A 72,089-nucleotide genomic window follows, 5' to 3' on the forward strand; every position below is an offset into this window, starting at 1 on the left:
CTGACAACAGGGGCGATTACAGCTAAAAATAGAATGATGCACACCACGGTCAGACTGCTGAATCCCGAGCCCAATTACCTTCCCCACCATAATTACTAGAGCTGATGTCTTATTGCCGCCGCCGCTGCCGGTGATAAAATGATGGAGATTTAGCAGACGAGACCGCCGGGAATCTAATTGTAAAATACGGTAATTTTAACATTGTCAAGCATAAGCTGCATCAGGTCGATTTGAGATGTCAAGGACAGGGTTAAAGGATCCTGAATCTGTCTGGTTAAGTCCTCACAGCCTCGAGGAGATGAATCTATCAGATTGTGATGTTCTGGAGCAACATAACAGTGAATGGAGGCAATGAGCGATCCAAGAAAATACGTAAAATATCAGGATGTCCCCAGAATGACTCTAAAATGGCTGAATTCAGGGCTAGCACTAGGTGGGCTCTGCAATATTATCTCTTGATGTCTATATGTGTTGTGCCATACGGTATACAGCACATGTGATGAAATAATAGTGCCAGACTGTTACCTAAATAACACAACCAGACTATTACCTATACAACAGCACCTGTCTTACCTAAATAACACCACTAGACTTAGCTATATAACACCACAATACTGTTACCTAAATAACATCATCAGACCATTACCTAAATAATACTGCCAGACTGTTACCTAAATAACACCACCAGACTTACCTAAATAACACTGCCATACTGTTACCTAAATAACATCATCAGACCATTACCTAAATAACACTGCCAGACTGTTACCTAAATAATACTACTAGATTGTTACTAAATTACACTGTCAGACTGTTACCTAAAGAACACCGCCAAACTGTTACCTAAATAACACCACCAGTCTGTTACCTAAATAACACCACCAGACTGTTACCTAAATAACACTGCCAAACTGTTACCTAAATAACACCACCAGGCTTACTTAAATAACATCATCAGACCATTACCTAAATAATACCGCCAGATTGTTTCCTAAATAACACCATCAAACTGTTACCTAAATAACATCATCAGACCATTACCTAAATAATACCGCCAGATTGTTTTCTAAATAACACCATCAAACTGTTGCCTAAATAACTCCACCAGACTTTTACCTAAATAACATTACCAGACTGATGCCTAAATAACACCGCCTGATCAATAGTCAAGGAAATGTAGACATACTGAAAACTGCAGGTCATCAAAGTTAAAGATGCCCCCTCCCATAATGATGGTTGATTGAAATAATTTTTTTAAATTTTTATATATATATATATATATATATATATATATATATATTTTTTTTTTTTTTTTTATATTATGTAGATTGCGAGCCCCATATAGGGATCACAATGTACTTTTTTTTTTCTTATCAGTATGTCTTTGTAGAATGGGAGGAAATCCACGCAAAAACAGGGAGAACATACAAACTCCTTGTAGATGTTGATCCTGGCGAGATTCAAACCCAGGATTCCAGTGCTGCAAGGCTACAGTGCTAACCACTGAGCCACCATGTTGCCCCTAATTGAAACAATTTAATCTTGTAAAGTGAAGGTACAACAAAAGGGTAATCATTGGAGGTCTGATATCTGGGACCTGCACCGATCATGAGGATGAAGGGAAAATAACACTGATTTAGCACTCATGGGCAGTGGCTCTGACAGGTGCCACCCTCAAATTAATGAAGATGGGCTGTAGTTCCCTGCATAGCCAGGCTACACCAGTGCTGCTGCATCTCAAAACCAGTGTCAGTAACTTTTTTCCAACACCACCAAAAACTGGGCCCCGAATCCGAACCCAACTCCAACTCCACAGTCCTGGTGAGCATAGCGCTAGCAGTATTGTGTAAGTGACATAGGGGGTTGTCTGAGAAATTAATTTACCTAATTTGGAGGTTTCTTGATCATGGCCCCTGGGGTTCTGGCCTGGTTCCAATCACTGGGTCACATGAGCGGAACCAGCGTTGTTATGGGGGCTGGCTATGTAGGAAAAGGAAAGGGGCAGAGCGTCCCAAGGGTCAGAATGCTGATTTCCGACTACATGACCCAAGGGTCGGAATGAATCCGGAACCCCAAGTCCATCGTCATGAGTCAACCCCTTTAAGGATCTACAGGCCCAAGATCACTGGCCGGCTTTCTAGTCTGATAGTCCCTAATACTTGTCCTTCTACTTAGTTAAGACGATATTGGCGATACGTAGGGTTAAGTTATACTTTATTAAACATAAATAAAGATCTATATATATGGACCTTTGACTACATTCCCAACTAGAAATTTAACTCCTTTTCTGAAGTTACAAAATCGTTAGAGAAACTATTTTTGACATCGTATCCAGGTCCAAAAAGTTCTTCCATTAGGTTCTTCTTCCTGTCGCTCAGTGAAACTTGTGGATGTTTCCCCTTCTTTTTGTAATGATTGCCGGTATCAATTTTTGGCAAAGAAAGTTCTTCATGGCCAAGACTGAAGTCGCGTTGAAGCAATAGACTTTTATAGCTAGGGATGGGTCCAGACGCTGGGAAGCCTTGGTGGAGGTTCTCGGTGGCGATGGTGAATGTATAATGTCTACTGAGCCTCGGGAGGAAAGACCTTGTATCACCCGAGTCAGCTCTCCTTCCCAAGTCAACTTTATTTTCATCACACAAGTCATTGGCCTGGTTCTTCTCATCGAGTCTTGATTCCTCTAAACCCAGTTGTTCCTCTAATATTGGCCCCTCTGTTGAGCTTTCCTTTTCTTGTTCTTTGTACTTTCCATCTGTTTCCAAAAAGTCATCATTTTCCTCGTCCTGAAAGACTTCGGATGTGGGGGCCTCTACATATAAAAAAAAAATAAAAACATCTAATAAAATAGGATACAAAAATATTGCAAAAGTTCCCATACAAAACCTCGAAAAGATTTTGGAAAATTATCTTTCACACAATTTTTTTAAATTTTTTTTGAATGGTCACCTACATTATTGAGAGTATATATGGTTCCCTTTTTTGTTTTGAAGATACTTGCCATACAAATATTGGATGGTGTCAGGTGGGGTTCCTTGACCCAACCAAATGACATGATTCTGAGGGTCACTGCCATCATCCCAGCTCAGGAGGAGATTGGTGGCATGCCGGCACTTGCATGAGATCGGTAACAGGGTGGGAAGATGATCTGTGCAGCATGAACGGATCGTCTGTCCCTTCCTGATCTCTTACAAGCGCCAAAGCTTCAGGAGGAAAAATTGAGTTTAGGCATAATGTCTTCTCCGGATTAAGAGGCTGATCTGGACTTCTTTGGGTTTTCCAGGATTTTACATTGATGGCCATTGCTGGTGTTTGGTGGGGTGAAGAACACAACTGCTGGTACCACCGCGATCAACAGATGTACCCACAGCAAGACCCAGCACAGCACCATCATGTGCTCCAGTTGTATTGGTATTACTGCAAACAATTGAAATGCAAACCACAACCTCCAGACTCTGCTGACTGGGGTGGAGGAGGTCCTCCACCAGCTCCATTTCTTCACATCCTTAAATAGACTCCTCTGCAATGATTATGTAAAAGGTTGAATTGTTTCTCTAGTCCTCACCGTTCCCGAGCAATCACCGGAGCTAGTTTTGGGGCTTGATATACTATCCTCTCTAATGGCAGGTGGGTGGTGTCAGGCAGGAGCAGACAGAGGGTGTGATTCAGACCTCTGACACTGCCTCTTATCAGAGCTCTGAGTCACGCCTCCAGCCCGACACCACCCACTTGATATTAAGGAGTCTAGTTAGTATATCAGGCACCAAAACTAACAGCATGGATTGCTCAGGAATGGTGACCAATTTCAATTGTGTCAGAATCAGTGGAGCAGAGCCTATTAAAGGATAGAAAGAACTGGAGGTGGTGAAAGGTCCTCTTTAAGCTCCACTGGTACAGGGACAGATACATCTTGAGTGGAGAAAACACTGGTAATTGATTGATAGTCTTCCTCTGGCACTCACCTTGGCCGGCCATCTCAGGGTTACTTTCTTCCTCTACAGCATTGACATTCTCTGATTCAGTGTTCTGTAAAAATATTCATGTTTGATACGATATATCATATTAATATAGAATGTGGATAATATGGAAAATTACAGAGAGTTACATAGATAGCACGGCTAAAAAAACAAAAACAAATGTCCATCACGTTCAACCAGAGGATGGGAAAGGGTATGAAAATATTGATATAATGTGCAGTACAAATTGCCAGCAAGGTCATTATGCTAAAGTGACTGTATAGACAACTGACCTTTGGCTAAGTTGGACATGGACATGTGAATGGGAAAGCAAGACCCAAAGAACATGTCATAGTAATCTATGTAGGTCCATAGTCTGAGAAGAAGACCCAAGTTGAGGAGCTATCACATTTACAGTCACTTTCCAGTGCCGCAGGAGCTTCTTCTCTTCTGACTGTCCATTATATATTATGATGCATGCCTGTCCCAACACAGAACTGAGAAACATCTCTGGGGACCTACAGATACTTTGTAACCCAGAAACACATCTCTAAGATAGGTCGTATTATTATGACTGGTGGATGTCTGGGCCATGGTAGTCACGTCCACAGCTGGTGAGCAGGACTGGGAAGGAGCAACAGTGTATAAGCAGAAGATCGGTGAAGTCCCGGCTGGTGGAGCTCCATGATCAGTGATTTCCCCGCCATATACTAAATCTTACAACAGTTGGAGAACTCCTATAAGTTCTGTATGGATTGGATATCGTCCAGGTATATGACAAAACAAATGCTAAGGAAGTCATGGAAAATGTGACTTACTCAAAATTGCAAGAGTATTATACAGTCCAAAGAGCATGCTAAATACTTGTAATGGTGGCCTTACGTGTTTCCGCTCATCACCTTCACATAGATCAATGGGATTGCAGGCTCCACTTTATTGGAGATCCAAGACCCATGGATACGACGAAACACAAATAAGGGGCAATGGATATTTATTTTTGGCAATAATTTTGTAACGACTATCTTAGTCCAACTGACCAATTTTCCCTCACGCATATGAGCATCAGTTTGAGGAAGAGACGCGAGGTAAACGCAGCCAGGAGGTTAATGACATGGCAAGAGGTTCATGGTCAAGATGTAGAGTGAAGTTTTTTGGGGTCATAACAACCTCAAAAGTCCGTGGAACCAGAACACAGACACTGGGTAACACTTCACCATCCAGGAGCGGAGGAGGATGTGTGGTGGCTTGGTCTGCAGTGATATTGTGTGACCATGTCCTCATCTCTGAAATTTCCATCAAAATCATAACCCCAAAAATTTCTGCACATCAAAAAATTCCATTTTTGAAGACATATAAAGTTCTCCATAAAAAGTGTTTTTTAGGAATTTTTTGGTATTTTATCAGCAAATGAATTATAGGGGTTGTCCGAGCAAGAAAAACTAAAATATAGCGTACATCTTGTCTATGGGATCAGTCTGGGATTGCAGTATTCAATGGAATGGGACTGACCTGCAGTACCAGGTACATCCTATAGACATGAGTGGTGCTGTCTCTCCAAAGAGAAAGCAGAAGTCTTGTCAATGGAGAAGGAAGGGAACAACATATAGTGTATAGTAACATATATGTTCCTACAGTTATGCTTATTGTATTTTGTTTACCTTGTCACCGGGATCGCCGTATTCTTCGCCTTCGTGCACACTCGGCTGCTCTTGTATACACGTCTCACTCTCTGTCTGGGTGCTCTTAGCGAAAGTCAATCCTGAAAAACCACAAGATACAAGTCAGTGATTTCTGACAGAAGCCGCACCCCGGCAGCGCACGTGCTGCTCTTTCGGAGGTAGTCAATGCATTAAACTGTATCATCTACAGTTGTAGACATCTTCAGTGATATGTTCAGTGTTGTTATAACTAAGTAGCCTCGGAACGACTGATCTCAGGACACATTCTGATCCGCACCCCCAGAATATGCTGACCATACAAAAACAAGGTCATCAGGGCCAGTAGTGACAAGTGATACACCCTGTGTGACTACCCGGTCACACACATCAATGCCTCTCCTTGCCAATTGGCCATGTTGCTTTTCTATTCCAGGTTGTTGCCCCATACAACAAAAGCATGATGAGGTGTTATAAATGGGTGGTCCTAGAGGTCAGTGACATCACACTATGTGCATCATGGCATGTAACTCTATGGCATAGTTACTAATACTCCTGGGAAAAGGGCTTGAAGAGGGTATGAAAAAGGGACAGGGTTTGGGCAGAGGTGTAACTTGAAGCTCCTGGGCCTCATTGCATAATATATAACGGGACCCCCACTTACCATGTGCCATCTATAATATGGCTGTCCACTGATGCTGTAGGGAGGACTTTGGGCCATGAGGTTGCAGGGCCCCTGAGGTTGCAGGGCTCAGTAGTGATCGCTACTTGTGGACCACCTATAGCTACGCCCCTGGGTTTGGTTAAAATTGACCAAGTGGTTTGTGGGAGTTCCTGGGTGGGGCTGTTGGTGGCTATACTCTATGACATATCATTTCATATGTCTATATGCCTGGACTGTATACACTGGTAAACCTTATAGGTGTACACACATGGGCTTATGCCCTAGTGTGAACAGAGTCTAAATATTCAGATATTTTTGGTGACATCATGAGTGTCCTGCTCTCGTACATACAGTAAATCACACCTACCTCCCCCGCCATACAGGCCACCATATCTCCATATGCCTCTTGGCATTCTTCGGGCATAGATGTTTTTTATATGTAGTTCTCTCTCCTTTTCCTTAAAATAAAAGGAAACAAAAATTACAACCAACCATTTACTTTATTTTTACATATTTGTCTTTAAGTCGCATTTCTGTAGAACATTCAGGGGACATTCTTGTAATAATTTGGTCTACTGGAAAATTCAGAGAAACTATGGAGAATCTGAACCCCCCTGTAGGACTGTAATGGTACATTCCAGGGTTAAAGTGCAAGCTTCTGTTATTACATTTAGGGAAGAACTTATTAGAGCCCCTTTAAAATCCGATTTCCGATCATTTTCCAGCTGATCCTTTGCTCGATCGCCAATCGAGATCTGATCTTTCCCGATCCCGATCACTCAACCCTAGTCAATGCTTCTCTATGGGAAAAGTCACTTTTAGGGTTGTGCCGATCTTGAGATTTCAAAATCTGATTTCCGGTAATTTTCCAGCTGATCCCAATCGTGAAATTTGCTCGATCGCCGATCGGGGTACAATCTTTTCCGAACCCGATCGCTCAAACCTATAAGAGAGCTAACCATCATGATGGACCTGCCATTACAGGGAATGTTATGCTGGTATGAGGATCTTTGTGTCACCTGCTGGTCAGAAGTGATATTGCAGCCTTAGAATATTCTGCGCTTCTATGCTTGAAGGAAAATGGGCAGTGGGAAAATGTTTCAAGACCTAATTTTAGGCTCTATGATGCTTCACCGTTGGCCATGATTTGTAGGAAAATTAAAGCTGTACTCCAACAACTTCAAAGTTTCTCTAAGGGAAAGAAAGTTCTAAGTGTCCCTGCAAAAATCATAAAAACGGAACAAGGTAATTGTGTATAAGTCCCGATAAAGCCATGACTTTACTGAGGCTGGGTAGTAATATCTCTGCCATGTGCTGCAGCTTTACCTTGTGGTCAGGGTTAGAACAGCTACCATGTTGTGTATACAGCTGAGATATCCTCAGGGTGTGAGGCTGCAAAACTTCTCAAACTAATGAGATTGTTTGCACCAGACAGTCCTCTCTGGAATCATCTGATATAGACCACCTCCCGTGGCCTTAGGCTGCGTTCCCACGGAGTAACACGCCACTCATTCTGACATGTAAAGACGTGTCAGAGAGAGCGCAGTAAAACAGAATCCCATTGACTTCAATGGGTTCGGTCTTACGTGCGTTACCCAGTGAACTCAATGGGAGGCTTTTTTTACCTATTGCTTTCAATGTGATACGTGCGTTCAATGGGTAGCACGCATAAACCGGCACCCATTGAAGTCAATGGGATCTGTTTTGAAGCGCCTCACTCTGACACATGTTTACATGTCAGAATGAGCTGCGCGTTACTCCGTGGGAACGGAGCCTTACTGTTTGGTGTGTATTGGGGTATATTCACACGTGGCATATTTGTTGCAAAAATCTTTGCAACGGGTCCATTGATGTGAACAAGGCTCACAAGAATCTTTGTGTCTGGCACCAAATCAGCCATCTTTGGATGACTGGAACGGATTTACAATTGCAGAGATTTCTGTAACAAATTCTCGGCATAAAGGGCACCTTTCACCCCCTCCACCAACTCCAGATCTTTCCATCCCTCGATAGGCACCAATCCACTGACCCCAGAGAAGCTGGATTTTTTTTCTCTAACCCTCACCATTCCTGAGTAATCATTTCTGTTAGTTTCAGTAACCAGTATGCTAATTAGGCTCTCTACTGTCAAGTGGGCAGTCCCAGACTATCTTGTCCAGCCAAGGACTGTCCACCTGACAGTAGAAGCCGAATTAGCTTATTGGGGCTGAAACTAATACAAATTATTGCTCAAGAACAGGGAGGGCTAGAGAAAAAATTCCAACTGCAATAGGAATGGAGCTTATAGAAGGAAGCAAAGAGTTAGAGTTGGTGGAGATGGAGAAAGATTCCCTCTACAGCCATAATAGCTGGATGCCCTGTGTAGGGCCTGGGGTGCAAAAAGATTGGACTGTTGACAAACATGGTGACATAGTGTACCTGTATTTTAGGATCTGTGTTATGGCTAGCATACCTGGACCCCTAGCAGCTCCACTGTAAGAAGTTTGGAACCAAGACCCCCAAACTAAAATGTCACCTTTAGCGTTTGCTGTAGTACTAGAATCTCATCCTGCAGCTTCCTTGTGATGTCCCGGGCCTCAGACGCCTTCTTACTTTCTAAGCGCAGCTGTCGGTCATAGAAGTGTGCCGTGAGGTGGAGTTGTTTCTCCAGTCCCTGCAGGAAGAGTACAATTTTTTTTAACATGGCTAAGTTGTAGATAAGAAGCTGATAATATACAAAATGAGGCAATAAATCAATTAACTAGCTCAGCCCCTCCCTGATCCATAGACTTGTATGTGTGAGGCTGAATGTAAAGTATGTGAGCTGTCAGATTGGAGATGAGGAGAGGAACAACTGAATAAGGGGAGAAGTAAACAGCTATTCTTAATAAGACATATTACAGAGTTTCTTATATTCACCAGCACTATTCATTTATGACAAGCTGTTTATAACTGGAGGTACGCTTTAAGATCCCGAAGGGATTTTTATATTTTTGATGTAATTTCAAAACTTATGTTTTACATGCAAAAACATTTGCTCAGTATCAGGGATCTCTTACGTTGAGTCATGTTAATACCTCTTTATATTAGAGGGAACTAAAATTTGCGGCAAATTTTCCATCTGGATTTGCAGCGGCAGCTGAGGGGACAGAAGTTTAACAAATCTCATTCACATGCTGCGGAAAAAATTCTGTGAAATTTGATCTGTCAGGCTGCTGTCAGGCATAGTTTTTCCATGGTGTTTTTATTCGTAAAAAGTTTATATGGATGAATTTATGCCCAAATCTGCAGCTAATTCCGCCCAGATTCTGCCTTCCATTGTTTGCAACTGGAGATAGAGACCGCAGCAGGACACGGAAAAAATAAGTGTCCTGCTCAATCTTTCCGCGGATTCCACAGCTTAAAACTCCCTACCGATAAGGCCCATGCCCTGCATCAGTATCCTGTCGTAGTAAGGGTAAGTTCACACTGAGTTTTTTGGTCAGGGTTTTGAGGCCGTAATCACCTCAAAACCCTGACCAAAAAGACGGCTCCCATTGAAATCAATGGGAGCCGCTCAGGAGCTTTTTCCGGGAGCCGTTTCTTCCTGCTCCCGGAAAAAAGAAGCAAGATGTTCATTCTTTGGGCCAAGCCGCCTCATGATTTAGCCTGAAGAAACTCCACCCTCCGGACATTCATTGGGCCTAATCCGGAGCGGAGTGCACGGCTGGATGCCGGTACAGTGCACCGGCTTTCAGTCGTGGTGACCTGTTTTTGGATCAGAACCTGAGGCGGCCTCCGGCTTACCTCAGACTGCGTTCACACGGAGTGTTTTGGCTCAGGAATTTGGTCAGGAAACTGACTCAAATTCCTCCTCCAAAAAACGCCTCACCATACAGTCCTATGTATTCCGCTTGTAATTATTTTCTGCTAGCGGAAAAAAGAATCAACATGTTCATTCTTCAGGCTGATTCTGCCTGAAAAAAAATCAATGAAAGTCAATGGGAGGCGGAAAATCCACCTCACGGTTTTGGGATGCATTTTTTTAATGTGTTTTTTGACGCAGAATTGACAAAAACTGCCTCAAAAACGGCAAGGTGTTTTTAAGAAGATAATGCATGAATTCCCTGTATAACTTGTGTCTGGTATTGGAGACACAAGTTATAAGGCTGGAGCTACAGTGAATTTGGCCATGACACTCGTCACGTGAATAAAGATGGCAGTGTAGTGCTGACCATGACTGTAACACAGCAAATGAATGCGAACACGGTTTTATTATGACTCACATCTTGACCCGACATAATGGTCACAAAAAATCCATAAGTTTACGGTAATTTGTGAGTTGTTACGTGACCGCTTTTACTTTTATTGCTTGCAAGAGAGGCAACATGAGATTGAGGCCCGGTACACATCTGCGCATGGGTTTCCATTCGGAGGGTCCAATTGGAGACCCCCCCCCCCCAATGGAAACCTAATCTGCATAAAAAAGTGGTTACCTTAGGAAACCCATGGACCCCATAGACTATAATGGGGTCCGTTTCCATTCGGAGAGGCGAACAGAATGCCCGTATGGAGACCGGGCGCAGATGTGAATTGAGCTTAAGATCTTTGGTCACGTGATGGCCAAACCTGCTGTATAGTTCTTACCACAAGGCCCGATCCAAGCCTTGCCCGCCACCTTGTGCAAATGTGGATGGAGAGTGGCGGGGATCAGGACTGATTTATTATAACTCCTACATGGAGTGAATTTCCATTCTGGCACAGGGATGTCTGACAGATATATGAAGAGGCCACAGTCTCTTTGTAAATCTCCCGTTCCATGCACCAGCCGAGCCGTATATTAAGAATAGTGTAAAAAACACCAGTCTTAATAAATTTGCTCCAATGTTGTGAGTGCTGGCAGCAGGTACATCATCATTATTAAGAGGCTCTGGCTTCTTAAAAATTCTGGCGTACAGGGGAGGTCCCTTGTGCCAGAATAGAGATCTATGGTTGTCAGGGACTGGCCTAGATTCCAGGTATACATCACACCAGCGTTCTGAATGATGTTGTATAACGTGTACTACCATAATGTGCCAGCAGTGCCAGTGTCGGGCATGCTGGGAGTTGTAGTCTCGCAACAGCTGGTTGAATAGCACAGGTTGCTTGATGCCTACGCAGCGCCACCTAGCTGTCACCAGAGTCACTGATTATAAATAAAAACATGACGATTTTTTCCTCACAGAACGAATGTCCTTTGTCAGATTTCCCATTTACCAGGATAAAAATCCTCTCACCCCTAAAATAAAAACCGTAATAAATAAATCTAAATCCTTCACTCAGCTGTATATTATTTAGGGAAAGCTGGGTCACAATCAGTACAATTTCTGCAAGGATTTTCACCCAGCTTTTCCAGACTTCTGAATGTGAAATCTGCCTGGTTTACTACGGAATCTATCAGGTTAAACTGAACAATATGAGATTTATGATCTGGCCGTACATTATGTGATCATCACATGGGTCAGATACGTAGGTCAGGTTGTCACGGCCATGATTTTGGTGCTCAATTTTGTCAGTCTCCAGTTTGGTTGTATTTTGTAGTTACAAGGGGTGCAGAGATAGCAGTCCCTACTGGGACCCTCTACCACACAAATTATACTACGATTTTAAATGGCACATGATAGATAGGGGCCCCTTTATACATTGTGCATTTGGACCCATGCATTTCATGTCGCTCCTCTGCTATTGGGGAATATGGTGCGACTATACAATAGTTGACAGAAATTTCCACCAAACCCTTATAATATATCATATAATAGTAAATTAATAGACTCAATAGTATCTATCTGCTAGTAGTAAAATGGGTTAATGGGAATGGCGGTGTGACTTACAGGGAATGTCACCAAAACCCTACATATAAACCCAACCCTGCAGATAGACACAGTGTTGGCCAAAAGTATTGCCCCCCCCCCCCTGCAATTCTGTCTGATAATACTCAGTTTCTTCCAGAAAATGATTGCAAGCACAAACTCTTTGGTAATATCTTCATTTATTTTACTTGCAATGAAAAAAACACAAAAGAGAATGAAAAAAAAGTCAAATCATTGATCATTTTACACAAAACTCCAAAAATTGTCCGGACAGAAGTATTGGCCCCCTCAGCCTAATACTTCGTAGCACAACCATTAGACACAATAACTGCGCACGACCGCTTCCGGTAACCAGCAATGAGTTTCTTACAAGGCTCTGCTGGAAGTTTAGACCATTCTTCTTTGGCAAACTGCTCCAGGTCCCCCCTGAGATGTGAAGGGGGCCTTCTCCAAACTGCCATCAAGAGATCTCTCCTCCCCCACAGGTGATCTATGGGATTCAGGTCTGGACTCATTGCTGCCACTTTACAAGTCTCCAGGGCTTTCTCTCACCACCATTTTCTAGTGCTGACCTGAAGTGTGTTTTGGGTCATTGTCCTGCTGGAAGACCCCTGACCTCTGAGGGAGACCCAGCTTTCTCACACTGGGCCCTACATTATGCTGCACAATGTGTTGGTCGTCTTCAGACTTCATAATGCCGTGTACACGGTCAAGCAATCCAGTGCCAGAGGCAGCAAAGCAACCCCAACTTTAATCCATTTCAACTGGCTGCAAAAGTGATTTAGTTATTGCCACCACCTGTTAGGTGCCTCAGGTAAGTAACAGGTACTGTTAATTACACAAATTAGAGAAGCATCACATGATTTTTCAAACAGTGCCAATACTTTTGTCCACCCCCTTTTTTATGTTTGGTGTGGAATTATATCCAATTTGGCTTTTTGATAATTCTTTTTGTGGTTTTCCATTGAAGACAAATTAAATTAAGATAAAAAATACCAAAGAGTTTGTGCTTGTAATTATTTTCTGGAAGAAAATGAGTATTATCTGACAGAATTGCAGGGGTGCCAATACTTTTGGCCAACATTGTAGGTTCACCTGAATCATACAGTGTTTTTCTCTTGTGAATTGCTGCCTCTGTTCCCAAGATATTGCTGCTTTTGTCAATATGAAAATGAGCTCTTTGAAGCAAAGATGGTGCTGCCAATGCTCCAACCAGGTAAGCAGCAACACCCTCATTACTCCAAAGTGCTAATCTGCATATTGAGAAAAATAGCAATATCTCAGCAATGGAGGAAGCGATTCACAATGGAAAAACACTTTTGATTTAGGTAACCTATCTATCTGCAGGGCTGGGGTGATATTATTGTGTCTGGTGACACTAACCTATCTATCTGCAGGGCTGGGGTGATATACTGGTTCTGGTGACACTAACCTATCTATCTGCAGGGCTGGGGTGATATGCTGGTTCTGGTGACACTAACCTATCTATCTGCAGGGCTGGGGTGATATGCTGGTTCTGGAGACACTAACCTATCTATCTGCAGGGCTGGGGGGATATGCTGGTTCTGGTGACACTAACCTATCTATCTGCAGGGCTGGGGTGATATGCTGGTTCTGGTGACAGTAACCTATCTATCTGCAGGGCTGGAGTGATATGCTGGTTCTGGAGACACTAACCTATCTATCTGCAGGGCTGGGGTGATATGCTGGTTCTGGTGACACTAACCTATCTATCTGCAGGGCTACGGTGATATTCTGGTTCTGGCATCTATGACTTTTGATTTCCTATTATACAGACAATTTTACATTTTAGATCTAAGGTTACTTTTAGGCTAGTCTTACCTTTACTTTAGTGCTATCAATTTCCATCTTGATCAGAAGATTACATAACTTATTATTGAGCTCTTCTCTCTCGGCGAGATTCTGATCCTCCGTAAGTCTCTGTAACCTCTGTAAACTATCCTTTGCTTTGAGCAATTCGTTTTCGGCCATTTTTAGCTTGAGGGACAGCCCTCGCTCACTTTCCTGAGTAGCTCTTAGGCTCTGTCTCAATGTCCTTATTTCATTACTGTGCCTGGATATAAGATGGTGTATACTGCTGTCTGGGCTTTCATATTTCTGTAGCGCCTTCATGTGTCTGTGCTGGAGACGGGTCAGTAGCCGGTTCTCGCGGTTCACTACGTCCAGGGTGCGTTGGACGTCGCACAGTTCATCCTTTAGTTCCTTAATTTTGTGGACTTGTGCTGATAAGATACGCTGTGTGACATCACTTTCGGACTTAGGGAAGAGTAGATGTTGTGGCTTAAGCGATGAGCGCTTCCATGGAGGCGACTTCCTCCAGGAAAATCCTTTGTTTGCTAGTCACAAAACAAAGGCTTTGTTAATGGATTAAAGTGGCAATCAACATAAAACTGATATATTGTGTTATGCCTAGTGCAGGGCTTAAGGAGCGTGGCACGCAAGCATGGGTTCTCCTGTGTCAAGCTCTGCCCCTGAGGATCCTATTACAAGAAAACTCAACTCTAGCATTTTGGGACCTGATATTCTATTTCATTGTGCCATTGTTTACTATGTGGATTTTGGCCAGCAGAAATGTGATAATATTGTAAAGGTATGCACAGATTGTAAGCTCTTGCGAGCAGGGTCCTCAGTCCCATTGTGTGAAGTGACTATTTCTTTGTAATGTATCTATTTGTCTGTATTTGAACCCTATAAATTGTACAGCGCTGCGGAATATGTTGGCGCTATATAAATAAAATGTATTATTACTATTAAAGGTCATATGATCCACAAGTAGATGCAAAATTTCTTTCTCTAAAATTGCATAAAATTGGCTTTAAAGGTGCTCCCTCAGTGAAAAAGGAACATTTGATCCCCCAGAACCAATCCTAATCTGTCTGAGACCGCCTAAATATTTAGGACTGATAACATTTGGGTAGAGTTATTGTAAGCAGGAAATTCGCATATTTGCTGAGATTTGACGGCTGAGTTAAAAAAAAGTTCTGCTCCTTTTCTTCCACTCTTGTCCATGGATTGGGTCTGGTAGCACAGCTCAGGTTCAATGAAGCTAATCTGCAATACCAGACACATCCTTATGAGCAAAAGTGGTGCTGTTTCTAGAAAAAGAAGCATTTATTCCTATACCTCCAACTGTCCCACAGGCATAGGCTATGTCCATCAGTCCCATAGACATAGGCTATCTCTACCATCCCATAGACAAAGACTATCTTCATCAGTCCTAAGACTTTCTTACCAACTTTAGGAAAGGTTTGACACATTTTTCTTTTCTCTGGTGTTTTCTGCACTTCATTTACTCTTTCGGACGTCTCAGTAGAGGAGTGGTCACTGAGACTTGTCTTACTTCTGTCGCTTGGGCTTGTACTGTCACTGGTGGGGCTTTGGGTCAGGTCATTGAGATGACTGAAGGGCCTCTCCTCAGGATCTGTAGAAGACTGTGTGTATTATCCTGTACTGTGACATCACTGTGTGTATTATCCTGTACTGTGACATCACTGTGTGTATTATCTCTGTACTGTGACATCACTGTGTGTATTATCCGTGTACTGTGACATCACTGTGTGTATTATCCCTGTACTGTGACATCACTGTGTGTATTATCCCTGTACTGTGACATCACTGTGTGTATTATCCCTGCACAGTGACATCACCTTGTATATTATCCCTGTGCTGTGACATCACTGTATTATCCCTGTACTGTGACATCACTATGTGTATTATCCCTGTACTGTGACATCACTGTGTGTATTATCCGTGTACTGTGACATCACTGTGTGTATTATCCCTGTACTGTGACATCACTGTGTGTATTATCCCTGTACTGTGACATCACTGTGTGTATTATCCCTGTACTGTGACATCACTGTGTGTATTATCCCTGTACTGTGACATCACTGTGTGTATTATCCCTGCACAGTGACATCACCTTGTATATTATCCCTGTGCTGTGACATCACTGTGTGTATTATCCCTGTACTGTGACATCACTGTGTGTATTATCCCTGTACTGTGACATCACTGTGTGTATTATCTCAGTACTGTGACATCACTGTGTGTATTATCCCTGTACTGTGACATCACTGTGTGTATTATCCCTGCACAGTGACATCACCTTGTATATTATCCCTGTGCTGTGACATCACTGTATTATCCCTGTACTGTGACATCACTGTGTGTATTATCTCTGTACTGTGACATCACTGTGTGTATTATTCCTGTACTGTGACATCACTGTGTGTATTATCTCTGTACTGTGACATCACTGTGTGTATTATCCCTGTACTGTGACATCACTGTGTGTATTATCTCTGTACTGTGACATCAATGTGTGTATTATCTCTGTACTGTGACATCACTGTGTGTGTTATTCCTGTACTATGACACCACTGTGTGTATTATCCCTGTACTGTGACATCACTGTGTGTATTATTCCTGTACTGTGACATCACTGTGTGTATTATCCCTGTACTGTGACATCACTGTGTGTATTATCTCTGTACTGTGACATCACTGTGTGTGTTATTCCTGTACTATGACACCACTGTGTGTATTATCCCTGTACTGTGACATCACTGTGTGTATTATTCCTGTACTGTGACATCACTGTGTGTATTATCTCTGTACTGTGACATCACTGTGTGTATTATCTCTGTACTGTGACATCACTGTGTGTATTATTCCTGTACTGTGACATCACTGTGTGTATTATCTCTGTACTGTGACATCACTGTGTGTATTATCTCTGTACTGTGACATCACTGTGTGTATTATCTCTGTACTGTGACATCACTGTGTGTATTATCCCTGTACTGTGACATCTCTCTGTGTAATATCTCTGTACTGTGACAACACTTTGTCTATGCCATGGAGAAAGCCTAGACACACACTATCTCCATCAGTCCTAAGACTTTCTTACCAACATTAGGAAAGGTTTGACACGTCTTTCTTTTCTCTGGTGTTTTCTGCACTTCATTTACTCTTTCGGACGTCTCAGTAGAGGAGTGGTCACTGAGACTTGTCTTACTTCTGTCGCTTGGGCTTGTACTATCACTGGTGGGGCTTTGGGTCAGGTCATTGAGATGACTGAAGGGCCTCTCCTCAGGATCTGTAGAAGGCTCACTTCTCCATTCTCTGTCTTCACCTGAAACCTCAAAACTCATCCTTGCAGGACTAACAGTGGAGGATATCAGACCTAAGATGACCTTGTCTGTAATGACTGTTCCATTTGGTGATGTTGGATCAGAACCATCATGCTGGTCCTCATACCCTGTGTAAAAAATTGGATAGATTAGCCTATTATAAGAAGTAATCCAACAATGGATGTAATTCATCATTCCCGCTATATGGAGATGATATTGAGTGTATTTTTGGTGTAAGGTCCTGTATATACAACACAAGTCATAATGGACTGGCATAGAGTTCCAAAAAACTGGTGTGAGTTATAATAAATATGTTGGGTCAAGGCGTTCCCTGGATCACAATTGGGGTTGTGAAGCTCATTTGGCACAAGAAAGGGCCTTGCACATGTGCACCACATCATCCTCCCGCATTGTCTCCTATTGACATTTGGGGAAATTTATTGATACCGGTGTTTCATACATTTGTCTTAATAGAGGCCCCAACTGGCACAAGACACAACTGAATTATCCAGCGTTTCTGGCCTCCTAATATATCAGGTGTAGGCCGTGTCCTAGAATTAAAATCTATAGTAGCCAGGGACTGGAGTAAATTTCATGTATAACTGATTCCAGTTTTCCAAGGTGTCCCCATTCTGCCTAATTTTGCAGAAAGTGGCGACAAAGACGCAGAATGAGGGATGTGGTGCAGAATCTTTGGCACAAGAAAGGGCAATGTGCCAAGGATGTGCCACGATAAGGCTCCATGCATGCAAACATTGTCAGTGTGCTAGCCGTGTATATTACAGCTAGAATACTGACCCATTATACTGTAAGGGCCCCATACACATAACAGTGTAATATCACGAGCCATGCATGGGGCTCACTTAAGAATATTAAGGGGTCTGTAGGGGCACGGGTAGCCCCCTGTGTCTGCTTGTGAATATCGGCACAGTTCCCTAAAAAGCATAAAAGGGTTGAATCAATCATGAGTACAGAAGTCTATGGGCCTATTCTGAACCCCCCAGGTGCCCTATTCTACATGTTGTACATTACAAATCTGGAGCGCCCTCTTTTAATTTTTCACCTTCAGGTTTTATAAACTGGAGTGAAATATGGTGTATACAGGAGATAATGTAGTTTTTTTCTTTGGTACCATTTTGGAGTATAAAAGATTATTTGATCAATTTCTATTCCATTTTTGGGTGGTAAAAAGTGACCATAAAACATTCTGGCTTTATTTAAAAAAAAAAAATTATGGCATCATTGCACCAAATACCTTTTCTTATTCCTAGGTAATAAGGTTTGCCATAGTGGGAAACAAATACACTGCCTGGCCAAAAAAAAAAGTCGCTAGTGTTAATATTTAGTTGGGCCACCATGAGCACGAATAACAGCACGCATCCGTATCGGCATGGAGTCTATAATGTTCTGCAGTGTAGACTCAGGGATTTTGATCCAATTCTCGAGTATCAGGGAGCCCAGTTTACGCAGATTCGTTGGGGGTGGTGAGTGGCAGCGCAGGTTCCTTTCCAGCACATTCCAGTGTTTCGTGTGCTTCTCATCGCACCCGGACACGACCATCACTCTGGAACAATGTGAAACGTGATTCATCTGACCACATGACCCTTCTCCACTGCTCTAGAGTCCAATCCTTGTGGTCTCTTGCAAATGACAGGCGCCGGCATCTGTTGGTCTCTGTCACCAATGGCTTTCATGTGGCGACACAACTGTACAGACCCATTCCTTTGAGTTCTCGTCGCATTTTTCGCTCCGAAATGTGTCACTCCGTCGAGTTGAACATCTGTGTGAGCTCAAAGGTGGTTTTCCGGCGGTTATTCTTCACCAGTCGCTTTAGGGACCTACGACCTTGAGTCTCGAGTATAGTCTTACGCCCACACTTTCCACGGTTGGAGGGGGGTTCTCCACCATCTCGCCATGTTCGTATGATACGCTGAACAGTTCTCTGTCCGATACCAGTTACTTTGGCTATCTCCTTGGTCGATTTGTTGGCCTGATGCAATCCAATGACTTGCCCCTTCTTGAAGGCACTAACATCTCTTCCTCTGGTAGCTCTTCCGTTGGTAGACATCACTTCACACCTTTAATTATGATCTGCACTTGACAGGCTACAGCTCAATTATATATATTCAAGAATATATGCAAATTCCTGTCATGAACAGTTCATAATTATATCAGGGGTGGAACGGGACCTTGTTGCACAAGGTGACTTTTTTTTTTGGCCAGGCAGTGTATTTTTCTGTGTTGTTTTTTGATTAATAATTATTTTACATTTTCTATAGTTTTTCTGGGGGATCAGACCACATTGATGATATAATACACTGCGATGCTAGGTTGACATCTGCCTCGGGCTCTATATCGTTTCGGGTCCGCTGTGAGACCCATTGACCGTATTGGGGTCCGCTGTTTTCATACTGAAAGTGGCGGAGAGAAAAATCCTCCATGCAGGACTTTTCTCTCCTCCGTTTTTTGGTGTTTTCTACAAAAGATTCTTGACCTGGCCTAATAGAAGTACAAAGATGGCAGAACTGGGGTCTTCACTAGGACCTGTGATGATAACTATCAGCACAAGGGGTGTAACCTGAGGGGTGCAGAGGCTGCAGTCACACCTAGGCCTGCTGATAACGCAGGTCTAAAAGCAAAACTGCCTTGGTTGCTCACAACAACCAATCATAGCGCAGCTTTCATTTTGTATTCTGCTGCAGAAAAATGAAAGCTGTGCTGTGATTGGTTGCTTTTGGCAATCGAGTCAGTTTTGCTTTTACATTGATTTAATATGTCTGCCCTCTTGAGCGCTGTCTATATAGAGATTGGGGAGGAAGAGGGGGCGATAAAGTCCGGCTGTCACTGACAGCGTCTCCCCGCTCCTGCAGCTACCTCCCGCACATATAGAGTGAATGGGTGGCCAACAAGTGCTTAAATTGCTGACTTTTGATGCTATAGGGAGACTACTTATATTAATCCACAGATAGCTGTGCTAAATGTCAAACTCAGCTCTGCTACATCCCGTATAGCGGCTATGTCCTATATTACTATATCCTATACCATGACCATTGCTCTGCTCTGGGGCTCAACTGCCAGTCTGCCATAGATAAGTCACCTACATCAGTTTAGGATCCCAAAAATGATATCTTGTCCCCAGGTAGTGCACCCCTCGCTGGCTCGCCTCTACGCTGACAGCAGTACATCCCCCATCGCCTGTTACCTGCGCTCTGCTCACTTCCCTCCAACAGTTTCCAACAGATGTTTCGCTGGAAAAAAACCCAACAACAACCTGTATCCGGTTGCTATAGATACAGGAAACCGAAGCATCTGCTGTGCATGCTGGGAGGTGTAGTTCTTGGAGCCAGGACTCCATCTTGTGGCCAGATAGGTGATGCCAGTCTATCATACAATGCCGTGTATCAGCTAGTGCCGGTGCCTGCACCCTGTGCCAGTATTTGTCAGTGCTCCGCTATTTCAGAGTCTATACATTGTTATATAAAATTGTGAAATGAGAAACATCCTAATAAAATATTAATCTCCTGAACTGATAGATGCAGGGCAAGTGTGTCCCGGATGATCAGATATGTTGTACAGTTCATAGGTATATGGGGACAGGGGGCGCAACACATTTTGCAGGGACCAGAGAGTTTAAGGCTAAGGGTGCAGGGGACAAACGCAGAAAAAAAGTGCTTTGGTGGCAACGCATCGCTGTTCTTCCTGCAGCGCTTTAAACAGAAAGTTATTGTGTTACAATATGTTGATATGCTGCAAGCTACATAACTTCGCCAGTTTCGGAAATCGTGGCATTTCCAACCTATGGGGCCCCGACCTAAAGGAGTTTCCCAGGATTAAAATATTGATGGCGTATTCTTAAAGGGATTGTCCAGGAATGTGACAATTCAGGGAGGAGGCCGGGGAAGGTGAAATGTGCACCGGTATCCACTGCCCCTATCCATTTTGGCGCACACCGCAAAGTCATCCTGCACTGCATGTGACCGCTGCGGCCAATCAGAATCCTCAGCAGCCGCAGGTTTGACAATGACAACACCCACAGATCAGCTATCTGAAGTGACCTGGATGAGCGCCATTTACACTTCATATGTCATCATTAGCATGGCCTGTTCACAGCTCAGTCCCATTCAAGTGAATACGGCTGAGCAGCAGTACCATATATAACCACTATACAATGGATGGTGCTGTGTTTAGTAAGCAGTGAAAAAAAACCCCAGCACTTATCGAATGTTGCAGCCTCAAAAAAACTGTTTATTCGTGAGGGTCAAGCTGGGACTGATATAACATGGATAATAGAGATGAGCGAGTACTGTTCAGATCAGCCGATCCGAACAGCACGCACGCATTGAAATGAATGGACGTAGCCGGCACGCGGGGGGTTAAGCGGCCGGCTGGCGTCAAAGCGGAAGTACCAGGTGCTTCCATTCATTTCAATGCGTGCGTGCTGTTCGGATCGGCTGATCTGAACAGTACTCGCTCATCTCTAATGGATAACATAAGACCCCTTTCTAGTTACAGCTCTGAGATCTTCCTCCCAACATCTGAATCTACGTTTATGGAACATCTTTAAACCCCACCCACAAGACACCACGAAATAACCATTTTTGGCTATATTTGCATATACCACACCCATATGCTGAGGTGCAGGGGTGTTGACCCCAAAACTCGCTCTTCCAAAAATATATATAACACATTCCTAAATGATACTTGATAGGTAGGGGCCCCATTATGGGTTATGCAGCGTGGTCCGGGAACTTGAAGTCATGCCTCTGCTGGGGTGGTCTCTGTCTCTAAGCCCTTTGGTAGTCCTGAATGCCCAAATGGCCAATCTATGGCCACCATGTGTTCCATGGCACAGAAATGCTGCTTCTTTACATGTGCAGATATTGCGACAGTCTTGCAGCACTTACAGTCCTCTCCATTACAAAGTTGATGATAAGCTTGCCCATTACTGCCCTCCTGGACTAGTGCAATATTCAGCATTCTTATTGCACTCACCTGCTTGTATGAGGTGCAGGCAAACCACAAAAGGAGTCAGACAAATTCTTAAGAAAAGTGCCCCTGACCTGGACACTGCTTTGACGCAGGGTTACACCGAATCTACCGGACCTGTGTGTGCCTATAAAGCTATTTTTAATCATGTATTGGCTAGCAGGGCATGCTGGGACTTGTAGGTCTACAAGAGCTGGACGTCTATAGGTTGCCTAGCACTGAAGTAAACATATTCAGATTTGGCAAACTCTGTATGTAGTCAGACGACCAAAATGAACCGCGAAAGTAATACCTAAAATAATCCATGGTGAGGCCTGTGGTGCTCCTGTGTACTGACAGTCAGGGCTACAAAACATCTTAATCTCCATACCCACCAATAAATACATCTTGTATCTAGCCTAGTTGTGGATTAATACTTAGGGCAGGTATATGTACAGTATCTTCATAATTGGCTTCTGTGATATCTCCGTGTTTGCAACTCTTCCCCTGTACTGTGACATCACTGTGTGTATTATCCCTGTACTGTGACATCACTGTGTGTATTATCCCTGTACTGTGACATCACTGTGTGTATTATCTCTGTACTGTGACATCACTGTGTGTATTATCTCTGTACTGTGACATCACTGTGTGTATTATCCCTGTACTGTGACATCACTGTGTGTATTATCTCTGTACTGTGACATCACTGTGTGTATTATCCCTGTACTGTGACATCACTGTGTGTATTATCTCTGTACTGTGACATCACTGTGTGTATTATCCCTGTACTGTGACATCACTGTGTGTATTATCTCTGTACTGTGACATCACTGTGTGTATTATCTCTGTACTGTGACGTCACTGATGGTATTATCCTGTACTGTGATGTCACTGTGTATTATCTCTGTACTGTGACATCACTGTGTGTATTATCCCTGTACTGTGACATCACTGTGTGTATTATCCCTGTACTGTGACATCACTGTGTGTATTATCCTGTACTGTGACATCACTGTGTGTATTATCCTGTACTGTGACATCACTGTGTGTATTATCCCTGTACTGTGACATCACCTTGTATATTATCCCTGTACTGTGACATCACTGTGTGTATTATCCCTGTACTGTGACATCACCTTGTATATTATCCCTGTACTGTGACATCACTGTGTGTATTATCCCTGTACTGTGACATCACTGTGTGTATTATTCCTGTACTGTGACATCACTGTGTGTAGTATCTCTGTACTGTGACATCACCGTGTGTATTATCCCTGTACTGTGACATCACCGTGTGTATTATCCCCGTACTGTGACATCACCGTGTGTATTATCCCCGTACTGTGACATCACCGTGTGTATTATCCCTGTACTGTGACATCACCGTGTGTATTATCCCTGTACTGTGACATCACTTTGTCTATGCCATTCATGCAGTTCTATTATATCAGTGTACAGTAGCCTCAGTATTCATTGAATTAAAGGTAACTCTCGCCAGTGAATGAATTTTCCACTTCATGCAAATTTTAATATTTTTCTTATAATTCACTTACAAAGCGCAGGGAATCATAAATGTATTGTAGACTTCAAGAACTTTCTGATTGGTGTATTGTCTTACCTTACCTTTTAGGGACAGGGGCCAACCTAACCTGATAAGACGCAGTTGCTAGCCTGCCCACACAACAGATGCCCTGTGAGAACCAATCGCTCCCAAAATATCCCCGGGCCAATGATCAGGTTGCAATGTGTACAGGCTGGAGAGCTGCTGCGGGTTCGGTTTACACACACTGCACTGGGATTCTGTCTGGGAAAGACACTCGGGATCCTTGTTACGTATTAACAGGGTTCTCAGAAACCTACAGTCAAAATGGTCATCAAGGTATTCGTCGCCACTGTTGCCGGATCAACTGCGGTAAGTCTGGACACCATTGTTAAGATTCCTTGCTTGAATTTTTAAAAATATTTTCTGCGTAGTTTTGGTCTAAAAGTTCTATTTATGAATAATACACAGCAAAAACAATCTAAAAGGATTTGAGAAAACTGTATAAAACAATAATTATAATATAATAAAGCGATGGTAGGGAAAAAAATAAAATACAAAAAAGAATAAAAGTTAAATCAAAAAATAAAAAAAATTATGCAAAAGGCTGATAAATTGCTAAAGACATTTTAATTTTTTACGGAACTCAAAACATAAATAAAAAAAAAATACTTAAGCCAAAAGAATCTGTAAATTTTATTGTTTTTCACATTTTCATTTTAGGAATGAAATCTACAAATGTACAACAAAAATAATTTTAAGAATTTGGTTTATTTACATTTTTGAAATTTGTAAAAAATCCAAAAACAAATTAGTTTCATGGTTTTTTTTTGTTTTTTTTTTAATGATTTGGTGTCACATCTTTTTATTCTGGTAAAAATGTACATTCATGAAATTTTTTTTTGTTATGTTTTGTCACAATTCCGCCTGTATCTCACAATAAATTACAAAAATAAAAAAATCAGCCCAGTTCTTAAAAAAAATTAAAAAATTATTATTATTTTTTTTTTACACCACGGCACTTCGATCTAATTCCAGCTACAGTATTAAAAAAAACATAAAAACACTCAAATACCAAAACCTATGTAATAACTAAAGTGCAAGAACTTGGCCTTCTGGTCACTTCAGTTTGCAGATCATGTATCTCCTGTATGTAATACAATCCATAGTGGGATCAAGTTCCCCAGGGTGCTGGATAATAGGATAATGTCCCTCTATATAACATGGATCGGGTGTATTTTTGGGGCATAATCGGAAAATTCACTGTAAAATGTGCGGAAAAGCCCAGAGTTGTAAATGACTCTTTGAGGAAAGCGAGAGCACAAGGGAGGGCGACACAGGGAGGCCGCATGGGGGAAGGGCCGCTGTTTCCTTATATATCCCTGCTTGACAGCTGATCTCTGATGAATTTGAGCCTAGTAGGTATCAACTACTCAAAGACAGTTCTTGTCGCGCTGCCGGAGATATTGAAGGAATGCTTGGAAACTTCCAGACAACTTGTTCGAAAGAAAAGATAAAAAAAATCTCACTGGGTGGAATTTTTGACAACTTAAAAACATTTCCCATGAGCCCTAGCAAGTTACCCACCACTGCTATGAAGTCCAGGATAGGGACACTTTCTGTCTGAAACAGGTCGGGCCATTCATTATTTAGTTTGCACCAAATAATTGGGGTTAAAAAGTCACAAACCTCGGGAAGGGGGTGGGGGGAATGGCAGTTTCGCACCCCCCCCCCCCCCCCCACACGCCACTTTCGTGAAAGCACATGGCCCAGCAAAGGAGCTGATGCATTTATAAAGAGGACTGCGCCTACTTATATATGAGGAGACTGTGTTATGAAGACTGCCATTCAATATGCCAGGCTTCATATATATGGCCTGTGGTGTCTGGTATTGCAGCTCAGCTTCATTGAAATAAATGGGGCTGACGCTAGGTTCACACCTGCATTTGGCACTCCGTTCTGTGGTTTCCGTCTTCTGCATGCAAGAAGACGGAAACCACAGACCGGGTCTGGCCGTGAGCGGCGGTGAGTATTTCATGCTCTCCGCCGCAAAACCGTTTTTTAAAATCCAGACACAGAGTACTGCATGGCCGACTCTGTGTCCAGATTTAAAAAAATAGTTTCACGGCGGAGAGCATAAAACGCTCACCGGCGCTCATGGCTGGACAGCTTTCTCACCCATTCAAATGAATGGGTGAGAGAGTCCTGCAGGTTTCTGTCTCCTGCCTCTGTTTTGTGCAGGAAACGGAAACCTGCAGAACGGAGACCGGGCGCAGATGTGAACGAGCCCTTAGCTGCAGTACCAGACACAACCTTTGGACAGGTGTGGCACTGTTTTTGAAATAAAGTGGCTATGTAGGGGGAATGAACATGATGAACTCCTTGGCCCGTTTCTTCCGTCACTTTGCCTGTGTTAGGCCTCAAATGTTAGGCCGTTTTACCGCTATTTTCAGTACAATGAAAATATGGGTGTATTCACACATTCTTATTTTTAATGGTCTGTGAATAACAATCATCAACAATAGGACATTCTTAGCCATTTGATGGATCTAGTCTGTGGACTTTCTGTGAAAATCGCTTTTTGGCTGCATCCACTACATGGGGCCTTAGGGCCCCTTCACACGGCGTAAGCGCTCCGCTCATTTAGACACGTATCCGAGCGCGGCGCTTCAAAACAGAGCCCATTGATTTCAATGGGAAGCGCGCGTATATCGGCATATACCCGGGCTTCCCATTGAAATCAACGGGCTCTGTTTTGAAGCGCCGCGCTCGAACACGTATATATGTGTCTAAATGAGCGGCGTGCTTACACCGTGTGAAGGGGCCCTTAGTCTAAGGGCTCGTTCACACGGAGTTACGTCCCGCGAGATTTGGCACGTGTACGCCGCGTGACCCTTTGCGTGCCGTACACGCTCCCATTGATTTCAATGGGAGTGGGGATCGTATGCGCCGCGCTAGTTTGTGGCCGTGAATAAATGCACGGCCGCAAACTAACGCGGCGCATACGATCCCCGCTGCCATTGAAATCAATGGGAGCGTGTACGGCACGCAAAGGGTCACGCGGCGTACACGTGCCAAATCTCGCGGGACGTAACTCTGTGTGAACGAGCCCTAAAAGCAAAACTATATACAACAAAATAAGACCAAGGCTGTATTCACACTGAGTAACGCTGGCGTTTTTTGTGCTTATTTTTGCACATAGCGCCTCGTTAACGCCGCGTAGCGCCGCGTATACGCCGCGTTAACGCCGGGCAACGCCACCGCAAAATAGCGCGGCGATAACGCGGCGTACATGCGCCGATAACGCGGCGCTACGCGGCGTTAATGCGGCGCTATGTGCAAAAATAAGCACAAAAAACGCCAGCGTTACTCAGTGTGAATACAGCCCAATGAAGTTCATCCGTTTTTTTTTTTGTTTTTTTTTTTAAATGGATAGTTAAAAACAGATGACAAATGGATATTATATATGGTCACAAGGCTGAAAACGTGTGACACGGATGGAAAATGACTGTGAAAAACTGATGTTTTCATCCAATTTGTTTTATTTTTTTATTAAAAGCAGATGAAGTCTATGGCTTTTTTTCTAACTTGTTTTATTTTCTGACTGTAGATTTTTTATTCTATTTTCTGTCCATGGTTATGGGGGCGGCCATCTTGTCTGAGCGTCTCCACTGCTCTGTTAACAGCATTTAGTGATCTGCTTTACAGCACAGTTATGGCCATAGGAGTCGACTCATTGAAGGAGGGTTTTCTAGACATGCTCAGTGCAGGGAGGGGGTGGAGATAAGCTGTGACATCATCTATTGTCAGTAGTGATGTAATGCTGGGTCACTATGTGTGTTATCTGTAAGGGATCCTGCACATGATGTTTACGCTCGCTCATTCTGAACGTAAAACTCGTTCAGAGTGAGCGGCGTAAAAACAGATCCCATTGACGGCAATGGCTGCCGGCATACGCGCGTATCACATTGAAAGCAATAGGTAAAAAATCCACCCATTGATTTGAATGGGGAGCGCACGTATGCCGTCACCCATTCCAGTCAATGGGATCTGTTTTTTACACCGCTCACTCTGAACGAGTTTTACGTTCAGAATGAGCGAGCGTAAACTCCGTATGCAGGCTCCCTAAAGGTGTTATCTTGTATTGTAAACCTGTCTGCCCTGTTTGGGATGTAAGTGAGATCACTGCTGCAATAAACACCACTACAAAAAAGGCCAGTGTAAGGCTATGTTCACATTTGCCCCGGAGTCCATTGTAATGTATGCCTGAAAATGGTGGAAGAAAAACTCCTGTACAGATAGTTTTTAGTTTTAAAATGACACCCAATAGACTCCATGATAGTCAACGGGGTCTGTCAGTCTTTGTATGTAATGGCAATTGTTGTGGTCTGCTTTTGGGGTCCTCCATTGGGCCAGAACAATAGACTGCTCGATGCTAGTGTGAACTTAGGCTTGAGTGGACAGAGTGAAAATTGCAGGATAGTTTACTTTTTATTTTTCAAAAAAACATAGACCATGTTTGTTGACACATTCCCTTTAAGTCTTTTCTTGCTCTGGATGAGCAAAACAATAAGTCTCAGGTTTGGGCTAGTGTCACACAAGTGAATTATGGCCACCTAACAGCTTTATAGATCTGTCTGTAGATTCACGGTAATTCACCTGTAATACCAATGGCCTATCACTATTACATGGGCGTGGGTCTGACAGCCAGGACCTCCGCTGATCAGCTGTACCAGGACAGTGCAGCTCCCAGGAATAAGATGCCTCGAGATGTGATGCCCACCCACACTGAAAATATCTTATTGTCTTATTCTTCCTCACAAATTACAAGTTTTTGTTGTCCCATATACAGATCAAAAAGAAGCAGCAAGAAGTGGTGGGCTTTCTGGAGGCCAACAGAATTGACTTCGAGGAAAAAGATATCGCCTGTAATGATGACAACCGGCAGTGGATGAGGGACAACGTGCCGGGAGAAAAAAAGCCCAAGAACGGAATCCCACTTCCTCCCCAGATCTTCAATGAGGAGCAGTATTGTGGGGTAGGTAAAGTTGGCCCTCTGGAGGGTCTACCGTAATAATGTGCTCACCAAAACATCAGAAGACAAGCCGATTTAGAGGTGACTTTGGCGCTATCATTGCTTATAGAATGTTATAACCTATAAGATCTTACCGATATGTCCTAGGTGGCCATGGCCATGTGTATATGATAACTCCAAGGATTACGAGGTCATTATAAGTGGACCTCACATCTCCTGTATAGATGGAAGGTGGACCTCAGATCCATGTTATCTACGGAGGTGGCTGACAACTTATACAACACAACAAAGAGGCAACTTATGGCAACTCTCAAATAGATTATCAGGGGTATAACTTGATGTGGTGCAGGCCCAGAAGTCTTAGGTGTCCTATAAGTGTAACTATAGGTTAAAGGGGTCTTACCACCTCTAGGATCATATCTAAACTTGTAGCTTTCCTGAACTGTTTTACCTAATACATCACTGTATCTATCTTGTGCCATTTGATAGATACAGCTAAATATGTCTCCTCAGTGTTCACAGCTGGTTGCCTAGGTTTCAGACCACTTCTGCTATTGAGCTGCAGTGGCTGGGCTTTTGATCAGTCCATGCTTCCGGACACCTCTATTCTCTTCTCTTCACTGTGAACAACAGCTAATGGAGAAGTCTGACAGCTCTGCAAAGTAATAGGGGGCTGCAGGTCCCCTCTACACGGCACCAGCCAAGAGGAACGCTGGAAGGTTGAGTAGAGAACCCTGCCACAGCAACTACTATCCCAACCTCCTGACTTTCCTCTATTGGGCTGCTGCCTGCATCACATAGTCTAAGCCTGACCTACAATTTATCATTGAAGCCAGGAAGTGGAGGGGAGAGGAGACAGGAGAAAAGGTGAAACTCTGAGATAGAAAGACCCCTTTAGGCTAAGGCCCTATGGGTGACAGTGAAAAAGTGCTTTGAAAAAAAACCAAAAATGCTGCAGAAATGCTTACCAGTTTTTCCATCAGCATTTTTCACAGAAAGGTTTCCTCTATGGAATTTCTACTTCAGTTTTTCTTATATGGAAACCACCAGCGTTTCTGTACGTATTACTGACATGCTGCGATTTCCAAAACCATGATGATTTTAGAATTCGCAGCATTTGGAAATCGCTGCCTCTGCAATGTGTGAATGGGATTTGCTATATGTAGGACCTCGGCCTTACAGTTAAAAAAAGAAGTCATATTCACTTTTCCTTAGCTCTGGAGTTCCAGTTGTATCTCCCCTGTTCTGGGTGTCAGTAGTCAGTTCTGGTTCTCCCCAGAGGTCAGGTGTATTACGGTACGTCTTTGCGCTTTGTATCATTGACATACCTGACTACCACACGTGACAACCGAGGAGAATGATTAGCTTCAACAGCCTTGATATCATGGCTGGAAAACCAAAAATGACCTGCATCATCTGATCAGCGCTGACCCCCTGAGCAATTTGGCATTATGTATATCCAAATCTGTTCAGCCATTCCACAGATATAAGCCCTTTTACTCTTGATGTAAATTATGGTTTAATAGCCAAGTGGACGGTAACACTGTGTTTTTTTTGTGGGGGTGGGGTCTCTGTGAACTGTTTGTCATGCAGTGTTACCGCCCACTCCTCATTCCCCATTACAAAACTGACATACGACACACCGGTCTTAATACAGTGTTGGCCAAAAGTATTGGCACCCCTGCAATTCTGTCAGATAATACTCATTCTCTTCCAGAAAATGATTGTAGTCACAAATTCTTTGGTATTATTATCTTCATTTAATTTGTCTTCAATGGAAAACCACAAAAAGAAATGTCAAAAAGCCAAATTGGATATAATTCCACAGCAAACATAAAAAAGGGGGTGGACAAAGGTATTGACACTATTTGAAAAATCATGTGATGCTTCTCTAATTTGTGTAATTAACAGCACCTGTTACTTACCTGAGGCACCTAACAGGTGGTGGCAATAACTAAATCACACTTGCAGCCAGTTGAAATGGATTAAAGTTGACTCAACCTCTGTACTATCCATTGGCGTCTGAATGAAAAGGGACTGTATGGTAGGATACCCAGGAAGACCCCACTTCTTACCCAGAGACATAAAAAAGCCAGGCTGGAGTTTGCCAAAACTTACCTGAGAAAGCCAAAAACGTTTTGGAAGAATGTTCTCTGGTCAGATGAGACAAAAGTAGAGCTTTTTGGGAAAAGGCATCAACATAGAGTTTACAGGGAAAAAAAAGAGGCCTTCAAAGAAAAGGAGACGGTCCCTGCAGACAAACATGGCGGAGGTTCCCTGATGTTTTGGGGTAGCTTTGCTGCCTCTGGCACTGGACTGTTTGACTGTGTGCATGGCATTATGAAGTCTGAAGACTACTAACACATTTTGCACTATAATGTATGGTCCAGTGTGAGAAAGCTGGGTCTCCCTCAGAGGTCAGGGGTCTTCCAGCAGGACAATGACCCAAAACACACTTCAGGTCAGCACTAGAAAATGGTGGTGAGAGAAAGCCCTGGAGACTTGTAAAGTGGCCAGCAATGAGTCCAGCCCTGAATCCCATAGAACACCTGTGGGGGAGGGGGAGAGATCTCTTGATGGCAGTTTGGAGAAGGCCCCCTTCACATCTCAGGGACCTGGAGCAGTTTGCCAAAGAAGAATGGTCTAAGATTCCAGCAGAGCCTTGTAAGAAACTCATTGCTGGTTACCGGAAGCGGTTGTGCGCAGTTATTGTGTCTAAAGGTTGTGCTACTAAGTATTAGGCTGAGGGGGCCAATACTTCTGTCCGGCCCATTTTTGGAGTTTTGTGTAAAATGATCAATGATTTGACTTTTTTTTCATTCTCATTTGTGTTTTTTCATTGCAAGCAAAATAAATGAAGATATTACCAAAGAGTTTGTGCTTGTAATCATTTTCTGGAAGAAACTGAGTATTATCTGACAGAATTGCAGGGGTGCCAATACTTTTGGCCAACACTGTAAATGTGCTCCATTGATTTCAATGTGACTATTCGCAGATCTGTGTCTTTTTGATGGTGCATTTCCCCGAACTCCATGTAGAAAACGGTTTATCCTGGACAACCCCTTTAAGTTTAACATCAGTCTTAATCAATTAGAGATGAGATGAGCCAGAATTATTAAGAGGCTCTGACTTCTCCTCTCTGGAGGGCCAGAGTTGAAATTTGCGTCAACCAGGGACTGGCGTCAATTTCAGCTATAATACATGGCGGTATATATTTACGGTAAATACGATGGGCCGAAATGTTTTAAGATATTGTAAGTTGAAAGGGTAGAACTCTGGGGAGGGATTTATCAAGACTGGTGTCCATAGGCCCCGACTAGCCTCTAAATGAATCAGGTGCCAGAATTGATGTCAGGAACTGCCATAGATCTTATATTTAAAGGGTAACTAAACTTCCGGATAACTTGTGACTTTCTGGCCATATTAGTGTCTTGTGACTTTATTAACACATGTTGTCTCCTTTCTGTGACATCCGGCTGGTTTTCACTCTTCCCCTTGTTCCTGTATTGAGCTGTTCCTTCCTCTCACTGGATGTTACTGTGTATGGAGGAAGGGCTTTGTAATATGTAGAGCAGGGGTGGGCAATTAATTTTCCCATGGGGCCACATGAGAAATTGAAACTGTTCTAGAGGGCTATGCGCGGTGCAGCAAATTTAGCTCCACCCACTTCTCAGTTCACTCCACCCATTCTCAATCATTTTTCCATGTACCTTCACAAAGTATAATCCTACAGTCACCCTAACATTATACACCCCCACATTATAATGTTTCCCTCCAAATGTCCCGCGGTATTAAGTCCCTCTGCTGGTGCCACAGTTTAAACTAGCAGAAACTAGAGGGGACATTAAACTGGGGTAGCTGACATTAAACTGCGGGCAAATAGAGGCAGACATGTCCCCCTCCAGCTACCCCCCATGGTTTAATATGCTTCTCCAGCTGCCCCCAGTTTGATGTCACCCTCCATCTGCCCCCTAGTTTAATGTCCCCCCTCCATCTGCCTTCAGTTTAACTGCCCCCTATATCTGCCCCCAGTTCCCTCTTCTTACTCACACATACTGTCTATTCTCTCCTTATCTTCGTTCAGTCTCCATTCCCAGCAGCTTGTTCTTTCTGTGTAACAGCAAAAACACTGTGTTGTGTGGCTCTGCCCACTAACGAGTCTTAGCCTATCCTAATGAGCTAAAGGACCTGTGATGACGTCATCACAGGTCCTTTAGCTGACTTCCCATTCAGCATCTACTTTTATCCCACAAGCTATGCGGGCCGGACAGAACTAGTCAGAGGGCTGGATGTGGCCCGCGGGCCGTACATTGCTCAGGTCTGATGTAGAGAGAATGAGGGGAAGGGTCACTTCTTACGGTTATATCTCGCACATTAGAAAACGTACAAACTTGCTTTTGGTGTCATATGAAAGAGGACAGTGCTACCTACAATGTATCCAGAGATATCACCGGCTGAAAACACAGTTGGGATTAGGAAATTATATGATATATATTATCCAACTGCTTATAAATATCCTAATCCCGACCATGTTTTCAGCCGGTGATATCTCTGGATACAATGTAGGTAGCACTGTCCTATTTCATACGACACCAAAAGCAAGTTTGTACGTTTCATAATGTGCGAGATATAACCGTATGAACTGACCCTTCCCCTCATTCTCTCTACATATTACAAAGCCCCGTCCTCCATACACAGTAACATCCAGTGAGAGGCAGGAACAGCTCAATACAGGAACAAGGGGAAGAGTAAAACCTGCCGGATGTCACAGAAAGGAGACAACGTGTCAATAAAGTCACACGGCCAGAAAATCACAAGTTGTCAGACATTATAGTTTCCCTTTAACTCATGGCAGTTTTCTGGTGTGACTTATTATACATTTTTCACGCCGTTCTCTCCACCTTACTCCACCCACTTTCACAAAAAGTCGTGACTGAGGTGCAGCATGAACAACGTGGTGTTCCTTTAGTGCAACAATGGGTTGTGTGCTCCAAAGATGCACCACAATGACACCCTTGTATCCCCGGAAACTAGATGGGGTAATAACTTCCCCCCATTACATGATCTGCCCCTAAGGTTTTTCAGCATTTATTTTATTTTTTCAGGACTTTGAGTCTTTCTTTGATGCTAAAGAAGGGAATGAGATCTACGTGTTCCTGGGTCTGGCCCCCCCTGCAAGTGCAAAGGTATGTTCTACGTGTACACTATAGCCGAGTACCCATATAGGAGATTGTGGCCGCTCGTTTTTCATTATATGGATTATTATTAATTCTCATATTGAAGAATTACCGATTTCCTCTCCATATATCACTTTTTGTCTCAGAATGAGCGGAGTGCCCTCTAGTGGGTCCTGCCAATCAACTCTCCAAAAACTCCATTATTCTGAATAAACACAAACCAATAACTCATTAATAATAGATATATTACAACATAACAAAAACTGCAGATAAACCTCACAATCCATCAACGGCGATCTGTCTGAATCCCCCATACACATGCACACTTGGCACCACCTTTGCTGGTGGATTTTCTCCAAGACAATAAAAGAATCGGACATGTGTCTTATGAACTGGTTTAACCTAATATGGGCACTGTGTGTTGGTATTATGTATTCTGGTTGTTTTTAATATAGGAACTGTATGGTGGTATTATGTGTTCTTATTCTTTTACATGGGCACTGTGTGGCATTATTATGCATTCCGGTTGTTATGTATGGGCACTGTGTGGTTATATATATTCTGGTTGTTATATATGGACACTGTGTGGTTTTATATATTCAGATTTATATATGTGGGCAGAGTGTGGTGGTATTATGTATTCTGTTTGTTATATATGGGCACTGTGTTGTGGTATTATGTATTCTGTTTGTTATATATGGGCACTGTGTGGTGGTATTATGTGTTCTGGTTGTTATATATGGGCACTGTGTGGTGGTGTTATGTATTCTGGTTGTTATATATGGGCATTGTGTGGTGGTATTATGTATTCTGGTAATTTTATATGGGTGCTGTGTGGTGGTGTTGTTTATTTTAGTTGTTATATGTGGGCACTGTTTGGTAGTATTATGTATTTTGGTAGTTTTATGTGTTCACTCTGTGATGTTATCTATTCAGTTTGTTATATATTGGCACTGTGTGATGGTATTATGTATTCTTGATATTTTATGGGAGCACTGTGTGGTAGTATTATGTATTCTGGTTGTTATATATAGGCACTGTGCGGTGGTATGTTTTCTGGTGGTTTTATATGGACATTGTGTGGTGGTGTTATTTATTTTGGTTGTTATATATGGGCACAGTTTGGTGGTATTATGTATTTTGGTTGCTACATATGGACATTAACTGGCGGCATTATGTATTCTGGTTGTTTTACGTGGGCACTGTGTGATGTTATCTAATCAGTTTGGTATATATGGGTAATGTGTGATGGTATTATCTATTCTGGTTGCTATATATGGGCACTGTGTGGTGGTATTACGTATTCTGGTTGTTTTATGTGGGCACTGTGTGGTGGTATTATTTGGACATTTTGCTTTCGCACGGAGTAAACACTCGTGTATTTTTGCAAAATACACGTGTAAAAATAAGACTCCCATTGACTTCAATGACATTTTACAGGCGTATTTTTACAGGCGTATTTTTACACGTGTAAAAAATATCATTGAAGTCAATGGGAGTCTTATTTTTACATGTTTTCAATGAAATGGAAAGACGGCGCTCTCAGGTCACATTGTGACCTGAGAGCGCCGTCTTTCCATTTCATTGAAAACTCTATCTTCCCTGGCCTTGGCCGGTGTCCATCAGACGTGCTGCCTCCTCCACCTGACGGTAAACCCCAAACGTAGTTGTGAGCGATTGTCACAACCTCATCAGGTGAGAGGCCATTTGGTCCTTTTAAATCTTCTGGTTATTTCCACCAAAATTTATCAGACATTCTACACTATATAGTGTGCTCGGTGTCTCTTTTGTTTTTTATTTTTACATGTGTATTTTTGCAAAAATACACGCGCATTTACTCCGTGTGAACGCTCGGTAGTATATCATAGAATTTGGCCACCATATGTTGTGTTATTTGGGTACTTTAGTTACTATATATCATATGTGTGGTGACCTTATTCCTGCACTACAGTATGTGGAGGCATCATTGAGGCAGTGTTGCACAGGACACCATTAATACATCCTTCATGACCCTCCACATATATGTGTGATATCACCCGATCTCCTTAGACACTGCACATTTGCAAGCTGCTGTCTTAAGGTTTAATGTTCCTGTAAGCAGATTCCCTTCCTGCGGTATGCTGAGTATATACATGTGAGTATACGCTCCCGGCTTTCCCATTATCCTATTAAACAGGGCTGAGCACACACCACCCTGTATGATGGGTGCAGCCTCACTAATGGCAGAGGCGTGGGCACAGCCTGGGCACAGAGTGCGGTATGTCATATAATATGCATGTATCTGTGCGAGCAGATGGCGGTTGTCATGTGTCTGCTTCAGATCAGCTTAGCCCTGATTAGCCGCAGTCATGACCAATATGTCACATTACGGTATGAAATGGCCCATCTCTTCAGGACTGATTAAACATGGCGGGTGAGAGCGAGCGGCCAGCAGGAATCCTCCGCACACTACAGCGTGTGCACCATACACGACCTCGCCGTCTTCTACACGTCTGTTGTATCTAGAACCAAGCTCGCCCCCACGTGGCTACATGGGAATATTACACCAGAATTAGGAACTGGAATTTTTCATGACACCCGATAACGTGACTATGACTCCATTATATGTAAACTGACTAGCCATAAGATTAAAACCACCTTGCTATTATTATGTTGCCGAAACAGCTCTAACCCATCGAGGCCTGGCCTGCACAAGACGTCTCAAGGGGACCTGCGGTGTCTGATAGGACGACAGTGACTTGTGACACCCCTGGAAACAAGGGACAAACTACCAAATAATTTTTAGCAAAAAACGAGAAAGTGCCACTTTTGATGTGATTTTTGAATTTGTAAAATTTGTAAACCTCGTCGAAAATCTGCACCAAAACTACAAGTTTTTTTTTTTTGCTTCACTGTGTGAATACACCCTCAGAGCTACACCATCCTGAATTTGTCACCAACCCAACCAATCCCAACATAGTATGATGTTCCTTTAGTTACCCCCCATAGTATAATGTACCCCATAGTAATAATGCATGCTTTAAAGAGGTGCAATGGTAAATTTATCCAAGTCTCTAACCCCTTCTATTACCTCTTTGACTTCATCCAGTCCCTATCTATTTCCCACACAATATAATGACCCCTCAAAAACAATACACATTATAATGCCCCGGCAGTGACCCTCACACAGTATAATGCTCTCCAATGGTACCTCCATATAGTATAATACCCCCTCACTCCACCCCTGCACCCTTTATAATGCTCCCCACAAATAGTTTATCCTATAGTGATAATACTTCTACCCGTGTTAATACCTGTACCCCCATAGTAATAATGCTCCCCAAAGTGGATGGGGGGTGGTTTTGGGATGTGGTTCAACAATGTGTAGCAGCAAATTCATTTATCTTAAACTAAGTCTCTAACTTCACCTATGGCCCCTTTGACTCCACTCAGTTCCTTTGTGTTTCCCACACAGTTTAGTGTCCCAAATTGCCCTCCAACAGTGACCCCTTAATAGCTGACACATTGTAATACCCCCACAGTGGCCCCCAGACAATATAATGTCCCCTTACTGGACCCTGCATGCTTTATAATACTCCCCAGAATACTCCCATAGTAATAATGTTCCACCAGTGTGCCCATTAATAACAGGGCCCCAATTATGCTCCCCCAAAAAACTTCGGCCAGAATAAAAAAAAAATGCCTGTGCCCTTTTCGACTTCCCCCCCAGCTCCTTTGTGCTTTCCATACAGTAAAGTGCCATAGTGACTCCCACCAGTATAATGATCCTCAATAGCCCACATGTTATATTGCCCTCTCAGTGACTCCCACCAGTATAAAGCTCCCTCAATGCTCCTCACACAGTATAATGCTCCTCAGTGGCCCGCACTGTAAAATGCCCCTTTAGTGACAGCCACACAGCAAAATCCCGCAGCACCTCCCATGCAGTATATAATCCTATATCCTATCCTATCCTACTAATATTATAAATGTGAAAGTTTGGATGTTTGTTAGTCAATCACGCAAATACGGCTGAACGGATTTAAATGAAATTTGGCAGATAGATAGTTTGTAACCTCGTTTAAAATATAGGCTACTTTTTATCCCAGTAAATGACATGGCTTTGCGACTGTTATGAATTTATTTTCACATACTATATTACACTGCTCCTGCAGCAGCTTATCTTAGGTTCCAGGGCGGTTATTTCTATATGTAAACACTCGGCTAACCCTCAGTCCACTCTGTACACACATTTGCATATTATCTGTTCTGCTCCAGGCAGTGCTAACACACTCACATGGGCAAACACCTTTATTCCAAATTGGCAATTTGTCAATTTTAAACATGCCTGGAAAAAGAAATCTAATTTGTCGCAAACAATGAGAGCTATGAAGATAGTCAGAAGTCACAGAGCTCTCCTCAAGCAGAGCTGAGGGGGAACATCGACGCCAACAACACACTCATTATATGGCGTCCCAGCGAGCTGCTGAGATACCGGAACAATTACAGGCACAGTGCAAAGAACAACTTCAGTGCCAGGCCAACTTGAGAGCTGCCGAAACGCTGGAACAGGCGTATCATCAACACCAACAACATGCTCATTATATGGTGTCCCAGCGAGCTGCTGAGAAACTGGAACAATCCCAGGCACAGCACGAGGAACGCATTCAGCGACAGTCCAGCTTGACAGCTGTCGAAATGCCGGAGCATGTGGATCATCAACACCAACAACACACTCATTATATAGCGTCCCAGCGAGCAGCTGAGATGCCAGAACAATCACAGGCACGGTGCGAGGAACAAGTTCAGCAGCTGGACAGCTTGAGAGCTGCCGAAACACCGAAGCAGGCAAACCATCGACGGCAGCAATTTGCTGAATATAGATGGAAGTCGCAAGGAGAGGCTAGTATATACAGTATATATATATATATATATATATATAATATAATATAATACCTCCTCAGTAACCCATACATAGTATAATGCCCCCTTAATGGTCTGACATACACAGTATCCTGTCCTTCAGCTGTGTCCACATAGTATAATGCCCTCTCAGTGGCCTCCATACAGTATATTTCCCCTTTACACTTTATAATGCCCCCACGCCTACTCCCCAAACAGTATTATGTCCTTCAATGGTTCCCCATTTGCCCCTGTACCGTATAATGACCCCTCAGTGGCTGCCATACATAAAGAAACGCAGCACAAATAAGTCCTCACCTCACTCCCGATCCAGCCGCTGTCTGCAATCCAGAGCAACAGAGGATAGAGACGTATGATATTATTATTATTATTGTTTATTTATATAGCACCATTAATTCCATGGTGCTTTACATTTGGGGGTTACACACAATACAAAGAATATACAGGTAGATATAATACTAACAGTGACCGACTGGCACAGTGGGGTAGAGGGCCCTGCCCGCGAGGGCTTACAATCTATGAGGGGAGAGGGGTAGAGACAGAAGGAGAGGGGGGAGGCTGTACAGATGGCGGTGTGGTGACAGTAGTGTTATTGGAGGTTGTAGGCCTTCCTGAATAGGTGAGTCTTCAGGGCCTTCTTGAAGCCTGTGATTGTGGGGATCAGTCTTATGTGTCGTGGTAAGGAGTTCCAGAGTATGGGGGATGCACGGGAGAAGTCTTGGAGACGGTTGTGTGAGGAGCGGATGAGGGCAGAGCGGAGTAGGAGGTCGTTGGAGGATCTGAGGTTACGTGTGGGCAGGTAGCGGGAGATTAGGTCAGAGATATATGGAGGGGACAGGTTGTGGATGGCTATGTATGTTAGCGTTAGTAGCTTGAACTCGATTCGCTGGGCTATGGGTAACCAGTGGAGGGACTGGCAGAGGGGGGCAGCCGATGAAGATCGGGGGGTGAGGTGGATTAAGTGAGCAGCGCAGTTTAGGGTGAACTGGAGGGGGGCGAGAGCGTTAGCCGGGAGTCCATGCAGAAGGGTGTTGCAGTAGTCTAGGCGGGAGATTATGAGGGCCTGGACGAGCATCTTGGTAGTTTCTGGGGTGAGGAAGGAGCAGATTCGATGGATGTTCTTGAGCTGGAGGCGGCAGGAGGAGTTGAGGGCTTGAATATGTGGTTTGAAGGATAAGTCGGAGTCCAGGGTTACCCCAAGGCTTCGGGCCTGTGGGACAGGGGTAAGTGGGGTTCCATTAACTTTGATAGATGGGTCGGGTGGAGGGGCCATACGGGGTGGGGTGAAGATGATAAACTCTGTTTTCTCCATGTTGAGTTTGAGAAAGCGGGAGGAGAGGAAGGAGGCTACGGCCGCTAAACAATCTGGAACTCTGGCCAGCAGGGAGGTCATGTCTGGTCCAGAGATGTATATTTGGGTGTCGTCGGCATAGCAATGGTACTGGAAACCATGAGTTTCTATGAGTTGGCCCAGGCCAAGGGTGTAAATGGAGAACAGGAGGGGTCCTAGGACGGAGCCTTGGGGGACAGCTACAGAGAGATGGCGAGGTGAGGAGGTGGTGTGCGAGTGGGAGACGCTGAATGTACGGTCAGAGAGGTATGAGGAGATCCAGGAAAGGGCCAGGTCTGAGATACCAAGGGATGAGAGAATTTCTAACAGCAGGGAGTGGTCAACTGTGTCAAAGGCAGAGGAGAGGAGGAGGAGGACAGAGTAATGGCGCTCGGCTTTGGGGGTTAGCAGGTCATTGGTGACTTTTGTTAGGGCAGTTTCAGTGGAGTGCCGGGGTCTGAAGCCTGACTGAAGTCTGTCAAAGAGCAGGTTGGATGAGAGATAGAAGGAGAGTTCGGAGTGGACGTGTTGCTCAAGTGTACGGGAGCAGTGAGATGGGACGATAGTTGGCTGCAGAGGACGGGTCGTGGGATGGTTTCTTAAGTATAGGAGTGACAGTGGCGTGTTTGAAGGCAGAGGGGAAGGATCCATTGGTTAGGGATAGATTGAAGAGATGGGTTAGGGCCGGAGTGATAACTTCAGTGAGCTTGGGGATGAGATGTGATTGAATCGGGTCAAGCGCGCAGGAGGTGAGGTGGGATTTGGAGATTAGGGAGGAGAGTTTTTCATCAGTGATGGAGGAGAAACAGGTCAGGGATGGGGAGCAGCGAGTAGTTGGGTGGATGGATTGTCGGGGGAGTAGGGTGAGGCTGTCTCTGATGGTGTCAATTTTAGTTTTAAAGTAGGAGGCGAAGTCGTCAGCTGAGATAAGTGATGTCGGAGGGGGGGCGGGAGGACGGAGGAGGGAGTTGAATATTCCGTATTCACAGCTGATGTTGCAGCTGGTAGCCATCATAGTGGCAGTACTCAGTTTATTCAGATGCAAAATCTGGAACAGAACCCGCTTACTATGTGCCATTTATAATAGTCTTCTTATGTGGGTGGGGGTCTCTTGGGCTTGACACTGCTACCTCTGCTCTGTATGAATTCTATGGAGCCTCTATGCTTCTGGATACAGTGAGCTCCCCCTAGTGGCTGCATGATGGGCGGCACTCTGCTTAATCATCTCCTGACATTGTTTATTTGGGGGGCACCTTACAGACACGGCTTAAAGGGGCGTTATTCTTTTTAGCTGTGTGGGTGTGGTCTGTAATTATGGGCGGAATTTCCAAACTTTTTGAACTCTCTATGGGTAGGTAAGTGTTAAAAGACAACGCTCTGTGACTTACATTTCTCTATAAATCAATATGTTACAATGTAAATGAGGAAATCTGATAATAATATGTATTTGTTATTTATATCTGTCCTTGGGAAAGCTGGGTGACAACAAATATAGCCACTATTACATCTCCTAGCTATTCATGCTTTTATAAACTGACATTATTCTATTCTGGAATCTAGGACTGCTAGGGTGCTAAGAGCTGATTGGTTGGCCATTTCGACTGTCACCCAGCTTTCCCAGATGCAGATATAGCTGAACAAAATGCTGGATTTTTACGGACTGTCCTGTATTTTCTGCTGTTTAGCTTAGTGACACCCCTGCTGTAATTGAAGAAAACCAAGAAGAGTTGAGCACTGCCCCATCCGAAGAGAAGCAGGTACGATACAGAATCATACAGTGCAGCGAATAAAAGGCATTTGCCATTACTGGTGAGACTGAGCGAACTCTCACATTGCCTTCAGGGTCCTTGATGTACAACTGCAGAGTACACTGGGAATGTCTTGAGAAATGCAATTGTTATTCCTTCTGGAGGAAAGCAATTTACATACGTCTTTCCCATGGAGCAAGTAAGTCTCCATAAATCATGTGGACTCCTCCAATGAGAATTAGCTAAGTAGAGGCTTCCTATATAATGGCAGAGCGAAGGGGGTGGAGGAGCCCCTGTCCATACCAAGAGTGGTCTTAGAGATGAGAACAATTTTCTGATTTTTCAGGTACTAGATATAGGTTACAGGTACCAGACATAGATGTAGGTAATAAACATGGGTACTGGTACTAGAGGTAGGCAGTGGTGAACCTAGCCTCTCTGCTGCCTGAGGCGGATGATCAAAGGACACCCCCCCCCCCCCCCCGGTATTAAGTTGGGGGGGGGGGTTCATCTTTCGATCGTCTTCCTCAGACAGAGCGGGGGGGGGGGGGGGGGATGTTAGCGGTAAGATTTTGTGCAGCAATACTCACAGGAGACGTCTTCCGACATTTCCCGTCTCTTCCCGTTGGGCCGCCATGACCACTTCTTCCAGCTGTGACTTGACTCTGTAAAGTTTGAAACACAGACATCTTTGACTCCTCACTTCTCCACGCATCCAACCCCTATATATCCCACAGCGGGGGGCGCTGTGGGGCATAATAGAGGTTACAGGGGCCACAGTGGATCCTTCAAGCTTTATTATGTCCCACAGTTGCACACCCATGAACTATTATTATACTCAGGGATCTTTTAAGAACCCAAGTATAATAATCGGAGCCCCAGGGGAGGTGAGGGAACATAATAAACACTGTTACTCACCTCTCCGGGATCCGATGTTGATCTTAGTAGGCTTTGGGCCTGTATGGTAATGTGTCAGACGTCACGTGGTCTGGGATATTACCATATAGGCCGAAAGCCTGTGCTAGCAGTACTATACAGGCCCAAAGCCTGTGCTAGCAGTAACAGGCTATAACTGCTAGCACAGGCTTTGGCCTATATGGTAATATCCCAGACCACGTAACATTTGGGCATTACCATATAGGCCCGAAGCCTTCTAGGAGTAACACCGGATCCCGTAGAGGTGAGTAACAGTGTTTATTATGTTCTCTCACCTCCCCTGGGGCTCCGATTATTATATCTTTTCAGACCCCCAAGTATAATAATAGCGGTAGTGGGATCGGAACCTGGCCCGAGCCTATTCACTACCGCCCTCCGCGGCCTATAGTATAAGGTGAAGCGGGAATACTCCAGCAGATAGTGGCCTATTATAAAACAAACAAACATAAAGTTCTTATACTTACCAATCTCACTGCTGCTCCCGCCGCGTCCTCTTCTTGTCCCGGCACAGTAAGACGTCTGTGTATCAGCGTAGGCGACGTAATGACGCCGCCTGCGCTTAGACGCAGAGGTCAGCATAGGAGAGGGGCCGCTTGGGTTGTTTTAAGAGCGGCCACTCTCCGGCATTAGCATAGGAAAAAAAAAAAAATAAAAAACGCCTGGGCTGCCGCCCCCCTCCGGAGGGCCGTCCAAGGCGGTCGCCTCACCTCACCTCATTAGAGGTGCGGCGCTGGGGGTAGGTACAGGTAATAGACATGGATGTAGGTAATGGACATGGTACAGGTAATAGATATTGGTATAGGTACTAGATATTGTTACAGTTACTAGGCATGGATATAAGTTAGACATGGGTACAAGTACAGTTCCTAGATATGGCTATAGATAATAGACATGGGTACAGGTACTAGATATCAGCACAGGTACTAGATATGGGCACATGTACTAGACATGGATATAGGTAATAGACATAGGTACAGTTATTAGATATTGGTACAGGCAATAGACATGACTGCAGATAATAGATATGGATATGGATAATAGATATGATCCCAGGTACTAGACATGTATATAAGTCATAGACATGGGTACTGGTACTAGATATAGGTACACGTAATAGACATAGGTACACACAATATAGATGGATATAGGAACTAGATGTAGGTACAGGTACTAGACATGAGTGACAGCATAGCTAAGCTTAGGCTAAAAAAAATACTGAAGGGTTGCTATAAAAGAAAATAATTGGAAAACTATGGCTGCCAGAAGCAGCGCCACACCTGTCCATAGGTTGTATCTGGTATTGCAGTTCAGCTGCATTGCAGTGAATGGGGCTTAGCTGTAATACCACACTCTGACTTATATACCACTCCTTATATACACATCTTACTATTACTGGGGTTACTTTACCTTTTCACCTTCTTTTATCATTTCTTCAGGAAGAGCCAGAAGCTGCAGCAGAAGAAGAAGAAGCAGCAGAAGCGGCTGAGGAGGTGAGACAGGACCAGTAAGAGGAGGAGAGGTATACGAGATATAGGGGCTGACCAGGACTTCTACCATTAGGATAGGCCATAACTATCTGATTGGAAGGGGCTGACAAGTGGTCCCCTGCATGGATCAGGTGTTACAGGGTCCAACTCCTATACTATCCATAGCACGGAGCCAGAAGAAGGTAGGTGTCCCTGTATAGTGGTCAGGAGCCGGTACTGCAGTGATGATGCCTGACCACAATATAGTGTACAGAGATGATCGAGTAGGTATTTGATCGAATATTACAGTATTCGAAATACTCATACTCGGTCGAATACCATGTGGTAAACGCAATAAAAATGTGATTCCCCTCCCACCTTCCCTGGCGCTTTTTTTTTTACACCAATAACTATGCAGGGGAGGTGGGACAGGAACTAGGACAACATAGGAATTGGAACAAAAAATGTATACAGTCATTGGCTGGCTAAATCAGCAGCAGCAGCAGCAGCAATAATAATCCTGGGACTTGAGCATGTTAGATGCCCCCAGGCATGCTTCCCCTGCTGTCCCAGTTGCATTGCAGAGGTGTTGGCATCATTTCCTGGGGTGTCATTGTGGACTTGGTGACTCCAATTGGTTGAATTTTGGTTTCCCTGAAATGAGCATATTTTTCCCATAGACTATAATGGGATTCGATATTTGATAGAATAGTCGAGTATTGAGGTCTACTCCTCTACTCGAATTTCGAATTTTTGAATATTTCACTATTCGCTCATCTCTAATAGTGTATATAATGGATGTTAGAAATAGCTGATCTGTGCAGGGGCTATCTGTTGGCCTCCCACCAGTCAGATATTTAATGGCCTGTCCTATGGATAGGACATAAAAAAATTTCTTGGACAACCCCTTGAAGATAGGAAATGCTAACATTGCCTGGAGAAAGTCTTGTAGTGACCGGACAATGCTGTACAGCACTAGTCTACCGTTTTCTCCACACAATGCTCCACATCACATTTAGGCCAGAATTCAGACGCAGCCACAATAGTACAATATATACAGTCATAAGAAACCCAACATCCCAGCAAATTCACCCCAAGGTCAGACTGAGCTACATATAAGACTCTATATACATGACTGACATACATACTATGTATACCTCTATAATGTGCCACGCCAGTCAAGTTGGCTTTGGCTACATCGGTCAGTACTAGTGTTTGGCCTGACCTTTATAAGCTACTGAGACCAACAGGTCCTTGTCTTAGACAATCGTATCTGGGCCCGTATCTGGGATTCTGTTTACCCCTAAGCCCTGTATACAAATACCCCCTGAACATAGTTTGTTGGTACCACCCATAACACCCGACACCCAGGGTATATGTCCCACTATCAACCGATCCAATCTGGCCGTAGTCTTAGGTTCACCTTCTAGGCCGTGTACGATTGCTGATAAATTTCTCTCTTCTTCCAGGAGGAAGCAGAAGCAGAAGCAGATGACGAACAAGAAGGTGAGGAAGAGGAAGGAGAGGAAGAGGAAGGAGAGGAAGAAGAATCCTAGAGATCACAGCACTATCTCTCGTCTATTATTCAGGTATTGCCTGGAGTCCTTCGTCATCACTTACCTACATCATGCATTGTTCTCTGTCAGTGTATCCCAGACGCTGCAGTTGGGAACCCCCGGACAAAAAATTTTCTTGGAACAATTTTTTACCAAAAACAAGGTTAGGTCATCAGAGGTTTGAATGGCGGTGTCGTTTGGGCAATAGATGGTATTGCCATGTGGGCACAGTAGGGCTCATTTATCAAGACTGGCACTTCCACCCTAGTCTTGATAATCCTTTATCACAAAATGCCCCCTCATCATAAAGTAGGCCTATCCCCTGGGGTCTATGATGGTGTCGCTGATGAGAAGTCTGATGTGGTCCAATGGCCTGACCTCAGGAAACTAATGTGCGGGGAGCAAAAGTTGAAATGTTGTAATTTTTGCACAAAAAAATCTGACTTGTAAAAAAAAAAATTCCATTATTATGGGATACTGTGCGCATTTATTATTTAAAGGGATTGTCTAGAATATTTTATTATTGTGGCGGGAGGCCACAGGAGAAAAATTTAAAAAAAAACCCATACTGACCTGTCCCCGGTGTCCCAGGCCGCTATCTGGTCACTGCAGCACCCAGGGATTTTTCCGGTGAAAGTCCCTGCCGCATGTGACTGCTGAGGACAATCAGCGGCCTAAGGAAAGGACACAGGACGTCACTCGCAGACATCAAATGTGACGTGTGTAGCAGGGATTGGACCGCAGGTGTGTATTTTTTTTTGGTCTTTTTTTCACCTTCCCCGGCCTCCTGTAATGATAAAATATCCTGGACAACTCCTTTAAGCATTATATGGTTAGTAATTTTTAGGCACTGAATGGCGGTATTGAGTGGGCATTGTATATAGGTATTATTTCACACTATATGGCAGTATTTTCTCTGATATGTATAATATACTTATATTTATATACATGATGGAGAGCAGGACGCCTTGCCTTAAAGGGCCTGCCTAACTTGTTGCCAAGGTTCACATATCCCTGACCATCAAGCAGTAGGGATGCAACAAAAACATGGCGCGGTCTCACCCTTAGACCATCTACCATTGACACCCGCTTTATCACAATTTAACAAATAATCACATTTTTTTCCCCTTAGGCCACCAAAAATACATATCACACAAATGAACTGCACTCGGCCACTGATCTGCGATTTGTTCCTACAAGAATTTTCCGGAATCTGACACAACGCCTCTCCATTAGGACGACGACCGGCTCCGCCCCTTCCTGGCACCTTAATCTTATTTCCACCAGCGGTTTTCCCATGGGTTCAAGTCATTTGCGGTGGTGAACTTTGCACTGGATATCCTCAGGATTTCTTACACACTGGGGATCGGGGATGTGATTTGTAATAAAGTTAGAAATGAAACGTGTTTCTTTTTAAGGAAATTTGGTAAATTTGTATTTTTTTTTATTATTTTTGTGCTTTCTCCAAGAACATCTTGACACTTCTTAGTCTATACAAGTGGACTGCTTCTGGCAAGATCAGCAGAGTTGTCTCCTGAAATGCTCTGTGCTGCTGGGAGACTGCACTCCTTCTTTCCGTGACCACTCACCTTCATTTCTCTCCATTAACCTAACCCTGCCCTGTATCAGCCTTCTCTCACTAATATCATCACAGGAAGGGTCATACATATAAATAATACTGCCATACTAATACCTTCGCACTCTATACAGGAATAACATTACCATACTGTACTAATGAAGTATACCGTCACACTCTATACAGGAATAATATTACCATACTGTACTAAAGAAGTCTACCATCACACTGTATGCAAGAATAATACTACCATTCTATACTTATGAAGTATACCTTCACTCTATATGGGAATAATGCTACCATACTGTACTAATGAAGTCTACCATCATACTGTATGCAAGAATAATACTACCATACTATACCTTCACACTCTGTACAGAAGTAATGCTACCATACTGTACTAATGAAATATACCATCATAATCTATACAAGAATAACATTACCATACTGTACTAATGAAGCCTACCATCACACTGTATACAAGAATAATACTACCACATTATACTAATGAAGTATACATTCACACTCTATACAGGAAAAATGCTACCATACTGTTAAAAAAATGAAAAATTAGAATACAACACTTTACACACAGAAATCATCTTTATACACATTACACACATACAAATTCATCCCGCACTCACACGATAGAATGAAACACTTCCTATATTGCTAATATGTGCAGCTCTGGATCCTCTAAGTCCTAGTCCTGACAGCTGAGATGCCTGCTGCCATCTGACTGTGACCTGCAGTTACCACAAGATGGAGCCAAATTACTGCTCAGCTGTAACACAACCTGTAACTGCTTTACTGCAGGGGTTATACTGTGAAAAATATTTATCCTCTTTCCATAGTATACGGGATATATTGGATATATTGCTGATCGGTCGGGGTCTGACTGCTGAAACCTTCATGATCCTGAGAATGGAGATGTTTTACCCCATTGTGAATGCAGCCATGCCCCTGGTGGACCCAGATGGCCCACACTCCTATTCACTTCAATGGGAGCACCAAAGCTAGCAGAGTGTTGTACTTCAGTTATCATGGGCACTCCCCTAAAAGTGAATGGGATTGCAGGCCGTCTGGGGCCACCATGGGTTCCGCTGCCTTCATTGCAGCTGCATTTACAATGAGGATAAATCAATGGGATCGGTGGGGGTCTAAGCAGTTGGAACCCCTCCAATCAGCAGGGCTCTTCAAATACACAGCCTCAGGCAGCCCCTGTGGTTATAATCTGCGGCCAAGGATGGGATACATCCAGTTCTCCCCAGTTCTGCCAATCACAGAACCGAGAAGAAGATCCCCAACCCGGTTCTGAAACTGGTAGAGCAGGAAGATAAAGGCAGGAGTAGGGGTAAGTACTGCTCTAATAATGCCACAACCCAGAAATTGGAGGGAATTGGAGATTGGGAGTAGTAGTGGCGAATGATGCGCCACCAATTAGGCTGAGCACCATCACACTCCCCACCTCCGCTCATGGGCTGGACCCCCCTGAGGGGTGTCCTGCAGCACTACTTGATGGTGATAGTAATAGTTCTCCCTGGGGGGCTTCCAGTTGGAGAGGTGACCCCTTTACTCTGAGCCAGTGTTCCGAAGAGCCATGATGGTGAGGCATAAAGCAGGAACGACTCAGGGAGACAGTAGTGCAGTGAAACAGAATAACACTTTACTCAGCAACTGTAGAATTACAACAAGCAGCTTCCAAAATGGGGGTTGTAGTTCTCAGTGTCCAACTACCCAGCCGTGGTCTTAGGAGGGTACTCCATTCCAACTCCAACTCCTCTCATGCACCACTTCCAGCTGTAGATACTGGGGACTGTAGTGCAGGGTAGTCCTGACAGGGATCTGATTACCTTTAGATAAGGTGCTGAGTCAACTCCTCCCGTCAAAGTACTTCACTGCTCCTCCTGCCAAACTCCTGACAACTGAACTCCTTTTTCTCCAGGTTGTCACTATATAAGCCTTTGGCAGTATTCTCTCCTCCTCGAGGCTGCATGGCCGGCCTCTGAAGTCCAGTCTCAGTGCTTATGCTTACACTTCACTTCAACCCACACTAGACTGGCCATAGACTAGACTGAAACAGAACTGAAACTAGACTGAGTCAAATGGTCATCCTGGAGACAAAAGTCTCCTGAAATCATATATAATTATAAATATATATTTTGTAAGAAGGTGACAGGCGAAGTGCTGGATTCAAGGTATATTTGTCCCAGGTTCCTGACTTAAGTGTGGTCCGGGGTGGATCAGGAGTAGGGCTCAGCCCAGGTGTAGATCCTGGGCTCATTAATGACCCATAAAAGGTTGCTGATCCTGCAGACCAGGGCAGAACTGGGAAGTGAGAGGAGGTGAGAGCTGCCCCCTGACATTTTGAGTCTGGTGAGACCAAATTGGACTGACTTGTTTTTTGTTCGTGTGGCTGACAGTAAGACACACGTATAGTGGGGTATTTTTGTTACTGTGTAGCTAGTGCTCAGACGTGCAGGTATTTATTTTGTTTTTGCCTGGACTTAAAGGGGTTGTCCCACCACAAGGATCCTATCTATACTGCTTGTTAATTTGGATGTAAGACTTTTCCTAAATACATTGCTTCAGCAAAACTGCTTTGTTTGTCCACTATCTTACTTTATTCAATTCATTGTTGACACAGCCCTTGAATTATCTGCTCAAAAGTCAAGTAATGTATCTGCTTGCTCTCAGAGAGGAGGGGCTAAGTGCAGGGAGCGAGCCTGTGTTTCTAGCTATTCCTGTGTCTACACCACACATGTGACCTAGCTTCCTGCTATCAGATAGAGAAGAGGAGCTGCTTGCATTTCTGAACTCATCTTCTGTTCTCCCATTTATCAGGTTAGCTAATTCAATTATGTTCATTATGGCAGAGACAGGCAGTATTGTGCATATAGTGTTGTTTGAGGACCTTTGATGACATCACAGGCCCTTCAGCCACCCCATAGGATTACGCTATGCGCTTGGCGGAGCTACACGCTAATTTGGGGACGGAGCTAAACGGCAGGTTGCATGAAACCCCGCCCACCAAATGACACAAGAAACCAGGAAGAAAGAAGATTTTACAGCAGTGAAGACTGCTGAGTATGCGACATGGGAATCCCCCTTTGAGGCTATGTTTTGTCTTGTATTTTTTCTGCCTGAAGCATAGGGTTTATTTGTTTTCAGTTTTTTTTGTAAATAAACCAGTTTGCTGCATACTTTATGTCCCTGTCAAACCACTGCTGCTACCGAGCTAACTTCCCCACTAGATATATAGATAGATAATACTGTACATATATAATTATGTACAGGAGTTACCCAGGTTATACCAGCATGGTCTATATCACTGTATACAAGAAGATGTATAACTTGTACCAGCTGTACATATATAATTATATACAGGAGATACCCAGGTAATTCCAGCACTATATCTAAAAAACATATTTTATGACACTGTCAGGACTCTTAGGACTGTATATCTATAGCTCCACGTCCCACAGAAGCACAGCTATATGCTCACTATCTATTTCTATCACTATTCTGCCTGTAATTGCTTATATCTGACTAAATTCTCCTATTCTAACTATTACTTGCAAGCATTTCAGCACCGAGTGCTCTGTATAATGCATTGAGATGAATCACAGACCCTTCACTATCTCCACTATTACTGCAGCTAGCTTGTGATGATTAGAGGTGAGCAAACAGTCAGATATTCGAAATTTGTTACTCGATTCGAATAGCCTCTCAATATTCGACTATTCGATTGCTTATCGAACCCCATTATAGTCTATGGGGAAAAAATGCTCGTGACTTGGGGATCCACACTTCGACTCAGGAGGGTCACCAAGTCCACTATGACACCCCAGGAAATGATGCCAACACCCGGGAATGCAACTGGGACAGCAGGGGAAGCATGCATGGGGGGATTTAACATGCCTACAGTCACTTTATTAGCTCGGGATCCCTGTCAGCTTCCGTTATACGGGAGCTGACTTTTTCACATAGGAATGCATTGGCCAGTGTTGATTGGCCGAATGCCATACAGAGTACAGCATTCTGCCAATCAACGCTGGTTCTGCCGGAGGAGGCAGAGTCTAAGATCGGTTTCCATTGTGGTCCGATCTAGATGTAGCAGAGCCGACACAGAGAAGTAGCAGAGCTCAGCGCACGGTCTGAACTGCCACATGGGAGATGAAGCAGAGCTGATCGTGCGCTGAGCTCAGCTACACGGAAAACGCAGCTGAGTTAAGTGCACGGTCTGAACTGTCACATGGGAGATGAAGTAGAGCGCAGGGAGTAGAGCCTTGCACTCGCAGTGTATTTGGCCCTATGAGGGAGCAGAGCCTTGCACCAGCAGTGTATTTGGCCGTGGGAGTGAGTAGAGCCTTGCACCAATAGTGTATTTGGCCCTGTGAGGGAGTAGATCTTTGAACCAGCAGTCTTTTGGGCCCCTGGAGATAGAGCCTTGAAACAGCAGTGTATTGGGCCCTGGGAGTAAGTAGAGCCTTGCACCAGCAGTTGTAACACTCAGGAGGGCCAGGGCTGGTATCACGGGTAACATATCAGATGTGGCTGGCTTTTAGGGGGTCCCTGGGTCCCAAATGTGCACAAAATCTCCTTTTTGATGTCCCCGACTACCCACCCCCACGTGGTACCTGACAATGACAACAGACAACCAGGTCTCGGGGGTAGTCGTTGCTCTTTTACTAGCAGGACAAGGTAATACAAATGTACATATGGAGTAATTCTTCACATACAATACAGCGATCTATGTAGGTAGTGTCCAATTAAGCAGGTGATGGAGCTTGGAGCAGGAATGCTTTGGATAGTTTAATTAGTAGATGCTTGGGTAGTTAAACTTGTATATATTTGTAAATATGGCCTGTATCCAGGGGGTTAGTCCTCAACAAACTGGGTACACGTATGTAGGAGAGGAAATAAGTTGTCGACAGCGGGAGACCCTCAAATTCTGCCAGACTAGCTATGTGTTTCTTATAGATTTGTCCCAAAGACTTACTTGAATAGAGAGATACGTCTGAGGTCCCAGATGAGATGAATAAGCAGGTCCATAAACTTTAGTACTGGCAGGCTTGGAGCTTCAGAGGAAAACGCTCTGAGGAGGATCTTGAGTACAGAGGAAAAGCCATCTCTGTTTGGAGTGCTCTGAGACTTGGCTGCCATTTTCAGCTCCACATGTCTAGTCCTCTCCACACAAAGGGCCAAGACAAAGGGTTCCCAACACCCTATAGAGAGGCTGTAACTCCTCCTCCAGGCCAGTCAAGAGAGCTTGATGGGTCCTGAAGGTCACCTGATCATACTGGACACTCCTTTACATTGATTACAATGGGAAGTATAAGCAGATGTAGTTCACAAGACATCCACAAGATGGCGCATTAATAGACCCCCCTAAGTGCTGGCTCTGGTGAAATAGAAATACTGTTAATATAGAAGGAATGGGAGAGGAACCTCTTTACCTTATATGCAAATGTCCATACCATCTCGGTCTGCAAGGACTATTAAAGGGACTGCAGTACCGAGACATTACACAGTGTATTTGGGCCTGGGAGGGAGTAGAGCTTTGAACCAGCAGTCTTTTGGGCCCTTGGAGATAGAGCCTTTAAACAGCAGTGTATTGGGCCCTGGGAGTGAGTAGAGCCTTGCACCAGTAGTGTATTTGGCCCTGTGAGGGAGCAGAGCCTTGCACCAGCAGTGTATTTGGCCCTGGGAGGGTGTAGAGCCTTGAACCAGCAGTCTTTTGGGCCCATGGAGATGGTAGTATTTACCGAATTGTGCAACACTGATGGTGGATGAATTTGATGAGGAGGAGGAGGAGTAGGAGGAGGAATTGTAGAGCTTGAGCACACACATTAAAAATCATGTGTGGGTGCTTGACACCGGTGCACAAGAAAAAGATGGTTCTATCCATTGGCTGCTCATCTTTATGAAAGTCAGCCGGTAAGCACTGTCTGTCCATCGGCAGCGCTGAAGACTCTTTTGGATAGCACGCTGGTGGCAGGACAGGAAAGGACCTCCAATGTGTACAGCGCAAGTTCCGTCCACAAATCCAACTGGGAGACCCAGTAAGTGTAGGGCGAAGAGGAATCGGAGAGGACAGGGCTGTGGTCGGCCAGGTACTCCCTCAACATGCGCTTATACTTGTCCCTCCTGCTGACACTAGGCCCCTCATTGGCGGATGTTTCGCGAGGGGGTGCCATTAACGTGTCCCATACCTTGGAGAGTGTACCTCTGTTGGTTGTGGTCCAGATGCCAGTTCGTCGCCTGTTGGAGGAACTCTCCTCCCTGCCGCCAACGACAGCTGCCGGAAACATCTCCATCATATTCTGCACCAGTTGCTTGTGACAATCGTTAATGCGACTGGTCCTCCCCTCTACCGGAATAAACCTGGAAATATTATTTTTATACAGGGGGTCGAGCATTGCAAAAATCCAATACTGGTTGCTATCCAGGATTTTCACAATGTGTTTGTCATTTGAAAAGCACCCCAACATGAATTCCGCCATGTGTGCCACAGTGTTAGTTGACATCACTTCACTGGACCCTATGGAATGTTCACTCTCCGTCTCCTCCTCTTCCTCCTCCTCCATTTCGCCCCATCTGCGCTGCAACAATGGGACGCACGTGACTTCCCCGCTAGCCTCCTGTGTGACTATGATATGATCTGCCACTTTGTCATCCTCCTCCGACAATATAGGCTGTGAAGCGGACCGCAGTGTGCAGTGCCCTGATGGCAACTGGGTCTCGTCATCGTCACTGAGGGCGGGTCGCTGGTCAACAACTACAAAATCCACTGGAGATGGTGAATCCTCAAGGTTTTGGCCATCAGGACACAGAACATCATCTGTTATCTCCTGGGATTCATTAAGTGGTGGGACAGAGTGAGGGACCCGGGAACAGCTCCTGGGAGGGGTGAAAGGTGGGATTTTTCTTCAGTGAAGATTGGGAATTTTGGGAGGAAGCAGCACCAGACTGTTGGGTTGGAGGAGGAGTTGAGGTAGAGGCTAACTGGCTGGTGGACAATGTGGAGGAAGCATTATCCGCCAGCCATTGTAACACCTGTTCCTGGTGCTCGGGCCTGGTTAGTGTGGTACCCTGCCCCTACTTAACGTGGCCATCAAACCGGGACTGTGTCGAAGCACAATGTCTGCTGTCTCAGGAGTAGGCACGGGATGCGCTGTAGCTTCCTCCCCATCTCTATTTTGATGCCCATGGCCTCGTCCCTGTCCTTTATTGGCAGCCTTACGCATTTTTGATATTTTGCGCTCTAAGACACTGTGAATTGCAGTCACCCAAAACTGCGAGTAGGAAGGTGTATGATAATCTCCCTGTAAATACCAGGTGTAACGCTGGCAGATTTGCTCAATGTACTGGTAGGGGCAGCAGTACTGAAATTATTTGACCGCGACAGTCATGGCAGGCGGGTTTTGACACGAGAGTGACGCAGCTCCCCGTGTCACGCCTGGTGCCAAAATCCGCCCTCCGTGTGAACTAGCCCTTAGATGCACCCTGGTTTTCTTCCCCTGCTGTCCCAGTTGTATTCCAGAGGTGTTGGCATCATTTCCTGAGGTGTCTTTGTAGACTCGGTGATTCCAATTGGTCGAATTTTGATTTCCCTGAAACGAGCATGTTTTCCCCATAGACTATAATGGGATTTGATATTCGAACAAATAGTCAAATATTGAGTGGCTACTCGAATCGAATTTCAAATATTTCACTACTCGCTCATCTCTATCTATGTACCTGCACAGAATCTGTCCCCCGCTGCCCAGTACTAGATGTTAGGGCTGTCGCTCCAGGTGATTGATGGTATACATGGTGCCCCTGACCAGTGGGCCCCTTTGGCGCCAACTACTCTCTATGATGGGTTCTGTAGTGCATAAGGTTCTCCCTGTACGTCCAGCCGCTATGTGGCTGGGGGATAACCTGCTGGGGGCCAACAATAAATCTCATCCAGTATCGCACTACAGTGCTCAGAATCTACAGGAGATCCCGAATGTGCCAATCCAAGCTGAGAAATTCATGAAATTCTGCCATTTGGAAAAATTTAGTTAACAAGAAATGACACAAGAGACAGATTAGATACACTTTGGGGCTGTGGATGGGCTATGTGGCTACGGCCGGCCTTCTGCAAGCCCTAGCTATCTCATCCTGTTAGGCTGGTACCAGTGAATTGTTGTAAGGTCATACTGTATGTGAGTCAAGCCGGCGTCCCCACATATAATGACACTGGCCTGGCCCAAGTGACATCTGGGACATCACCAAACAGGTCCATAGATGCCGGAACGTAGAGGTGAGTAACAGTGTTTTATAAAACATGTGAGATAGAAGAAAGTGAAGCCGCTCTCACGTTTTCTAAAAACTTCTTGTTCTTTATTAGTAGCTCGTTGTAGGAATATTCCAAATTTTCAAAATGGTAATTGGATATAAGATTATTCACCAATAATTTAGAAATCCAAATAAGAATAATCATTAAAACATAATTTTTAATGCACGCCAGTAAAACCACATGGACCAATAAATATAACAATTAATTATAATGGCTTCATCAGGTAAACAACCAAATCCATTGATCCAAACAACTTGAGACACGGCGGTCTCCAGAGGGCAACCTGCTCTTTGCCGGGATGAATATACCAAAAGTATAGCACATCTATTGGAGGAATAGGTATAACCCATCATAATTCAATCCTACCTCCCTCCCTCATTAAGCCCTTCAAACCTAGCATGTCTTAAACCACAAACATAGATATACAAACACAAAACTGGAACAGGCCAGATGGTTATCGACACTCAACATATCCAACTACAGGTTCAAATATAAAAAATATATACCTTTATTAAACACTATGTTAAAATTATATACATCAATATAGAGAAATACACATATACTGGACAGATGCAAAACACCGTATAAAACAGTACACATAGATGAATCTTAGTGAAATAGTATTGCACATATATATATATATATATAGTAAGATGAACTACACCTGATGCAATCTCCACAAACAATTTATTAAATAATCACACTACCCGAATGCAGCTAAACTACTCTCCTAGTATTGACTAAGCATGTATATAGTCATAAATATCCTGATTGCAGAAAGAACACTCTCCTTAATTCCACATAAAGTCAGAAAATGACCAATAATATGTATTTCCAAAGCAGGAACAGGGATAAACCCATGTTTACAACATATTGTCATCAGGGAGGCAGAGCCGCAGGTATAATGCACACATAATGTAAAATACAATAAGGATAGGTCTACATCAAGAAGAAATATGCCATCTTACCCATATAGAATCACTGTGATGTAAAGCAAGAACACCTAGTGTCTGTCAGCCCAACGTACGTTTCGGCACGCTAAGCCTTCTTCCGGGGGTGGAGTTTATGTGGGACATAGAGGGTTTAAATATCCTAGAAATAATTAACCCAACCAATCAAAGACTCCTGATCTCAACACATGGTGTATACAATGAGGCACACCTGTGCACCATTCAAAATGGTACGAGTAGTGCCGATAAGGAAAGAGACGTACGAGTGGTATAGGTAGTCATCGCTATCCCAGCCAATTTGTGGTACCGGACAAATGCATTGAGCATGTACTAGGGAGATGTTGAAGACTCAGGTTCAAATGATGAAAAAAGTGCAAAAAGAAATGTGAACTAGACAAAGAGGTAAATTACAAACTAGTGATTTGTATATATACATGTGAAGAAATTTTACACAAAAGCTGCATATATAAAGTGTCAACAATTGACAATTGTGAATATGGACAACAAAGTGAATGAAAAGTGAAAGTGACAGTGTCATGGTGAATATATTAAATCATCATTGGACTGTGATAAATAAAAAAAAAAAAAAAAAAAAAAAAAAGGGGGGGGACCTCGAACAAGTGAAAATATCAAAACAAACCTATAAAATATTTATTAAGTTATAAATAAATATAAAAGCTCAATATAAATATATATCCCAAAAACCCCAATGTATGCAAAAAACTATCATACAATAAAATAATGTTTTCAAATGAAAACACAAATAGTCCGTGCATCCACAAATCTCAGTATATGGAACCGCTGGTGTCACTGATTCCATTTTCACGTCGTCAGCATTAGCATGTCAAAATGGTACGAGTAGTGCTGATAAGAAAAGAGACGTACGAGTGGTATAGGTAGTCATGTGACACTGACTGCGGCGCATGCCCACTGTTCAATGCTTGGGACAGCCACGCAAGTGAAAGACCGAAAGCGAGGCGTGGTAAGAAAACCAAGCCTCGCTTTCATCCCCACCACGTGACTGCAACCAGCCAGCAGGAGCATGCGCACTCATATGCACATTCTACCAGCGCGGACCAAATGTAGGAATATAAGGATGCCTCATCACATCGCTATCCCAGCCAATTTGTGGTACCGGACAAATGCATTGGGCATGTACCAGGGAGATGTTGAAGACTCAGGTTCAAATGATGAAAAAAGTGCAAAAAGAAATGCGAACTAGACAAAGAGGTAAATTGCAAACTAGTGATATGTAAATGTGAAGAAATTTTACACAAAAGCTGCATATATAAAGTGTTGACAATTGTGAATATAAACAACAAGGTAAATGAAAAGTGAAAGTGACATAGTGTCATAGTGAATATATTAAATCATCATTGGACTGTGATAAATAAAAAAGGGGGGACCCCAAACAAGTGAAAATATCAAAACAAACCTATAAAATATTTATTAAGTTACAAATAAATATAAAAGCTCAATATAAATATATATCCCAAAAACCCCAATGTATGCAAAAAACTATCATCCAATAAAATAATGTTTTCAAATGAAAACACAAATAGTCCGTTCATCCACAAATCTCAGTATATGGAACCGCTGGTGTCACTGATTCCATTTTCACATCGTCAGCATCAGCATGTCCGGCTAGTATCCCAAGAACAGGGAAAAATATATATTCATTTCTAGGAAAAAGAAATAAAAATTAATAAACCCAACAATACCCACATAAAATATAAACAAAAATATATTAAAGATGACACAACAAGAAACACATAACAAACATATACTAAATAAAAAAATATAAATAAATAGTAAATAATAATGAAAAACAACAAGTTAAAAAAACATACACAACGAGCAGTGTTCAGGACACAAAATCAAAGAAAAGCTGCAAAGTTCATTGTCTCATTGAGTCCCTGTGGTCTAAGTGTCCCTAAGGTCCAAATCCAACGTGACTCCATCTGTCCGAGTCTTTTTTTAAAATCCCCACCTCTAATATTGGGAGTAATGCAGTCTATTCCACGAACCTGCAGACCGGTGGGATCGCTATTATGGAAAGCTGCAAAATGTTTGGCAAACATTTTGCAGCTTTAGTGGTCTAAAAGCTACAGGAAGCAACTAGAGGCTGTTATCTTTGCAAAAGGAGGATGTACTAAATATTAATGTCACTTTTCTGTTGAGGTACCCATATTTTTGCACCGGTCAAATTTTGGTTTAATGCATATTGCGCATTTTCTGTTAGTACAATAAACCTCATTTCAATCCTGAAATATTACTGTGTCCATCAGTTATTAGATATATCAAACTGAAATGGCTGCTGCAAACACCAAAATATTTAGAACTAAAAATGATTAAGATTAATAGGGGTGCCCAAACTTTTTCATAGGACTGTATATATATATATATATATATATATATATATATATATATATATATATACTGTTACAAGTGATATACCTCAATCACACCCTATATCAACAATATGGTGAGTCATATGGTTTTATTCTCTGGAAACCGCCGTGTCTCAAGTCTTTTGGATCAATGGATTTGGTTGTTTACCTGATGAAGCCATCCATTATAATTAATTGTTATATTTATTGGTTCATGTGGTTTTTACTGGCTAGCTCATTGTAGGACAAACATCGAGCAGCAAAAATATGCCATAGACTCAAACTTGACTAGACTAGACTCAACGCCGGTCTGTCAGATGAGTACGGTTTCTCCCATCCTGTCTTATAGGTAATAGGGAGGTCACACACCCATCTGGACTCTGTTATTACACAAAAAACAAATAAGAATATTCCACATTATCTATATAGATTAAATATTAAGGGGGCGTGGCCTAGCTATGGCAGCGTGAAGACGTGGTCCTCCAGAGCTCCCGGACTCCAGCGGCAATTTCCCCGGATTACTCGGGTCACAGAGCCTACCTGCTCCCCGCTCCAGTATGGTGCGACGTGCGAGCCGCAAGTCCACCGTCTCGGCCCGGATCGATCCTCCCCTGGCACAATTCCTCCTGTCTGCGGCCTCCTCAGCCCCCATGCCTGGCGGCTCCAAAATGGCGCCGGCGCGCGCTCCTGCCGGAACTTCGGAGGCAGCGATGCTGCAGAAGCTGTCCCCTCCGCTCCAGATCCTGGACCCAGCCGACTCTCTGCGTCCTCCGGCACCGGCTCTTCTCCCTCCCGACGTGGGGACTCCCCGGCACACTACTGCTCAGGTACCCGGCCTTCAGTATGGTGGTGGAGCGGACCTCGTGGCGTCCCCCCTCCCCCCCTCTTCTTCCGGCAGCTCCCCTCCTGGCCCTCTCCAGGCTGTTTCTACCTGCTCTATACCACCTCATGGAGGACTTGCACAGGACTCAGCCCCCCCTCACTCCCAGGACTTGGGTGGGGTGCCCCCCCTGCTGATACCTTTGGTCCCTTCCTCCCAAGGACTTGTATCTGATGCCCCCCCAGCCCCCACTGCTGTGTCCTCTTCTCTGGTTCCCATTACATCCTATGGGACACCGGGGGCCCTATCCCACGTGGCTCCTTCCTCATCTGTCTCCCCAGGGCTGCAGTGGTCTCTACCTGCCAGAGGCGACCCCTTTCAGCCCACGCCTCAGGTTGATCCTGACATGGATTTCTCTGCTACTCCCACTACCCTGCGGACCCCCACGGTTCCTGTTTTTTCTGATTCTTCCTCCTGTACCTCACCATCCCGGAGTCGGTCCAAACGCCCTAAGTTGTCAGATATTATGGAATTGCTCCGTACTATGCCTACTAAAATGGACATGGAGGCAATGGTCCGCAGGGTTGAGGAAAGACAGGATCAAATTCTCTCCGGCTTCAAGGCGGACTTGCATTCTTTGTCGTCTCAAGTCTCATCCCATCAACTCCGCACGGATTCCCTTGATCAGCGTCTACTTGTGGTGGAGCAAACCCTAACTACCCAACGGTCGCTTAACCGTCACCTAATGCTGCAGGTCGATGATCAGGAAAATAGGGGACGCCGGAACAACATTAAACTGAGGGGTATCCCTGATGCTGTCCCTACTAAAGAACTCCGCTCCATCGCTATCTCCGTCTTCAACACTGTTCTGTCTAAGCCGACGGACACTGACATTCATATTGACAGGATCCATCGTGTCTTGGGGCCAGGGAGGGCCTCCTCCTCCGATTCCAGAGATGTTCTTTGCCGTATCCACTATTACAGAGAAAAGGAAGACATTCTCCAAGCTGCGTGGCGTCATGGCCCGGTCCCGTTCCTGGATGGTTCAATTACTCTTCTCCCGGACGTTTCTCGCCGCACGCTGGCTATGCGGCGCCTCCTAAAGCCCGTTCTTCGCCTCATCCTGGATTCTGGCGCCACTTATCGCTGGGGTCACCCATTTCATTTGCAAATACGCCGCAATGGAGCCACCTTTACCCTCCACTCTCCGGATCAGGTGGAGGCCCTGGCCCATTTCCTGGATGTCCCGGACCTATCCCTACCGGACTGGTTGGAATTTCCTCTCCCTGCCCCTCCGCCTGTCACCGGGCCCTCCTCCCAGCCGTTGCCACGCCAGGGGTTCCGAGCTGTAGACTCCCCTTTGGTTCCTCCCGAAGGATCGGTGCCTCCTACGGTCACTTGAACTTTCCTGGGCCGGTCGGTCCTGCTGGTCGCTAATCCGCTTTCCCTCTGAAACGTATTGTTCCACTGTTTGAATTTGTTTCATGCTTTATTTTCTCTCTTTTGCATAGAGCTAAGTTTTGTACCCCGCGTGTGGGCGGTTCTGGACTTCGGTCTGCGCCGCCTGCCCGCGGTGAGTCTCGCCCCCCCTCCGTCTCCTGGGCGGGTTGGGGCGCCTCGCATCCTCTCTCTCTCTGCTCCTGGTGGTGGGGCTCCCCTATTTGGGGGCGCTGCCCCTGGGACCGCAGATAGTCACATTGTTATCGTTTTTGTTCTTTGTTTTTCTTTTGGATGCGGGACGTTCCGGCTCCCTGGGATCTGGTGGTTTCCGAGTTTGAGAGAGATCACGGCCTTTGGGAAGTTAGCTCTAGGCTGTGACCCCTTCACTCTTTTTTTTTTTTTTTTTTTTTTTTTTTTTACTGTTTGTTAGGAGTTGCCGCTGTGGGAATGGGTAGCTCGGGTTTCTTCTTGATCTACCTCTCCCCCGGTTAGTTGTAATTGGCAGCTCTCTGAGCGCATACCGCGGTGTGCCTCTGAGACTTGCATTAGTGGGTTTGTCCCACTGTTTTGTGTTTTCCGTACCTGGATTAGCTGGGTTCGGCTTCTGTTGTAGTACATATTGTTTCGTCCTAGTCGGTCTTACTTGATTTTGCTTTTGCTCCTCCCCCTCCTATTTGTCTTTGCCCTCCCACTCCTGCTCCTCGTCTTTCTCGGTCCCTCCCCCTCTTTCCCTTCCCTGACCTTCCCTCTCCCCTCCCTTTCTTCTTGTTTTTCCTCACCTTCCTCTCCCCCCTCGTCCCCCCGGGGTGGGTCCCAGGCCCCGGAACATGGATTCCCTGACCTTCTCCTCCATTAATGCTAACGGGCTTAATACACCCGAAAAACGGTCCTCTCTCTTGCGTTTGCTGTGGAGCAAGAGGTCCACGGTGGCGTTTATACAGGAAACGCACTTCCGGGAAGGATCTGTCCCCTCTCTCTCTTCTCCTCGTTTTCCGGACGTCTATCATGGTTGCTTCTCTGAGTCCAAGTCCAGGGGAGTCAGCATTCTGATCGGTCGCTCCGCGGCCTGGAAATTCCGGGCTGCTATGTCGGACGACTCTGGTAGGTTCTTGTTTGTTAAGGGGGAATTGGCTGGCACCTTGTTTACCTTTGCTAATCTTTACCTTCCTAATACTGGCCAGGTAGGCGCCCTTGACCACATCCTTGATAAGCTGTCGGATTTTTCTGAAGGCACTCTAGTGGTGGGAGGGGACTTCAATTTTGCTTTAGATCCATCTGGTGACATTTCTCTCATGTCTTTTGGAGTTGTCCGGCTTTAAGGGGTTTTTGGGATGGTGTTCACCGTCTGACTTCTCAAATCTTTCAGTCTTCCCTTCCCAACACCCCAGCTTGCTTTCTTCTACATCTCTCCAACATTCCTCGACGGGCCTACCGCCGGTCGGCGATTCGCCACCTGATCAACGCGGCCAGAGCGTGTATCCCGGCCCTCTGGAAGTCTCCTAACCCCCCGTCTCTGCGACACTGGATCCGTAAGGTAGAGGACATTCAATCTATGGAGGACCTCACGGTGTCTCTTCGAGACAAACATGAGTCCTTTCTGAGGGCTTGGACCCCGTGGATCTTGTTTCAGGGATCCCAACTTTATAGAGACACCTTGGGACGGGATTGAGACCTGGTCCTGGGCTTGGGCCCCCCCCCCTTCCTCCTGCTCCCTTCCTCTCCCTTTTGTCCCTTTCCCTTCCTTCTTTCTTTCACGCCCCCCCTCTCCTTCTGTTTGCTCCGCCTCCCCCTTCTCTTGGTCTTGTTTGTTCGCCCATTGATTGTTGTGGCGGCCCGCCTCCGCATTTCTTGTCTTGTTCGGTTCCTGGGTCCCAGGGGCCCTTTGTTGTTATGACAATCGTTTGCCTGTTTTTTACAGTTTGCTCGGTTTCTACTGTATCTGTGTTTATAAATAAAGAATTTATAAAAAAAAAATAAAAAAATAAAAAAAAATTAAATATTAAAGGAAATCACTAAGATCATTGCGGTCATTGAGGCCTAACGGACATGAAGCATCTGTTATAACATTATCCATCTAGACTCTTTTATCAATAGAATTTTATTCCTGTCTCCTCCAAATTTAAATGAGTTAATCCTTTCTAATCCAAAAAATCTCAAAACGTAGTTGTTACTATTATGTACTTCCCGAATATGTTCAATCAATCTAGAGCAGGGGTGGGCAATTAATTTTCCCATGGGGCCGTATAAGAAATTGAAACTATGCTAGAGGGCCGCGCCACGCCAAATTTAGCTCCACCCACTTCTATGTTGACTCCGCCCATTCCCAATCATCTTTCCATGCCCCCCCACACAGTATAATCCTCCTACAGTCACCCGTACATTATATGTCCCCACATTATAATGTCCCCTCCAACTGCCCCACAGTATTAAGTCCCTCACCTGGTGCCTCAGTATAAACTGGGGGAAACTAGAGGGGACATGAAACTGGAGCAGCTGGAGGGGGACATTAAACAGTGGGGTAGTTGGAGGGGGGCAATAAATTGACAGCTGGAGCGGGACATGAAACTGGGGGCAACTAGAGGGGGATATTAAAATCGGGAAGCTGGAAGCAGACATTAAACCGTAGGGGTAGCTGGAGGGTGACATTAAACTGGGGGCAACTAGAGGCAGACAGGTCCCCCTCCACCTACCTCCACGGTTTAATGTCCCCCCAGTCTAAGTGCCCTCTTCATCTACCCCCAGTTTCATGTCCCCCTCCTCCATTTCTCTCTGTTTCATATCCCCCTTTATTTTCCCCATTTCATGTCCCCCCCCCTCCATCTCTCCCCCAGTTTCATGTCCCCCCCTCCATCTGCCATCTCTGCCCTACTATAACATTCCCCTTCCATCTCTGCTCCTAGGTTGCTAAGACACACACACAGATAGACAGACACATATAGACACACTCACACATATATAGACAAACAGACAGACACACATATAGACAGGCACATATATAGACAGGCACACATATAGACAGGCACACATATAGACAGGCACACACATAGACAGGCACACACATAGACAGGCACACACATAGACAGGCACACACATAGACAGGCACACACATAGACAGGCACACACATAGACAGGCACACATATAGACAGACAGACACATATAGACAGGCACACACTCTCTCTCTCTCTCTCCCCCCTGCAGCTCACCTTAAATCTCTCAGTACTTTATGACACGCTCCACATCTCCATCTTCGGCCGGCACTAAGACACGCCCACTAGACACGCCTCCCTAGTCAAAGCTGTGCGGGCCGGACTGAATAAGTCAGAGGGCCGGATATGGCCCGGGGGCCGGACTTTGCCCAGGTCTGATCTAGAGCAACCAATACCTGTTGAAATCAGTGGCGTAACTACCGGAGTGGCAGCGGTAGCCACAGGGCCCAGGACATTAGGGGGCCCGGCGGTCCCTGGATGTTTATTTTAATAGGTCGTTACCTGCTGCAGTAACCACAGCAGATAACGGGTCCTATTTACTTACCGATACCCGCTCCTACTCAGGCCCGCTTCTTCTTCCCTTTCTGTGGAAGTGGATGCGGCTGTGAGCAGGAGTGGGGATGGGTAAGTTAATCTGCGGGCCTGCAAACCCCACAAACACGGCTATCATTATACACTGGGGTCTATACAGACCAGGCAGTATAATGATCATTGGGACAGGAGATGTGAGGGAACATAAAAAACACTGTTATTTACCTCTTCTGCGCTCCGGCTGGCTTCGGGCCTGTTTGGTGATGTCACAGATGTCATGTGGTACAGGTCAGCATCATCATGTATTGCGAAGCCAGGCTGGGTCAGGTGACATCTGGTCCCACATTGAAGAGATCTGTGGGGAGAGCGCCAGAGTCAGGGAGACGTAAGTAATAGAGATGAGCGAGTACTATTCAAAACGGCAGTTCCGAATAGCAGGCACCCATAGGAATGCAGCCGGCACACAGGGGGTTAAGCGGCGGGACGCTTGCCCCATCTGCGTGCCGGCCGGCTCCATTCATTGCTATGGGTGCGTGCTATTAGAAACTGCCGTTTCGAATAGTACTCGCTCATCTCTAGTAAGTAACATTGTTTTTTATGTTTGTATCCTCCCTTGGGTCTCCGATCATTATAGTCTAGAAAGATATTTGAATATGTTCAAGTGATCAGCGTGCCCATGGCCATTCAGGACTTCTGCACGTACCATCATTGAACATGAACGCATTTTTACCTGACAATCAAATTCTGTCGAGGATATGGCGGAGGCTTCAACACTCCCATCATGGGGTATACAAGTATATAAACTCTCCACATCACTCGATGCTAAAAGATAACTTTCTTTCCAGTTTATTGAACGCAAAGCATCCAAAAGATAGCCTGTGTCTTTCAAATAAGACGGAGCGACTTGCAGGAGCGGTCGCAACAACCAATCCACATGACTTGACAATGGCGCCAATACCGAATTTACACCAGCTTTTGGCTAGAAGAATCTGTAATTCACTGATTTTCGTAGTGTTCGCGGTGCTCTGTATCAAATCCGCTAGGATAGTCCATCTTACACCTGTAGGATAGAAGAACACTTAGCGGCGCGCACGTTTCTCTGAAAGTTCTTGTTCTTTTTTACTAGTTCATTGCAGGACAAATATCAAGCAGTAAAAATATGCCATAGACACAAACTGTACGGGCAACGGCTGTTTTGCGTCTCCACGCTTCCTCCGGCCCTCAGTCGTACAACTATCGCAGCCATCTTCTTACACTCTTCCAAGAAGACGCAATAACGTAATGACGTCGTCAGCACAATGCTGTGTGTGCACAGACTACAACGCCGGTCTGTCAGATGAGTATGGTGTCTCCCATCCTGTCTTATAGGTAATAAGGAGGTCACACACCCATCTGGACTCTGTTATTACACAAAAAAACAAATAAGAATATTCCACATTATCTTTGTGGGGAATCGCTCAGGTAGATGCTTGTAGCAGTGCAGGAAACAGGGACACAGACACTGGATTGCACTCAAGTTCAGGCTTTATTCACATGTAACGCATCCACTGCTTTTGCAAAGCCACAGGATAAACAAAAACAAACTAACTTAAACGTAAGGAAACTTTTCCCTGACTGTACAGGAGACTGGCTACCAGTCTCCCACCTTGGCAACAACAACAGGTGGCACAGTACCTGCTTTGGAGGTCCGGTCTGGACAGTTCAACTCTGTCTGTGTGGTGCCACCCTGCTAGTCTTCACACTCAGACTGTTATTAGGGCCTGATTAGTCAGCTGACCTCCCTGGTGTGAATCTTTACTATACACCCTTTAGGTGCCTGGCTGGAATGTACCTGTCTTCCCAGACTACACCCTTCACTCTCTCTCACTATATAGATTAAATATTAAAGGAAATCACTAAGATCATTGCGTTCATTGAGGCCTAATGGACCTGAAGCATCTGTTATAACATTATCCATCTAGACTCTTTTATCAACACTGTTTTTTAGGTTCTCGCACCTGTCCTGGCCCTCCAATCATTATTCTCTGGGATTTGAGAAGACCCCCGGGTCTAATGATACCGGTGTTAGTGGGGTACACAGGCCCGCTGCCTTACATACTGATCCCTGTTCCTGCTCAAAGCCGCCTCCACAGAAGGGAAGTGCAGGCAGCCATGAGCAGGAGCCAGGATCAGTAAATAAATAGGGCCGTTACCTGCTGGGGTTACTCCAGCAGCTAACGGCCTATTAAACAACAACAACAAAAAAATCATGGGCCCATCGACCCCCTAATGTTCTAGGCCCTGTGACAGCTGCTACCGCTGCTACCCCAGTATTTATGTCATTTATGTGCAGCATATTCTGGCAGCATCGCAGGCGGTGGTCGGTCTTGGAGCAGGCATATATTATAGAAGCATCTTCAAGCTTTTCCAGCCCCAAATGAATTTCTCATACTTGACCTGTCCACAGTATATGATCTATTGGGGATCTGCACCCTGTGGATAGGGCATCAGTATGAAAAATTAATTTCGGCTTGGAAAGCCCCTCTAAACCTTTATAAAACTAAAACTTCTCACAACCAAAGTTTTCTTACAAATCCCTCTAAACTGGCCAATCCTCAGTGAGGTAACACATCAGCTGCAGAAATCTCTCGCCTGACTTAGTGGATTGTTACAATGTATCAGTTTGGTGTCTGTCTACATGACAGTGGATTGTATAGACCGGATACATTGTAGCAGATTTATGTTCAGCCTAGAATCTTCCTTTTCACTGACAGCAAGCAGAGATCCCGACCATGTAACTGGATTTCTTACAATACAGAAGCTTCAGTCCTATAACATGTAAAGCTTTGCTGAGTCGTCCCTTTCTACCCCGCGGGGCGATATTCTCGGGTGTTTTTGCTGCTTCCTTTCCAGTAGATTCACATTTGTCTTTCTTCATTTTCATTCATTTTCAGGTAAGTTGGACTTTCCTCACTCTTGTAACCTTCTTTTACTTTGCTCAATAAAGATCCATTTTTATGTGTACTGTCCCTTTAAGGGGCTGTAGTTTATAGTAAGATGACCGGCCATTGTAGCCGCACATTATATCCCGATTTTGAGCCCTATATGGGCCAGTGAGTGACAATATCTGTAAAGTGCTCAACCAAACACTCCTGCTATGTCTGATCGGTTGGGGTGCCAAGTGTCGGATCCCCACCAATCTGATATCAAGGAATTATCCTAAGGACAGATCCCTTAATACTGCCATTACGATATGTCTTTCAAAAAAATTCATATAAAAATGGGAGGAACACCAGGTGACCTCTCGCGTTGGCATTCAGTAGTGATGGGAGAGCCTCACGTTTTGCTAATATTAAGTGTGGGCTCCGCCATGGCTTCTTCTCCAGGTGTCCCCAGTGTCTTCCTGACATCATAGCATCGAATCCCCCTATGTGACCTGGTGACGGGTCTGATGATATCAGCGGGATGTCCGGGGTAGAAGACTGGAAGCCATACTTGCCAACAGTTAGTGTGAGGGAGCCGAGTGCCACGAATATTGTTGAACCATATTAAGATGTAGTTGTAGATGTGACCAGCAGAGAGCAGTGTGTGTTACTGGATACATTGCCATCTGTTATGATTATTATTTATTTATTTATTTTTTTAAAGATTTTCATCACTTAGGGGGCGTTCACACTACCGTTGGTGTCCGACTGCAGTGTCCGTTGCTACTGTCCGTTCAAGATTTTAGCAACGGACACTAGCTGTGTCCGTTACAATTTCCATTCATTTCAATGGGATTTCATCTGTTGTCAGTTTGTGTCCGTTTGTGTCCTTGACGCTAGGTTCACACCTGCGTTCATGTCTCCGTTCTATGGTTTCCGTCTTCTGCATGCCAGAAGACGTAAACCATAGACCGGGTCCGGCCGTGCGCGGCGGTGAGCGTTTTAGGCTCTCCGCCGCGAAACCGGATTTTTTAATCCGGACACAGAGTAGTGCATGTCCGACTCTGTGTCCGGATTATAAAACCCGGTTTCGCGGCAGAGAGCGCAAAACGCTCACCGCCGCTCACGGCCGGACAGCTTTCTCACCCATTCAAATGAATGGGTGAGAAAGTCTCCTGCAGGCTTCCGTCTCCTGCATCTGTTTTATGCAGGAAACGGAAACCTGCAATAAGGACAGATGAACGCAGATGTGAACGAGCCCTAAGGGTCCGTTAACAACCATGTCCGTTTTTTCAAGCGGACAGAGAAATCTCACATGCAGGATTTTTTTGTCCGTTTGAAAAAACGGACAGAAAGTGTCCGTTTTTTATTTAACATTGAGGTCTATGGGCAACGGACATATAACGGACAGTAACTGATGGCCATCAGTTACAGTCCGTTATTTTCTGTCCGTTTATTTTCTGCACATGCTCAGAAAGCATAAACAGCAAGAAGAAAAAAACGGACAGTATAAAAAAAACGGACACTAACTGATGCTAACTGATACTAATGTGTCCGTTTTTTTTAACTGATCCATTAAATGTTAAAAAAACGGACACATTAACATCAGTTAGCATCAGTTAGTGTCCGTTAATGTCCGTTATGATAGGTGTCCGTTTTTTTTCTTTTAAACGGACACCTTCATAACGGACACCAACGGTAGTGTGAACGCCCCCGTTTTTTTCTGGGATTATTCTCCTATTTTCTGTCTCTGAGCTACACAGCGATTTTACACGTGATTTATGTTGTTTTTGCTTTTTACCCGTAAAACATCTTTCTTTCAATTCTTTTATGTAATGATTTAAAAAAAATATATATTTTATGTAATTTTTGGTATATAATGACTCTGATCATACATTTTTTATAGTGTTGTTTTCGGCCTTGGAAAACAACATCATAAAAAATAAAGTTGTTTTCCAACATAATTTGAATGAATGAAAGAATGAGTATATAAAAGCCTCGTTTGTAAGGGTTACCCGAGACCACAAGATAGGTCATCAGTCTCAGATTGGTCAGGCCAGACCATGCGCTGATCAGCTGATGTAGCTGCTGTATATAAGGGATACACCGGAAGCAGTGCTATTTCTTTTCAAGTGAATGGAGTCAGGGCTGCAGTACCAGGCGCCACCACTACAGTATACAGCTCCATACACTGTATACAGCGTCCAGGTCTGCAGCACTGCCCCCGTTCACTTGAAATGAAGTAGCACCGATTCCGACCTTGTATACAACTTCCAGCAGCCGAATCAGCCGATCAGTGCAGGTTCTGGATGTCAGACCTCAACCAATGTGATACTGGTGAATTATCTTGTGCACAGGTAATCAGTATCCATTACCCTTCGGTCTTGGACAATCCCTTTAACGCTGAAGCTATATAAAGTTCAGAAAGTAAAGACATTCCTGGCTGACGTGAGAAGGCGACATCAATGTAGAGACATAATCATTTGCTGATCGATGGATCAGGCTGCTCGAACTGGAGATAGATCTCTGCGGGGGTGGGGGGGTGGGGGTGTATAATATATAGTATAATGCCGCATAGTGCCCTCACATAGTATACTGCCACCTTAGTGTCCTCACATAGTATACTGCTCCATTTGTCCCCTTCAAACAGTATACTGCCACCTTAATGCTTCCACACAATATACAGTCTCCTTAGTGCCCCCCCACACAGTATAATACCCCAGTAATGCCCTCTGAGGGTCTACAAGCACGTTATAATACCATCTTAGTGTCCCGCACAGTATACCGCCCTTCTGCTGTCATACACAGTATAATGCTCCCCTAGTGACCTCACACAATATCCAACCCATTAATGTCCACACACAGTATTATAACCCCTCAGTCTCTTCACACAGTATTAGAACCCCTCAGTCTCCCCCCACAGTATTATAACCCCTCAGTCCCCCCACACATAGTATTATAACCCCCCAGTCCCACCACACACAGTATTATAACCCCTCAGTCTCCCCACACACAGTATTATAACCCCTCAGTCTCCCCACACACAGTATTATAACCCACAGTATAATGTCCCCTTAGTGCCCCCGGACACAGTATACTGCCCCCTTAGTGGTCCCCACACTTGTCCCATCAGCTGTAAGGCTTCAGGAGCTGCCGCATGTTATATCCAGATGCTGACACCATAAGGATGTCTGGGCTGAAGAGGAGGGGCGAGGAGGGGAGGGGGTATTAATAAGATTGTCTGTTACCTATTGAAGGAAATGGTCAATTTAATCAATAACTGCCTGTTGGTGCGTGGCCAGCAGGGGGCCCCCCTGCTATCTCGGGCTCTATGTATTTGCTTGGGTTGCTTGTCAATAATTCCTGAAATCAAGGTGAGTTCCCGCTATTGGAGGTGGTGGTCAGTGCATGGTATTTATGGCATAACTCTATACCTGTCTGACAGGAAGTAGAGGCTGATGTAATCTGTTGTACCTGGAGGGGGGCACATAAATTGTCACTCTTCAGCTTCTGATCTAAAAAGTAAAATATTTGTGACAAACTTTGAACAATGAACTGCCATCAAACCAGTCTGAAGGCTGTGTAACCTGTCTGTGATGTGCCCTCAGAGAAAGTGACAATCTTACTGACGGAAAACGCCTGTCACATTTTTTCGGTTCATTCTTACACTCTCCTGTCCTTGTGTAATATCTGCACGAACCTGGTACCGTAGAAAGTGAGCCAAAAGGTTATATACCATCCTGCGGCGAATATCCGTGAAAAAAACCTCTAAACTACAAAAACTGGGCCCAGTTGGACCTTTAGGTGACTTTTCTATAGTTATATAAATTATTATAATGCGGATCGTTTTTAAAATCCGATTTTTGATCATTTTCCAGCTGATCCCAATCGCGATTGTGAAATTTGCTCGATTGCCAATTGGGATCTGATCTTTCCCGATGGCTCAACTCTACTAATGATATATACATGAACAGGGTTGAGCTGATCTTGAGATAACTAACGACCTCGATCCCGCCGGAAAAGATCGGGATCGGAATTTGGATCGTGAAATTTACTCGATCGCTGATCAGAATCCGATGTTTTCCAATCCCAATCGCTCAACCCTATCTCCCAAACAAAAACACACCCACATAAAAATCCAATTTTAACAATAGGTCATCTTTATAGCCCTAAGACCCAAATTAATAACCACCTATACATGTATAACATCCTTTATAATGGTCAGAGTAAGAAAAAAGCTGCACATACCAGAAAATGGTACCAATAAAA

General features: G+C 44.4%; 2 protein-coding genes across 2 annotated transcripts; one reads left to right on the top strand and one right to left on the bottom strand.

Moving 5' to 3' along the window:
- Positions 1-2,267: 2,267 nt before the first annotated feature.
- Positions 2,268-20,503, bottom strand: LCA5L (lebercilin LCA5 like). Its single transcript, XM_075263049.1, has 9 exons — positions 20,438-20,503; positions 17,013-17,363; positions 15,333-15,521; positions 13,922-14,436; positions 8,788-8,925; positions 6,640-6,730; positions 5,612-5,712; positions 3,960-4,023; positions 2,268-2,809 (listed from the first exon to the last, which is right to left on the bottom strand). Exons 2-9 carry the CDS (start codon positions 17,254-17,256, stop codon positions 2,268-2,270), a joined length of 1,884 nt encoding a protein of 627 aa, XP_075119150.1. The 5' UTR covers positions 17,257-17,363; positions 20,438-20,503.
- Positions 20,504-23,966: 3,463 nt separating this feature from the next.
- Positions 23,967-47,315, top strand: SH3BGR (SH3 domain binding glutamate rich protein). Its single transcript, XM_075263529.1, has 7 exons — positions 23,967-24,115; positions 28,596-28,781; positions 33,884-33,964; positions 41,873-41,944; positions 44,308-44,361; positions 45,807-45,926; positions 47,026-47,315. Exons 1-6 carry the CDS (start codon positions 24,071-24,073, stop codon positions 45,891-45,893), a joined length of 525 nt encoding a protein of 174 aa, XP_075119630.1. The 5' UTR covers positions 23,967-24,070; the 3' UTR covers positions 45,894-45,926; positions 47,026-47,315.
- The last annotated feature ends 24,774 nt before the right edge of the window (positions 47,316-72,089 follow it).

Source organism: Leptodactylus fuscus, chromosome 2 (assembly GCF_031893055.1).
Source record: "Leptodactylus fuscus isolate aLepFus1 chromosome 2, aLepFus1.hap2, whole genome shotgun sequence".
Taxonomy (NCBI): domain Eukaryota; kingdom Metazoa; phylum Chordata; class Amphibia; order Anura; family Leptodactylidae; genus Leptodactylus; species Leptodactylus fuscus.

What these genes read in the sequence shown, in the direction of transcription:
- LCA5L (XM_075263049.1), bottom strand. Translation starts at nt 17,256, where the DNA reads ATGAGTTTTGAGGTTTCAGGTGAAGACAGAGAATGGAGAAGTGAGCCT. An exon ending in TACTACAGCAAACGCTAAAG is followed by an intron (nt 6,731 to 8,787) that starts GTGACATTTTAG and finishes TTTTATTTTAAG; the next exon opens with GAAAAGGAGAGAGAACTACA. An exon ending in ACGGCGATCCCGGTGACAAG is followed by an intron (nt 4,024 to 5,611) that starts GTAAACAAAATA and finishes ATATTTTTACAG; the next exon opens with AACACTGAATCAGAGAATGT.
- SH3BGR (XM_075263529.1), top strand. Translation starts at nt 24,071, where the DNA reads ATGGTCATCAAGGTATTCGTCGCCACTGTTGCCGGATCAACTGCG. An exon ending in ATGAGGAGCAGTATTGTGGG is followed by an intron (nt 28,782 to 33,883) that starts GTAGGTAAAGTT and finishes TTATTTTTTCAG; the next exon opens with GACTTTGAGTCTTTCTTTGA. An exon ending in CCCCCCCTGCAAGTGCAAAG is followed by an intron (nt 33,965 to 41,872) that starts GTATGTTCTACG and finishes TCTGCTGTTTAG; the next exon opens with CTTAGTGACACCCCTGCTGT.